Source organism: Taudactylus pleione, unplaced genomic scaffold (genome assembly GCF_031769625.1).
Source record: "Taudactylus pleione unplaced genomic scaffold, aTauple2 ptg004137l, whole genome shotgun sequence".
Taxonomy (NCBI): domain Eukaryota; kingdom Metazoa; phylum Chordata; class Amphibia; order Anura; family Myobatrachidae; genus Taudactylus; species Taudactylus pleione.
The window spans coordinates 1-56,568 of NW_028288430.1; the positions used below are offsets into that span (position 1 = coordinate 1).

The 56,568-nt window shown below is 47.9% G+C and overlaps 1 protein-coding gene across 1 annotated transcript; it reads left to right on the plus strand.

The window, feature by feature from the left end:
• Positions 1-6,510: 6,510 nt before the first annotated feature.
• Positions 6,511-38,272, plus strand: LOC148430286 (uncharacterized; the record flags this gene model as incomplete). Its single annotated transcript, XM_088466629.1, has 3 exons — positions 6,511-6,584; positions 36,871-37,266; positions 38,189-38,272. Coding segments are annotated over exons 2-3 (477 nt in total), but the record flags the coding sequence as incomplete, so codon positions are not given.
• Between the last annotated feature and the right edge of the window lie 18,296 nt (positions 38,273-56,568).

The following is a 56,568-nucleotide window of genomic DNA, read 5'->3' on the forward strand; positions in this document are numbered from 1 at the left end:
CTCCTGAGCTTAATTTTCTCCAAGGTACTAGCCACTATTGCGGACCGCATAGCGGATCTGGCTGTAATTCCCCCTATGGGGTTATCACAGCAGGCAGTAATGTCCCCTTTGGGGTTGCCTCAACAGGTTCAGGCGATACAAGCCCCCTGTACTGCCACCATGGGTAGATGTACTTTCTAACTCGGTGCAGAGTCTGGTGGCTACATCTAATGGCTTTCACTCCATGTTGCAGGGTAAGAAGCCCCTTCCCAGTAACCCCTTTAAGCGTCCTGTGGTATCGTCACAGTCCACGCAACTTTCAGATTCTGAGGTATCATCCGATGAGGTAAAAGATGCTGATCTCTTTAAACCTGACTCCCTTCTGGAGGAGAATGAGAGTCGGTCAAAAATAATATTCCTGCTTTGGTGCGAGCTGTCAGATCCATCTTATTAATAGAAGATGACGAGCCAGCCCCTAAATCCAAGCACCCGCTGTTTAAATGGCAGAAAGGGACTTCAGCAGATTTCCCTATATCGGATCAGCTAGCTGAACACATGGCTGCAGCCTGGCAATCGGTCTGGTAAGAGGTTTCAACCACAAAAATAGCTAACTTCATGTTACCCTTTTTCTGTGGCTCATTGTGCAAAGTCAGAAACACCCCCTGTGGATTCCCATGTTACGTGTTTAATTAAAATACGTTGCCTATTCCTACAATTACTTCCTTGAACTACATAGGAAGGTGGAAGATTGCCTGAAATCGATATGCTCTCTTTAAGGGACTGTCGCCCGCCCACCCATGGCTATCACATGGGTAGCTAAACCTATAGAGAGCTGGGCTGACGCACTTGAAAACACTTTTCCCTCAGAAGCTTCTAGGAATCAGATGTCTTTTGTTGCTCACATTCGAGATGCAGCTTCCTATATTGGTGAAGCAACCTTAGATGCCAGTCTCCTAACCTCCACAGTTTCGGCCGCCTCTTTGTCTGCCTGCCGTACCCTGTGGCTGTGATCATGGAAGGCAGATGTGGATTCCAGGAAAGGCCTTGAAGGATTACCCTATAATGGGGAGATCTTGTTTGACCCATTGACAAATATCGTAACCACGTTGGTAGTATCAAAAGCGGCATTTCTGCCTTCAGCTACCTCTACTACAAGGCCTCGGACTATGGCCCTGATTCAGAGCCGGACGCTCTTTCAGAGTGCTCGCTCTGAATCAGGGCCTTTTTCTTTTATTTGTGTGTGTTGGCCTCCTGGCCGCTCGCATAGCTGTGGGTGACCACCCACAGTTTGCGAGCGGCCAGGTGATGGTCGCGACCATCGGGCTTGTGACGAGACCCTTGAGGTAGGGTCTCGTCCATCGCAAGTCCCAGTGGACTTCCTGCTCTAATAGAGCAGGAAGTCCACCTACTGACATCACTGGTGATGTCAGTAGGGCTGCCTACAAACGGCAGGTGTTCCCTTTGGAACGCCTCCGTTTGTCAAGCCAACCCCCCCTGCCCACCTCCAAAACAGGGCGAGCTGTCAATTATAATCAACAGCCGACCTGTATTGGTACCAGACCCGTAGCGACGGAGCACCCGTCATGCGCAGGGGCCAAACATCGACCCGCTTGTGAGTGCTATGCGCTCGCGAGCGGGTCTGAATCAGGCTCTAAATCTTTTTAAGTCCTTTCCTCCTCAAGGAAAGCCTAAAGGAAATCCTTTTCTAGGCATTTGGCTTCCACGAGGGCTCCCCAAAACCAGAACCAAGCAGACGCCCTGCTTCAAAACCCGAGGATAAACCCCTTAGCCTGGTGGGACGGGCCTCCCTCTAGGGGTTCCCAGAGAAGGAGGCCGACTTCTTCAGTTCGCCCAGTATTGGTGTCAAACCACCACGGATGCTTGGAGACCATGAGAGAAGTGGTCTCTCATGGGTATGCCCTCTACTTTCTCAGACTGCCTCCCCACCAGTTTTTATACAAATCCAGAAGGCCATACAGTACTTGCTGCAAGCAGGGGTAATTGTGCCAGTCCTGCTATCTCAGCGAGGGACTGAATATAATTCTACTCTTTTTGGTTCAGAAGCCGAATAGGTCTCATCGGCTTATCCTCAAATCCCTGAACAAATCCCTAAGGGTGCTAAGGTTCAGGGTGGAAACCATATGCTCCATCATCCTAGCTATGGAGCTGGGAGACTTTATGGTATCGCTGGATATTCAGGACGAGTACATACATGTACCTATAGCGCCCTCTCATTACCGATATCTCCAGTTTTCTGCCCTTTGAACTGTCCACAGCTCCATAGGTGTTTCCAAAAATTATGGCTGTCATAGCAGCCCACCTGCATGGTCAGGGTGTCCGACTGCTACCATATCTGGGCGACTTCCTGCTATTAGCAGAATCCCCAGAGGGGCTTAAAAAGCCATCTATAGCTAATCATTGCTTTCCTTCACAAGCACAGTTGGTTAATCATCTGGAAATAAGGGCCTCCCTGAATCCCTCACATAGAATGATTCATCTGGAGGCCCTGCTGGATTCTCAGGATCAGAGAATCTTTCTGAAATCAGACAAGATCTCCACACTTCGAGTACGAGTGCACAGATGTCTTCACAGTCACCGAGTGTCGATCTACTCAGCAATGCAAGTTCTGTGATCCATGTTGTCCACCTTCGACATGGTGGAATATGCTCAGTTCCATTACAGGCCTTTGCAGAGGCTAGTTCTCTCCAGATGGAACAGGTTAAGACATCGGATCAAAGCTCAAACGATGGTGCTCTCTCCGGAGGTGCTTCTGTCTCTATCTTGGTGACTACAGACATCTATTCTAATCAAGGGTTCGCCCCTTTTGGATCCCGGACTGGGTAATCCTAACAACGGACTCTAGTCTCCGGGGCTGGGGTGCAGTGACCAGTCCGCATTCCTTTCAGGGCCGTTGGACATCAGTCCAATCAACCCTGCCAATCAACATATTGGAACTTCGAGGTGTCTACAGGGCCCTCAAACTAGCCCAGCACATACTTCACGGAAAACCTGTACAGGTTCAGTCCGACAATGCCACAACAGTGGCTTACATCACTCACAAGGAGGCACTCAAAGTCGGGCAGCAATGACAGGAGTGTCACACATTCAAACGTGGGCTGAGGGTCACCTTCCAGCCATCTCTGCTGGGTTTCTTCCGGGAGTTCTCAATTGGAAAGCAGACTTCCTCAGCCGTCACGACGTGTATTCCGGGGAATGGTCTCTTCACCAAGTGGCATTTCAATTCCTAGTGAACAGATGGGGCCTCCCAAAGGTGGACCTCATAGCCTCCCGGCACAGTCACAAACTGCCAGTGTACGGGTCCAGAACAAGAGATGCCGAGGCAACCTTTGTAGACGCATTATCAGTGAAGTGGACCTTCCAGTTTGCGTACCTATTCCCTCCAGTCTCTCTTCTTCCTCAAGTTCTTCGCAATTTCAGACAAGACGGAGGCACTGTCCGGCTGGTGGCTCCAGCTTGACCCAGGCGTCATTGGTACTCATATCTTTGGAGTCTCTCCATCAACACAGTTCCTGCTGCCTCAACGACCGGACCTGCTGTCTCAAGGTCCTTGCCTTTACCCGGACCTGGGTCGTCTGTCTTTGACAGCATGGCTCTTGGGACATCCCTCCTAAGGTCCAAAGGATTCTCTAGCTCTGTCATCAACACGATGCTTAGAGCACGTAAGCCAGCTTCTGCTAAGATCTATCACAGAGTGTGGCATAGGTATTTCCAATGGTTTCGTCCCAGAGGTTACGACCTCCAGGTGTTTTGGATTTCCAGAGTCCTGGCCTTCCTTCAAGCTGGATTGGACCCTGGTCTCATTGAAAGTGCTTGTCTCTCCTCTGTCAGTATGGTTCCAACGTAGACTTGCTCCGCTAACGGATATCCACACCTTCCTCCAAGGTGTCTTATGGATTCAACCTCCCTTTGTCTCCCCAGTGGCTCCTTGGGATTTTGCAGTAGTTCTTTGGGCCCTCCATTTGAACCACTAGAGTCGGTGGAATTCAAGTGGTTGACGACTAAGACTCTTTCTCCTAGCAATTGCTTTGGCCAGGAGGGTATAAGAATTGGGGGCGCTTTCCTGTCTTCCTCCCTTTTTGATATTTCACCAGGACAGGGCGGTGCTTCACACTCATCTTGGTTTTCTACCTAAAGTTGTTTCTAATTTCCATATTAATCAGGAAATTGTTGTACCGGCCTTTCAGTCACCAGACCTCACAGCTGGTGAGGCCTCCTTGGATGTGGTCCGTGCTCTCAAAATTTATGGGACCGGACCGGTTCCCTTCGGAAATCTGATTCCTTATTCGTACTCTTTGGATTTCACAAGAGGGAATGGCCAGAAAGCAAACACACTTTGGCTAGATGGCTTCGTTTGGCTATCTCTGAGGCTTATACACAGACGGGCCTGCCTGTTCCAGTTTCTGTTAAGGCTCATTCTACTCGGTCTGTGGGCTCCTCGTGGGCAGCTCGCCGTGGTGCCTCGGCTGTCAGCTGTGTAAGGCGGCTATGTGGTCTTCCATCCAGACCTTCCTGAGGTTCTATGCTTTTGACACCTTCGCCTCTCAGGATGCTTCCTTTGGGCACTGGATTCTACTCTCAGCGCAGGAGCGTCTCCATCCTTAATTGGACTGCTTTGGGACATCCCCAAGGTCAACCCTGTGGACCCCCTATGGACCCTGAAAAAGAAAATGAGAGATATGGTAAGCACTTACCCTTGTTATCTCTCTTTCTTCGAAGTCCATATTGTCCACAGGGCACCCGCCTTGACGCACCTGGCTTCATATGGGCTGTGTTACTGGTCACTGGTTTTCCATCTCACTTTCTGTGAGTATGGTTCTTGTGTGTTCCAGTCTTCCTTCTTTCTGTTGTTCCTCCGCCGGCCTTGGCTACTTATCAACTGAGGTGCCTGTGGCTCGGGGGCGGGGTAAAAAGGAGGATGGACCAAGTGCATCCTGAGAGCTAAAACTTTTAACTGTGTGGTGCCCGTGGATCCAGATCCAGCTATACCTAAAGGTCAACCCTGTGGACTTCGAAGAAAGAGAGATAACAAGGGTAAGTTCTTACCATATCTCTCAAGCAGGTGTAGCCAGGCTGTATACAAGGTGACTATGCTGGGAGGGTATGGTGAAGGTGTGTAGCCAGGCTGTATACAAGGTGACTCTATGCTGGGAGGGTAGGATGAAGGGGTGTAGCCAGGCTGTATACAAGGTGACTCTAGGCTGGGAGGGTATGATGAAGGGGTGTAGCCAGGCTGTATACAAGGTAGGGTCTTGATCATCGCGACCATCAACCTGGTTGCTCGCTAGAGCTGTGGTGGTCACCCACAGCCCAGCGAGCGGCCAGGAGGCCGGCTCATAAAAAAGTAGCGGCCTCCCTCATTCAGAGCGAACGCTCGCATTTTGCGAGCGGCTCTGATTGAGGTCCAGTGTTTCGGTCAGCACTGATCGGGAGGAGGCCCGCCCTCATATCATGTTCCTTAGCTGGAGAGAGGCCTGCCTCCAATGAATTCAGCAGCCTCTGTTCAGACAGCTGCCTTAGACTGACGGCTCGGCAGTCCCACCCCACCGGGCCACAATGCCACCAGTGCTCCCGAGAGGGGGGGGAGCGGGTACTAATTACCCGACCCCTGCCTTGATGGAGGGGCCCGGTGCTGCCTCCCCCTCCCTCTTACATTAAAGCAGCAGCCACAGCAGTCTCCAGTGCCTGTGGGGAGAGCAATCATACTGATTGCACCCCCCTCCACTGGCTATGTGCCGGGTCTCACAAAGCCCACCTCCGTGGCGCTGCAAAACTGTGTTGTTTTTTTCTCTAAGGGGGTGTGGCCATGCCTCCCGCAGTTAGGCCACACCCCTTCCCCATGGCCCGGTGCGGCTCTCCTGACCGCCACACCATGCCATGCCACTCCACTCTCAACTCTGCTCCTGGACCTCAGCTCCTGCCTCCCAAATCCCAGCTGAGGTGCTCTGGAGGCTGCTGTGGCTACGGATGCTGCTCCAGTGAGTTTGCGGGGACCAGGCAACATCGGTTGGTCTGTATCCTAACCCCCCCTTTCCCTACCCCTATACCTCCCCCTCCCACCCCCGCACCCTAAACCTAACCCTCCCCCTAGCGCCTAAACCAACCCCTAACCCTCCCCCAATGCCACTACTTACCTTTGGGATTCCAGCGCCGAGATACTGTCAGGTGTTGGGATTCCGGCGCCGGCATTCTGACCAGCGGAATACCCACAGTCGGTATTATGACCGCATCCCGGACCGCTGGTAGGATTAGAAAAAAAGGCCGGCGGGTCAATAATCTTCATTAAAACATCAATTCTTAAAACCATATATACAAATGGCACCAAATTAGCAAATATATTTTATTAATATAAAATTGTTAGATCAGAGAAACTCACATTTTGCCCTGCCCCAAAACTTCTGTTATTGTGGGATTATCTGGTTGAATCGCTATTGCATGATGATGATGTTGGCTTTATTCCTAGGCAATCGGGCGGCTTCCGCACCATTTGAACACCTGCATGGATAGTGAATACCGACACTGCCAGTCCAAGAAGGATCTATTCTTCAGAGGTTCCCCCGTTGCAGAGAAACCACAATACAATTAAGGTGTATTTTTATTTAGTACACACAAAAAATAGTTAATTTTTTTTCCTTCAGACATTTCACCCCCTGGCTCTACTTGGTGTAGGCCCGTCCATGCAAGTAGTGAATAGTGCTGGTTGCTATCACTGTTAGCCAACGTGTGCCACTTTATGAAAATTTTCCAGGGTCACTTAAGTTTTCCAATCCGCCCCTGCACTTAGTACACACTAATAGGAATAAACCTATTGTAATAGGTAGCCTATTCAGCTTGTAAGAGTCTGGTAGCATGAACTATAATAATTGTTTTTCTTTTCCTTATGTAGTGCATAACACTGTTCGTGGGCATATATTGTCCTGATGAAAGAATACACCAAATGCCTTTAAACTGAATATTTTATATACTGGCAGAGATTATGGGCTTCATTCAGAGGCGGCCGTACGGTCTACTAGTGATGTCAGTGGAGAGCTTCCGGCTCTGACAGAGCCAGAAGCTCTCCGGGGCTTATGACAAGTGAGACCCTACCCTAGGGTCTCGTCGTAAGCCCCGATAGTCATTACCCTAGCGGTCATTAGAGCTGTGGGTGTAAACCCACAGCCTAACGACCGAAACAGGCGGCCGGTCAGGATGCAAGTGGCCACCCAGTTTCTGAACGACCGCTTGCATCCTCCGACCGCCTCTGAATGAGGGCCTATATGTTTAGATTTTGAGGATATACAATGTTACATTGTGTTACATTCTAATTGCTATGCTGCGTACACACGGTACGACAGCAACGATCAGATAACGATCAGACGATCGTCTGAATGTTCTGCATGTGCTGGGTCGGGCATCCAGCACATGCAGCAGACCCTCCACTACTATAATGACCCCCGATCAACAATCACTGGTCCCTATAGTAAACAGGCTTACCTGGTCGATATCGGCCAGGTCTGCCTGCTTGCACAGACGACGGTAGTTCGTCGTCAACTAACATATGTGGACGCGCATCGTCCATCGTATGGTCGTTAGCAGGGCCCAGAAACTGTCAGATTTTAACAATAACGATAGGATCGTTATCATTGAAATCTGACATGTTATCGTACTGTGTGTACAGGAGATTACTCATAGGTCATCCTTAATGTAAAGCTGGCCATACTCTAGTGCGATTTCAAGCCGATTGCCCGATATGCGACACGTCGTACGATGAATCGTGTGGAAATCGTGTAGTTTTTAAGGTAGGATACGATGCGATGCGCGCTCCCGCTACTCTTAAAATGTATCGTATGATCAGATGTGCAGCCCATATTATCCGTCGTATGCTGATCGTGCTGTGCTTTTCAGTATGCGGTGCATCATGCGTTCGAGCTGCGTCATTTGTTAAAAAAAAAATAGACTGATGCACGCACGGGGAGATCCATGATGCATGCATCTGTCTTTAATAAAATAAACACAGTTGCAGGGATGGTTCAGTGAGAAGGTACAAGTTTTTGTACCTTCTGGGAAATACTTGAGGGATTTTCTTGCCTCAATGTGCTTTTTTTTTTTTTTTTTTAAACAAATATTTTTAATAAATTTTCTTTTATCAATAGAAAAGAAAAACAAAGTACATATAATAAAGAAATAAACGATCAGTATTGTACAGCATTACATACAAATCAGTACAGTAGCAGAGTATCTGACATTCCGGCAAACATCTAAATAATATTTCTATAGTACATACTTTAAAGCAGAGGGTGAACAATTACAATCACTCAATTTTTACATTATCACTCTTGCATGTATGACTTACAAAAATACTGTGTGAAAAGCACTTATAAATAAACGGCTGACGAGGCACTCCAAACACAAAAACTAATAAATCATAATCACTATTAATTAGAGAGGGCGTGACGGGATCTCTGCCACAAAGACCAGACTTTATTAAATTTACTCGGACAGCCACGTTTCTGATACAAATAGCGTTCATGGGATGTTGTAAAATTAACCAAGGCGACCCAGGATGCAAAGGTGGGCGGATCAGGGGCCATCCACATGAGGGGAATACAAACCCTTGCCACAATTAAAAGGTTATTGACATATAATTTATGGGAACCAGAGAGTGAATCCTCCAAGTCCAGGCCAAATAAACAGATACGTGGAGTTAATAGAGGTACATGAATACCCGTATCTCGCACACCAGTAACCACACTAGTCCAAAACAAAGCAATACAGGGGCATGACCAGAGGAGATGCCAGAAATCAGCAGACGGAGCAAGGCGCTTGGGACAGGAGTCCACGGCAGAACCTCCAAACTCAAAAAGTGTAAGTGGGGTCCAATGAACCCTTTGCAGAATATACAATTGTATCTGCTGAAATATTGTATATGCCGTAGCCACCTGAGGAGACCCGATAACAATCTTCCAGTCATCATCAGACAGTACCCAGATCATTGTCCCAACGGGCTCTAAGGCCAGCCAAACTCCCTCCTCCCCCAGAAGACAAAAGTAAGGAATAGCCTACCGAAACTGTTCTACTAGAGGGCAGAGTACGCACCAATAGGCGCTTTGGGGCTTCACTAAAGTTAGGAACTGCATCCCTCCACTGCACAGAGAGCATGTTGAATCTGGAGGTATCTATAAAAGAAGTGAGCTGGGAGACCATATTTGGAGGACAAATACGTAAATGAATAAAGAACCCCATCTTGGTACAGCTGCCCAATAGCTACCACTTCATATGACCTCGAAGCCTCTCTACCCTGTAATCCCCTGACCTCAGAAATAGAGAGATTATCCCAACGTGGGGAACATAGATCAATTGGAGTCTCACCCAATAGCTTCTCCCGGCCAGCCACACTCTACGAGCCTGTTGCAGCAATGGTGGACACCGTGAGAGAGGTGTACAAGCCAACAAAAATTGTAAGGGGGAAAGCTTCAGGCCCGCTTTTGCAAGGAGAGCCAAGGGAAGATCTCCCCGATCCACCGGAGTAACTCACTCCCTCATCTGGGACATCTGAGCTGCTAGGTAGTAAAGATATAAATCAGGCAACGCTAGTCCACCTTCCCCTCGAGGTCGACAGTGTCTTATAAGCTATACGTTGAGCATTATTTCCCCAAATAAATGAAGTTATACAGCTGGTAATCATCTTAAATTGGGACAAAGGGATGTACACCGGAGAATTTTGTAATATACAGTCAGGTGCATAAATATTGGGACATTGACAGAATTATCATATTTTGGCCTCTATTCTCAGCAGGTCTGCTGTTTCAATGTGTGTCGGCGCTTCGGCCGCCTCTTAGGGGTTCCCAGCAGGTCCCCCTCTGCTGTTTCAATGTGTGTCGGCGCTTCGGCCGCCTCTTAGGGGTTCCCAGCAGGTCCCCCTCTGCTGTTTCAATGTGGGTCGGCGCTTCGGCCGCCTCTTAGGGGTTCCCAGCAGGTCCCCCTCTGCTGTTTCAATGTGGGTCGGCGCTTCGGCCGCCTCTTAGGGGTTCCCAGCAGGTCCCCCTCTGCTGATTCAATGTGGGTCGGCGCTTCGGCCGCCTCTTAGGGGTTCCCAGCAGGTCCCCCTCTGCTGATTCAATGTGGGTCGGCGCTTCGGCCGCCTCTTAGGGGTTCCCAGCAGGTCCCCCTCTGCTGATTCAATGTGGGTCGGCGCTTCGGCCGCCTCTTAGGGGTTCCCAGCAGGTCCCCCTCTGCTGATTCAATGTGGGTCGGCGCTTCGGCCGCCTCTTAGGGGTTCCCAGCAGGTCCCCCTCTGCTGTTTCAATGTTTGTCGGCGCTTCGGCCGCCTCTTAGGGGTTCCCAGCAGGTCCCCCTCTGCTGTTTCAATGTTTGTCGGCGCTTCGGCCGCCTCTTAGGGGTTCCCAGCAGGTCCCCCTCTGCTGTTTCAATGTTTGTCGGCGCTACGGCCGCCTCTTAGGGGTTCTCAGCAGGTCCCCCTCTGCTGTTTCAATGTTTGTCGGCGCTACGGCCGCCTCTTAGGGGTTCTCAGCAGGTCCCCCTCTGCTGTTTCAATGTTTGTCGACGCTTCGGCCGCCTCTTAGGGGTTCTCAGCAGGTCCCCCTCTGCTGTTTCAATGTTTGTCGGCGCTTCGGCCGCCTATTAGGGGTTCTCAGCAGGTCCCCCTCTGCTGTTTCAATGTTTGTCGGCGCTTCGGCCGCCTCTTAGGGGTTCTCAGCAGGTCCCCCTCTGCTGTTTCAATGTTTGTCGGCGCTTCGGCCGCCTCTTAGGGGTTCTCAGCAGGTCCCCCTCTGCTGTTTCAATGTTTGTCGGCGCTACGGCCGCCTCTTAGGTGTTCTCAGCAGGTCCCCCTCTGCTGTTTCAATGTTTGTCGGCGCTACGGCCGCCTCTTAGAGGTTCTCAGCAGGTCCCCCTCTGCTGTTTCAATGTTTGTCGGCGCTTCGGCCGCCTCTTAGGGGTTCTCAGCAGGTCCCCCTCTGCTGTTTCAATGTTTGTCGGCGCTTCGGCCGCCTCTTAGGGGTTCTCAGCAGGTCCCCCTCTGCTGTTTCAATGTTTGTCGGCGCTTCGGCCGCCTCTTAGGGGTTCTCAGCAGGTCCCCCTCTGCTGTTTCAATGTTTGTCGGCGCTTCGGCCGCCTCTTAGGGGTTCTCAGCAGGTCCCCCTCTGCTGTTTCAATGTTTGTCGGCGCTTCGGCCGCCTCTTAGGGGTTCTCAGCAGGTCCCCCTCTGCTGTTTCAATGTTTGTCGGCGCTTCGGCCGCCTCTTAGGGGTTCTCAGCAGGTCCCCCTCTGCTGTTTCAATGTTTGTCGGCGCTTCGGCCGCCTCTTAGGGGTTCTCAGCAGGTCCCCCTCTGCTGTTTCAATGTTTGTCGGCGCTTCGGCCGCCTCTTAGGGGTTCTCAGCAGGTCCCCCTCTGCTGTTTCAATGTTTGTCGGCGCTACGGATGCCTCTTAGGGGTTCCCAGCAGGTCCCCCTCTGCTGTTTCAATGTGGGTCGGCGCTTCGGCCGCCTTAGGGGTTCCCAGCAGGTCCCCCTCTGCTGTTTCAATGTTTGTCGGCGCTTCGGCCGCCTCTTAGGGGTTCCCAGCAGGTCCCCCTCTGCTGTTTCAATGTTTGTCGGCGCTACGGCCGCCTCTTAGGGGTTCTCAGCAGGTCCCCCTCTGCTGTTTCAATGTTTGTCGGCGCTACGGCCGCCTCTTAGGGGTTCTCAGCAGGTCCCCCTCTGCTGTTTCAATGTTTGTCGGCGCTACGGCCGCCTCTTAGGGGTTCTCAGCAGGTCCCCCTCTGCTGTTTCAATGTTTGTCGGCGCTTCGGCCGCCTCTTAGGGGTTCTCAGCAGGTCCCCCTCTGCTGTTTCAATGTTTGTCGGCGCTTCGGCCGCCTCTTAGGGGTTCTCAGCAGGTCCCCCTCTGCTGTTTCAATGTTTGTCGGCGCTTCGGCCGCCTCTTAGGGGTTCTCAGCAGGTCCCCCTCTGCTGTTTCAATGTTTGTCGGCGCTTCGGCCGCCTCTTAGGGGTTCTCAGCAGGTCCCCCTCTGCTGTTTCAATGTTTGTCGGCGCTACGGCCGCCTCTTAGGGGTTCTCAGCAGGTCCCCCTCTGCTGTTTCAATGTTTGTCGGCGCTACGGCCGCCTCTTAGGGGTTCTCAGCAGGTCCCCCTCTGCTGTTTCAATGTTTGTCGGCGCTTCGGCCGCCTCTTAGGGGTTCTCAGCAGGTCCCCCTCTGCTGTTTCAATGTTTGTCGGCGCTTCGGCCGCCTCTTAGGGGTTCTCAGCAGGTCCCCCTCTGCTGTTTCAATGTTTGTCGGCGCTTCGGCCGCCTCTTAGGGGTTCTCAGCAGGTCCCCCTCTGCTGTTTCAATGTTTGTCGGCGCTTCGGCCGCCTCTTAGGGGTTCTCAGCAGGTCCCCCTCTGCTGTTTCAATGTTTGTCGGCGCTTCGGCCGCCTCTTAGGGGTTCTCAGCAGGTCCCCCTCTGCTGTTTCAATGTTTGTCGGCGCTTCGGCCGCCTCTTAGGGGTTCTCAGCAGGTCCCCCTCTGCTGTTTCAATGTTTGTCGGCGCTTCGGCCGCCTCTTAGGGGTTCTCAGCAGGTCCCCCTCTGCTGTTTCAATGTTTGTCGGCGCTTCGGCCGCCTCTTAGGGGTTCTCAGCAGGTCCCCCTCTGCTGTTTCAATGTTTGTCGGCGCTTCGGCCGCCTCTTAGGGGTTCTCAGCAGGTCCCCCTCTGCTGTTTCAATGTTTGTCGGCGCTTCGGCCGCCTCTTAGGGGTTCTCAGCAGGTCCCCCTCTGCTGTTTCAATGTTTGTCGGCGCTTCGGCCGCCTCTTAGGGGTTCTCAGCAGGTCCCCCTCTGCTGTTTCAATGTTTGTCGGCGCTTCGGCCGCCTCTTAGGGGTTCTCAGCAGGTCCCCCTCTGCTGTTTCAATGTTTGTCGGCGCTTCGGCCGCCTCTTAGGGGTTCTCAGCAGGTCCCCCTCTGCTGTTTCAATGTTTGTCGGCGCTTCGGCCGCCTCTTAGGGGTTCTCAGCAGGTCCCCCTCTGCTGTTTCAATGTTTGTCGGCGCTTCGGCCGCCTCTTAGGGGTTCTCAGCAGGTCCCCCTCTGCTGTTTCAATGTTTGTCGGCGCTTCGGCCGCCTCTTAGGGGTTCTCAGCAGGTCCCCCTCTGCTGTTTCAATGTTTGTCGGCGCTTCGGCCGCCTCTTAGGGGTTCTCAGCAGGTCCCCCTCTGCTGTTTCAATGTTTGTCGGCGCTTCGGCCGCCTCTTAGGGGTTCTCAGCAGGTCCCCCTCTGCTGTTTCAATGTTTGTCGGCGCTTCGGCCGCCTCTTAGGGGTTCTCAGCAGGTCCCCCTCTGCTGTTTCAATGTTTGTCGGCGCTACGGCCGCCTCTTAGGGGTTCTCAGCAGGTCCCCCTCTGCTGTTTCAATGTTTGTCGGCGCTTCGGCCGCCTCTTAGGGGTTCTCAGCAGGTCCCCCTCTGCTGTTTCAATGTTTGTCGGCGCTTCGGCCGCCTCTTAGGGGTTCTCAGCAGGTCCCCCTCTGCTGTTTCAATGTTTGTCGGCGCTTCGGCCGCCTCTTAGGGGTTCTCAGCAGGTCCCCCTCTGCTGTTTCAATGTTTGTCGGCGTTTCGGCCGCCTCTTAGGGGTTCTCAGCAGGTCCCCCTCTGCTGTTTCAATGTTTGTCGGCTCTTTGGCCGCCTCTTAGGGGTTCTCAGCAGGTCCCCCTCTGCTGTTTTAATGTTTTTCGGCTCTTCGGCCGCCTCTTAGGGGTTCTCAGCAGGTCCCCCTCTGCTGTTTCATTGTTTGTCGGCGCTACGGCCGCCTCTTAGGGGTTCTCAGCAGGTCCCCCTCTGCTGTTTCAATGTTTGTCGGCGCTTCGGCCGCCTCTTAGGGGTTCTCAGCAGGTCCCCCTCTGCTGTTTCAATGTTTGTCGGCGCTACGGCCGCCTCTTAGGGGTTCTCAGCAGGTCCCCCTCTGCTGTTTCAATGTTTGTCGGCGCTACGGCCGCCTTTTAGGGGTTCTCAGCAGGTCCCCCTCTGCTGTTTCAATGTTTGTCGGCGCTACGGACGCCTCTTAGGGGTTCTCAGCAGGTCCCCCTCTGCTGTTTCAATGTTTGTCGGCGCTTCGGCCGCCTCTTAGGGGTTCTCAGCAGGTCCCCCTCTGCTGTTTCAATGTTTGTCGGCGCTTCGGCCGCCTCTTAGGGGTTCTCAGCAGGTCCCCCTCTGCTGTTTCAATGTTTGTCGGCGCTTCGGCCGCCTCTTAGGGGTTCTCAGCAGGTCCCCCTCTGCTGTTTCAATGTTTGTCGGCGCTTCGGCCGCCTCTTAGGGGTTCTCAGCAGGTCCCCCTCTGCTGTTTCAATGTTTGTCGGCGCTTCGGCCGCCTCTTAGGGGCTCTCAGCAGGTCCCCCTCTGCTGTTTCAATGTTTGTCGGCGCTTCGGCCGCCTCTTAGGGGTTCTCAGCAGGTCCCCCTCTGCTGTTTCAATGTTTGTCGGCGCTACGGCCGCCTCTTAGGGGTTCTCAGCAGGTCCCACTCTGCTGTTTCAATGTTTGTCGGCGCTTCGGCCGCCTCTTAGGGGTTCTCAGCAGGTCCCCCTCTGCTGTTTCAATGTTTGTCGGCGCTTCGGCCGCCTCTTAGGGGTTCTCAGCAGGTCCCCCTCTGCTGTTTCAATGTTTGTCGGCGCTTCGGCCGCCTCTTAGGGGTTCTCAGCAGGTCCCCCTCTGCTGTTTCAATGTTTGTCGGCGCTTCGGCCGCCTCTTAGGGGTTCTCAGCAGGTCCCCCTCTGCTGTTTCAATGTTTGTCGGCTCTTCGGCCGCCTCTTAGGGGTTCTCAGCAGGTCCTCCTCTGCTGTTTCATTGTTTGTCGGCGCTGCGGCCGCCTCTTAGGGGTTCTCAGCAGGTCCCCCTCTGCTGTTTCAATGTTTGTCGGCGCTGCGGCCGCCTCTTAGGGGTTCTCAGCAGGTCCCCCTCTGCTGTTTCAATGTTTGTCGGCGCTACGGCCGCCTCTTAGGGGTTCTCAGCAGGTCCCCCTCTGCTGTTTCAATGTTTGTCGGCGCTTCGGACGCCTCTTAGGGGTTCTCAGCAGGTCCCCCTCTGCTGTTTCAATGTTTGTCGGCGCTTCGGCCGCCTCTTAGGGGTTCTCAGCAGGTCCCCCTCTGCTGTTTCAATGTTTGTCGGCGCTTCGGCCGCCTCTTAGGGGTTCTCAGCAGGTCCCCCTCTGCTGTTTCAATGTTTGTCGGCGCTTCGGCCGCCTCTTAGGGGTTCTCAGCAGGTCCCCCTCTGCTGTTTCAATGTTTGTCGGCGCTTCGGCCGCCTCTTAGGGGTTCTCAGCAGGTCCCCCTCTGCTGTTTCAATGTTTGTCGGCGCTTCGGCCGCCTCTTAGGGGTTCTCAGCAGGTCCCCCTCTGCTGTTTCAATGTTTGTCGGCGCTTCGGCCGCCTCTTAGGGGTTCTCAGCAGGTCCCCCTCTGCTGTTTCAATGTTTGTCGGCGCTACGGCCGCCTCTTAGGGGTTCTCAGCAGGTCCCCCTCTGCTGTTTCAATGTTTGTCGGCGCTACGGACGCCTCTTAGGGGTTCTCAGCAGGTCCCCCTCTGCTGTTTCAATGTTTGTCGGCGCTTCGGCCGCCTCTTAGGGGTTCTCAGCAGGTCCCCCTCTGCTGTTTCAATGTTTGTCGGCGCTTCGGCCGCCTCTTAGGGGTTCTCAGCAGGTCCCCCTCTGCTGTTTCAATGTTTGTCGGCGCTTCGGCCGCCTCTTAGGGGTTCTCAGCAGGTCCCCTTCTGCTGTTTCAATGTTTGTCGGCGCTTCGGCCGCCTCTTAGGGGTTCTCAGCAGGTCCCCCTCTGCTGTTTCAATGTTTGTCGGCGCTTCGGCCGCCTCTTAGGGGTTCTCAGCAGGTCCCCCTCTGCTGTTTCAATGTTTGTCGGCGCTTCGGCCGCCTCTTAGGGGTTCTCAGCAGGTCCCCCTCTGCTGTTTCAATGTTTGTCGGCGCTTCGGCCGCCTCTTAGGGGTTCTCAGCAGGTCCCCCTCTGCTGTTTCAATGTTTGTCGGCGCTTCGGCCGCCTCTTAGGGGTTCTCAGCAGGTCCCCCTCTGCTGTTTCAATGTTTGTCGGCTCTTCGGCCGCCTCTTAGGGGTTCTCAGCAGGTCCCCCTCTGCTGTTTCATTGTTTGTCGGCGCTACGGCCGCCTCTTAGGGGTTCTCAGCAGGTCCCCCTCTGCTGTTTCAATGTTTGTCGGCGCTACGGCCGCCTCTTAGGGGTTCTCAGCAGGTCCCCCTCTGCTGTTTCAATGTTTGTCGGCGCTACGGCCGCCTCTTAGGGGTTCTCAGCAGGTCCCCCTCTGCTGTTTCAATGTTTGTCGGCGCTACGGCCGCCTCTTAGGGGTTCTCAGCAGGTCCCCCTCTGCTGTTTCAATGTTTGTCGGCGCTTCGGCCGCCTCTTAGGGGTTCTCAGCAGGTCCCCCTCTGCTGTTTCAATGTTTGTCGGCGCTTCGGCCGCCTCTTAGGGGTTCTCAGCAGGTCCCCCTCTGCTGTTTCAATGTTTGTCGGCGCTTCGGCCGCCTCTTAGGGGTTCTCAGCAGGTCCGCCTCTGCTGTTTCAATGTTTGTCGGCGCTACGGCCGCCTCTTAGGGGTTCTCAGCAGGTCCGCCTCTGCTGTTTCAATGTTTGTCGGCGCTACGGCCGCCTCTTAGGGGTTCTCAGCAGGTCCCCCTCTGCTGTTTCAATGTTTGTCGGCGCTTCGGCCGCCTCTTAGGGGTTCTCAGCAGGTCCCCCTCTGCTGTTTCATTGTTTGTCGGCGCTTCGGCCGCCTCTTAGGGGTTCTCAGCAGGTCCCCCTCTGCTGTTTCAATGTTTGTCGGCGCTACGGCCGCCTCTTAGGGGTTCTCAGCAGGTCCCCCTCTGCTGTTTCAATGTTTGTCGGCGCTTCGGCCGCCTCTTAGGGGTTCTCAGCAGGTCCCCCTCTGCTGTTTCAATGTTTGTCGGCGCTTCGGCCGCCTCTTAGGGGTTCTCAGCAGGTCCCCCTCTGCTGTTTCAATGTTTGTCGGCGCTTCGGCCGCCTCTTAGGGGTTCTCAGCAGGTCCCCCTCTGCTGTTTCAATGTTTGTCGGCGCTTCGGCCGCCTCTTAGGGGTTCTCAGCAGATCCCCCTCTGCTGTTTCAATGTTTGACGGCGCTTCGGCCGCCTCTTAGGGGTTCTCAGCAGGTCCCCCTCTGCTGTTTCAATGTTTGTCGGCGCTTCGGCCGCCTCTTAGGGGTTCTCAGCAGGTCCCCCTCTGCTGTTTCAATGTTTGTCGGCGCTTCGGCCGCCTCTTAGGGGTTCTCAGCAGGTCCCCCTCTGCTGTTTCAATGTTTGTCGGCGCTTTGGCCGCCTCTTAGGGGTTCTCAGCAGGTCCCCCTCTGCTGTTTCAATGTTTGTCGGCGCTTCGGCCGCCACTTAGGGGTTCTCAGCAGGTCCCCCTCTGCTGTTTCAATGTTTGTCGTCGCTTCGGCCGCCTCTTAGGGGTTCTCAGCAGGTCCCCCTCTGCTGTTTCAATGTTTGTCGGCGCTTCGGCCGCCTCTTAGGAGTTCTCAGCAGGTCCCCCTCTGCTGTTTCAATGTTTCTCGGCGTTACGGCCGCCTCTTAGGGGTTCTCAGCAGGTCCCACTCTGCTGTTTCAATGTTTGTCGGCGCTTCGGCCGCCTCTTAGGGGTTCTCAGCAGGTCCCCCTCTGCTGTTTCAATGTTTGTCGGCGCTTCGGCCGCCTCTTAGGGGTTCTCAGCAGGTCCCCCTCTGCTGTTTCAATGTTTGTCGGCGCTTCGGCCGCCTCTTAGGGGTTCTCAGCAGGTCCCCCTCTGCTGTTTCAATGTTTGTCGGCGCTTCGGCCGCCTCTTAGGGGTTCTCAGCAGGTCCCCCTCTGCTGTTTCAATGTTTGTCGGCTCTTCGGCCGCCTCTTAGGGGTTCTCAGCAGGTCCCCCTCTGCTGTTTCATTGTTTGTCGGCGTTTCGGCCGCCTCTTAGGGGTTCTCAGCAGGTCCCCCTCTGCTGTTTCAATGTTTGTCGGCGCTACGGACGCCTCTTAGGGGTTCTCAGCAGGTCCCCCTCTGCTGTTTCAATGTTTGTCGGCGCTACGGACGCCTCTTAGGGGTTCTCAGCAGGTCCCCCTCTGCTGTTTCAATGTTTGTCGGCGCTTCGGCCGCCTCTTAGGGGTTCTCAGCAGGTCCCCCTCTGCTGTTTCAATGTTTGTCGGCTCTTCGGCCGCCTCTTAGGGGTTCTCAGCAGGTCCCCCTCAGAGTTTCATTGTTTGTCGGCGCTACGGACGCCTCTTAGGGGTTCTCAGCAGGTCCCCCTCTGCTGTTTCAATGTTTGTCGGCGCTTCGGCCGCCTCTTAGGGGTTCTCAGCAGGTCCCCCTCTGCGCTTTCAATGTTTGTCGGCGCTACGGACGCCTCTTAGGGGTTCTCAGCAGGTCCCCCTCTGCTGTTTCAATGTTTGTCGGTGCTTCGGCCGCCTCTTAGGGGTTCTCAGCAGGTCCCCCTCTGCTGTTTCAATGTTTGTCGGCGCTTCGGCCGCCTCTTAGGGGTTCTCAGCAGGTCCCCCTCTGCTGTTTCAATGTTTGTCGGCGCTTCGGCCGCCTCTTAGGGGTTCTCAGCAGGTCCCCCTCTGCTGTTTCAATGTTTGTCGCCGCTTCGGCCGCCTCTTAGGGGTTCTCAGCAGGTCCCCCTCTGCTGTTTCAATGTTTGTCGGCGCTGCGGCCGCCTCTTAGGGGTTCTCAGCAGGTCCCCCTCTGCTGTTTCAATGTTTGTCGGCGCTTCGGCCGCCTCTTAGGGGTTCTCAGCAGGTCCCCCTCTGCTGTTTCAATGTTTGTCGGCGCTTCGGCCGCCTCTTAGGGGTTCTCAGCAGGTCCCCCTCTGCTGTTTCAATGTTTGTCGGCGCTACGGCCGCCTCTTAGGGGTTCTCAGCAGGTCCCCCTCTGCTGTTTCAATTTTTGTCGGCGCTTCGGCCGCCTCTTAGGGGTTCTCAGCAGGTCCCTCTCTGCTGTTTCAATGTTTGTCGGCGCTACGGCCGCCTCTTAGGGGTTCTCAGCAGGTCCCCCTCTGCTGTTTCAATGTTTGTCGGCGTTTCGGCCGCCTCTTAGGGGTTCTCAGCAGGTCCCCCTCTGCTGTTTCAATGTTTGTCGGCGCTTCGGCCGCCTCTTAGGGGTTCTCAGCAGGTCCCCCTCTGCTGTTTCAATGTTTGTCGGCGCTTCGGCCGCCTCTTAGGGGTTCTCAGCAGGTCCCCCTCTGCTGTTTCAATGTTTGTCGGCGCTTCGGCCGCCTCTTAGGGGTTCTCAGCAGGTCCCCCTCTGCTGTTTCAATGTTTGTCGGCGCTTCGGCCGCCTCTTAGGGGTTCTCAGCAGGTCCCCCTCTGCTGTTTCAATGTTTGTCGGCGCTTCGGCCGCCTCTTAGGGGTTCTCAGCAGGTCCCCCTCTGCTGTTTCAATGTTTGTCGGCGCTTCGGCCGCCTCTTAGGGGTTCTCAGCAGGTCCCCCTCTGCTGTTTCAATGTTTCTCGGCGCTACGGCAGCCTCTTAGGGGTTCTCAGCAGGTCCCCCTCTGCTGTTTCAATGTTTGTCGGCGCTTCGGCCGCCTCTTAGGGGTTCTCAGCAGGTCCCCCTCTGCTGTTTCAATGTTTGTCGGCGCTACGGCCGCCTCTTAGGGGTTCTCAGCAGGTCCCCCTCTGCTGTTTCAATGTTTGTCGGCGCTACGGCCGCCTCTTAGGGGTTCTCAGCAGGTCCCCCTCTGCTGTTTCAATGTTTGTCGGCGCTTCGGCCGCCTCTTAGGGGTTCTCAGCAGGTCCCCCTCTGCTGTTTCAATGTTTGTCGGCGCTTCGGCCGCCTCTTAGGGGTTCTCAGCAGGTCCCCCTCTGCTGTTTCAATGTTTGTCGGCGATTCGGCCGCCTCTTAGGGGTTCTCAGCAGGTCCCCCTCTGCTGTTTCAATGTTTGTCGGCGATTCGGCCGCCTCTTAGGGGTTCTCAGCAGGTCCCCCTCTGCTGTTTCAATGTTTGTCGGCGCTTCGGCCGCCTCTTAGGGATTCTCAGCAGGTCCCCCTCTGCTGTTTCAATGTTTGTTGTCTCTTCGGCCGCCTCTTAGGGGTTCTCAGCAGGTCCCCCTCTGCTGTTTCATTGTTTGTCGGCGCTACGGCCGCCTCTTAGGGGTTCTCAGCAGGTCCCCCTCTGCTGTTTCAATGTGTGTCGGCGCTTCGGCCGCCTCTTAGGGGTTCTCAGCAGGTCCCCCTCTGCTGTTTCAGTGTGTGTCGGCGCTTCGGGCGCCTCTTAGGGGTTCTCAGCAGGTCCCCCTCTGCTGTTTCAGTGTTTGTCGGCGCTACGGCCGCCTCTTAGGGGTTCTCAGCAGGTCCCCCTCTGCTGTTTCAATGTTTGTCGGCGCTTTGGCCGCCTCTTAGGGGTTCTCAGCAGGTCCCCCTCTGCTGTTTCAATGTTTGTCGGCGCTTCGGCCGCCTCTTAGGGGTTCTCAGCAGGTCCCCCTCTGCTGTTTCAATGTTTGTCGGCGCTTTGGCCTCCTCTTAGGGGTTCTCAGGTCCCCCTCTGCTGTTTCAATGTGTGTCGGCGCTTCGGCCGCCTCTTTGGGGTTCTCAGCAGGTCCCCCTCTGCTGTTTCAATGTGTGTCGGCGCTTCGGCTGCCTCTTTGGGGTTCTCAGCAGGTCCCCCCTCTGCTTTTTTTCTGCGTGATTATTATTGTTTTATTCATAAGTACAGTGTATAAAGTAATGTGTTACTGTACAAATAGATTATTTGTCACTGTCATCAGTTTACTGCCTAATTGGAGCTTGCACTCTACATTCCCTCTCTCAGAATGTATACACACTAAGGTTTTGAGTCCCATCTCCAGTACACAGGAACCTCATCAGCGCATGTTTTACAGATATTTTCAGTATCACAAGTGAAATAATTTGCACCTTTTGTGTGAGCCAGTAATTAATACACCTGTGCACCATCTAGGAGATCCATAAAACATGCACTGTCGGGCCACTGAGGAATGGAGGTGGGAAACAGTGCCATGGGGTACATTTATAAAATAGCAGTGTTTTTGGTATGTGGGAAGAAACCAGAACAGCCACAGGAAACCCTTATATAAACACCGGGAGAATATACAAACTCCACACAGATAGGGCCCTGGTCATCATATATATATATCGTATATACTAACTATATTTTGCAATATTTATAGCAGATAGAAATTCTGTCTTACAGTCATTTTTTAAGACTATAAATTGTAATGCAAAAGTTCACATATTATTAAACGCCCTCTGAAATGGCAAATCAGTCAGGAATGTGAGTGCAAGCTCTTGGTTCTTGGACCCGAATAAGGGTTTGAGACAATTAGTTTCCCTGTAAGAGGTCACATATTACAATGATGAAAATACAGAAGGATAATTATGATACACATAGTAATAGCTGCATTACAATTGTAATTCTTATTCTGTCCGATTACAAGATATACTCAGGATATCAAAGATAAATATTAGAGATGAGGGGTTCGGTTATGGATCGGATCATCCCCCCAAAATCAAATCTCAGAACGAGGCAAAATGTCATCTTTCACGGACATCTTGGCACAGAAGATAATGTTTTGCCTCGTTCTGGACTCAGCGGAAAGACACTAGCAGATGTACCCAGTTTTGCTCAGGTAGCTATTTACTGTTTCCATTTCCAAGATGGAAACAGACCTCTCCAGTAACACATTAATCCTAAATGTGCGGATCGGTTTTACTCGGATTTTAAAACGGCATGATATTGGCTATCCGGCTGTGACGTGTTTTTGATAGCCAATAAGATAAATCCAAACTAATCCGAACTTGCGGTAATGTGGCAAAAAGAACCGAGTAAATCCGAACCCGCACATCTCTAATAGTTATGCATCATTGCCATAGTAAGACATTACCCTCCCTCACCTATGTACTAACACATTCCACTCCCTCACCTCTATAGTAAAACACATTACCCCTGCTCACCCCTTTAGTAACACATTCTCCACCGTCATCCATGTTGTAACTCATTCCCTTCCTTCACCCCGTAGTACACATTTGACATTTCCTCTCTCACCTCTGTAGTAACGCAATCCCTTCCCTCACTGTTGACGTAGGGGAGCCACACCAACTGCCAGTGTTGAGTGGCAGCAGTTGGAGTGACAGTTGGTGTTTGAATTCTGAACTGTGCTGCATGCACGATGCGATATACTGTGTGTGTATAGTATATATATATATATGTATATATAAATAAATGTTTAAAAAATGTGTATCGTATCACATATATGCGGTAACCTTCCCGAATTACCCCAGCCTTTCAAGAAGAAATTCCCATACTGGTCACTAGGTTTAGGCAACTTATTTTTTGTAAAGTGTTGTCACCGTGACGCAACAGTTAATTTTGCACTAAAGGTATTTTGTAACTTAAGTGTAATTTTTTTACATTGATTTTTGTAATTGTATTGATATGTGCATTGCACTATATGTACTAATCTTTTAGTTGATTGATACAACAATTTACCTCAATACCAATAAATGAATGTATGGTTTATACAATGAGGATAAGTAACTGAGTTTGGGCACTGTACCTCAGGGTGCGTCTCACAGCCGGAAGCCGTCCTCTTCTGTCTGACCACTCATCAGCGTTGATAGGGCCCAGTGTAACTTCCAGCCCCGCCCCCTCAGTTGCCAGATATCTCTGCCCACAGCCTGTCACTCTCACTGGCTCCACCTTAAATTCTACCCTCACATCTCTGACACAGCCTTCTCCTGCGGGTGACCTCTGGAAGGAGACGCTCAGGATGGTGGTTCCCTATACAGCAGCGCATGCAGCTGCCAACTGCCGCCCGTGTGCTGAGAGTTCCGGCTCCTGCCTGCCCACTCAGGTCTCCTGCAGCTGCTGCAGCACTTGCACAATAATGTAAAAGGAGCATTGGGCACTACCATTAATAGTATGGGGCAGCTCTCATAAGTCCTAACCATATGAACCTCTTTTTAGTACAATTATATTATATACTACGGCTATTGGGTCATGATTCCAGCCGCAGGACAGATTAGATCTACATTTGTGTATTTGTAAATTCATTTAGACAGAGAAAAATGCAAACAGACCGACTCTTTTTTTGCCAGGTTATCACCCCCCCCCCCCAATGATAAATTACCAGAAAAATAAATCGTAAGTTGCAAATTTTGGGCAAAAAAAAAAACGTTGAAAAAAGATTGAAAGCTATTTTTTTTCCAGGAAATGACTGTTCCATGTAAATTGGGGGTACGTTAAAATGGGTACAAGTATATTTTCATGTTGTAAAAACACAGTTTTAAAAACTTAAAAAACCGCCTGCTGCGACTGCGTGCGATGTTTAAAACACTTGACGCATCCATATCGCCCATCGAAAAATCAGACCCAATACGTTCAAACCATTTTCAAATTTATTTATTTTTGCCCAAAATTTGAGCTTCTTTTTTGGCTAAAGTGCGCAACTTACAATTTTTTTTACGGTAATTTATGATTAGGGGGTATCCACAGGGTTCTGAAAGAAATCCCCACATTTTTAGGTAAAAATAGGGATTTTGCATTTTTTTTGCCTGGTCTGGGATGGAGAAAACTTTTCTCCAGTTTTTTTTCGCCTGTTGTCGTTTTTTGGGCGGAAACGCCCGTTTTCACAAATGGCGATAGAAACGTTTGTTTTCGGTGCTAATTGATTCAGGCTCTGAGTGTCTATTACTGCATATTGCAAATATATATTTACTACTGCATCCTGGCACCCAATGTAATTGTTATATTTGGAAATCCTTAAACAGACGGCACTTGTACAAATAAAAGAAACATGAGGCAGGGTAAAGTGGGTTAATTTGCCTCATGTTTGTTTTATACTTGCAATATGCCACCTGTTTAAGGATTTTATTATGTCCTGTCACTATGTACAGTAGGAGCTATAGGACGTCACCATGACATTAGAATATTGAAGGAGAGTACCGCTGATACAATATATTCTATATCTATCGATATATACATAACAGGGCTGCTTAACTGGAAAAATAGATTCAGGAAATGGGGGTGGAGCTATAGAAAGTTTTTCTATAGCTATTATATACAGGGCCGGATTAACAATGGGGCGGGTGGAGCTACAGCTCCAGGCCCCAAATGAAAATAGGCCCATATGAACGAAAATGCCAGTGCTGACAGTTTATTACTTTTTTTCTGTCCCATCAGCTTTAGCAGCATTGCAAAGTCTAATTCCTACTCTCCCCCAATAGTCCCTAGCCACGCCCATTCAACCCACTAACCCCGGCTGTCCTTAGCTTATCCCCTGCCCATTCACCTCACTGAAGTCCCAAGCCTCATCTATTCAACTTCGCTGACCGAAGCCCGGCCTTAATGCTGGGGAACCTTTCAGTGTTTTTAGTATGCAATATGTAAGTGTGGGGATATTAGATAAAAGATGCTAGTATGCGTCGTGCATCTACGTGTTTGTGGAGTACACCGTGGTACGTGTTTTGCGGGGTTGGTCATATGTGTATTAATAAATGTGTGTATTGTTTTAGTAAGGACTTTTAACAGTGTTCTGTTGCGTAGGAAACGCACAATGCTAAATAATAACATAGGCCCTCATTCAGACCCACTCGCAAGCGGGCGCAAGTACGTTAGGCGTACGTACAAAAATATTTAAATTCAATGGCTCGCTCGTATTTTCGTTCGCATCTAAAATTCCTCCCTAAACTCTGACGACCCCTCCTCTAACTAACGAGCGTACGAAATAGCGAGCGTACATCCCCGAAATGGCTTGAAAGGAACGCACGCACACGTATAAACAGGAAGTGGCCTTGTCAGATGTCGATTACCTGCTCCTTTATTCTGCCTACCTCCATCAATCGTATCATGCCAATCAATGTATCAATTAGCTTAATTGTTTGTTTTTTTTCAACACAATGCAAGAAACTTTACTCTTGTCCGTGTTTGTGTTTACCCGCAGAATACGTACGGATGAAACATTCGCTTTTATTGTTCAAAAAACATGTGAACCACAATTAAACAATTGTACTATTGCTGTGGATCCCCGCATATTTCCCTGGGTTCATTTCTTTATTTAAATTTGCTTACGCATGTCACTACATCAAGCCTATCCTAACTCTCCAGAGATTTCTGGCCCTGTCGAACACATGACTCATACACTAACCAATAAAATTGCTCCTGTTAATTTCCAAAATACATTAGCCAATCAGAAAATTTTTACACACTTTATCAAAAATGATTTTTAAGAAAAACACCATTGCCATCATGAGAGCCTCCGCATTCACCAGGCGTGAGCTGCTGGTGCTTACGGAGGTCATGGATCGCCGGATCACCAGCCAGCCTCAACCCATGACCAACCGGCAGAAGCGCTCCGCGTATGCGGAGGTACGGTCCCGCCTGCGGTCCTTCGGCTCACGCCGCAACATCGGGCAGCTGGAGCGCAGGTGGTCCGACCTGCAACGGCGAACGCCCCGCTTGCTGGCATGCTTTCGCATGCAGATCCTGGCAAGTAAGTGTTATGTATTGTGGTTTTAATGTTTGTGTTTGTGGGGCAAACTGCGTGTGCATGTTTTCCTGTCTGTTCTATTTATTATTTGTACTCATATCTGCGTCTGCATGTTTTCCTGTCTGTTCTATTTATTATTTGTACTCATATCTGAGTCTGCATGTTTTCCTGTCTGTTCTATTTATTATTTGTACTCATATCTGCGTCAGCATGTTTTCCTGTCTGTTCTATTTATTATTGGTACTCATATCTGCGTCTGCATGTTTTCCTGTCTGTTCTATTTATTATTTGCACTCATATCTGCGTCAGCATGTTTTACCTGTCTGTTCTATTTATTATTGGTACTCATATCTGCGTCTGCATGTTTCCCCTCTATTTCTGATTTTTTAATTCTACTGCTATTTTTTTTTGTTTTATTTTTTATTATTTTTTTTTTGTTTGGTTGCCCGGATTTGTCCATAAACTAAACGCAATTTCTTTGACATATTTTAGGGGGACAGCCAAGACTCCGCCGTCAACGTCCGTCCAGACGGCGTTCCCGCCCACTCTCCCCAACCCCCAGCCAACACTCCACCCCAAATCTTTCCCCTATTCCCCACTCCTCCCCATCCTTCCCAGACCCTCTCCCGGAAATGTCGGGCCTCCTTCCCCTCCGTCCCACTTCCCCCTCTCCTCCACCCACCCCTCTTCCAATTACCCCCTCCCCGGAGTCCAGCATAACTCCGCCCCATTCTTTGAGGAATGACGGATCCTCCGAGGAGGATCATGGAGGTTTGGCCGGTGCTCCCGATTTGTCTCCCGGTATGTTTTTTTAATTTTTTTTTTAAAGCACAAACTGTTTGTATGTAATCATGTGTCGTGCCTTTCTTCGTGTTTTTGTGGCTTGACTTTTGTTGATTGTGAAGGTTTGCCTTTACCTCTTCCTGGTGATTTAAGCATACACATATCATACCTGTGGGAATTTGTACCTAGGCCTTGTATTTTTGCCAGCCCACCCTTTTTATTTCTGTTTTTGGGTTTAGGAGTGATTTGGTTTTTTTTTTAAGTTTTTCTGTGGATTCCCTATTGTTGTATTAACCCACACACTTTTCTCACCCACAGAGGAACAGAGGCGTCGGCAAGAGGTGGCGGATGTTGTGGGGCAGATGCGCCACCATGTAATCGGCCTTCTGGTGGCCCTCGACCGGCTGTCTGGCCTCCTTCGGCATTAGATTTTTTTTTTTGGTTCTATTTTCCAAATAAATTTATTAAGACAAATATACGTTGTGGCTCATTTTTAAAAACCAAAACCAAGATAGTTTAGCCTGACATAAGTTCCTGCAAGGATTTCCCTTTTTTAAAAGTTAGATTGTGTTTTGTCTTTGTATGTCAAACAGACACCAGAAACACATAACAGTAACAATGTCATTTCCCTTTTTGGGTGTAGTGTCAATTACAGATTTCTACATTTTCCAGGTTCCTACTTGGTGCGCAAGCTGCTTAGGCCAATCTTACAAATCCCAAGGTTGGGCCAGGCTTCCTTTTGGTGTGGATTGGGAAGCTGAAAACATATTTCAGTTTTGCTCAACTGGCGTCAGTACTGGTTTACCCCTTAGTCAAATGTAACTTGTGTTAACCTGGTTACACTTGCTGTTAACGTCCCAAAAAAGGAAGACCATTTCACTCTTCAAACATTTATTCACAACATAACAGAGAAAACAAAGTGGTCACTCCCAAAAAAAATACACAGTGATAAATTCAAATACAACACATACCAAGAAATAATTAAATAAAAACACAAAATCAAGAACTGGTTGACGAAGGACCATGCCAACATGATTCCACAAACATGGCGTTGCGATATGGGTTCCAGAATATATGCCCAAAAGGACCAGATCCAGGTTTGGTAAGGGTAGCAGGAAGTAGTGAGCGTTGGAGTGCCAAAGATTATGTGAACAAACAGAAGATGGTGAGAAAAATAAAAATAAATTAGATGTTCGCCAAAAAACACAAACACATTAGGTATAAACACTGGAGTTTTGTTCAAACTTACCTAAAAAATCTGGCCACCACATCATCGCGTATGGCCCCCCCACATACTGACCTTCGACCAACCTCGGGGGGGCCATCCTCAGGTAAGGCATCCTCTGGCTGCATTGGGACACCACTCCTTATGGCAATGTTGTGAAATATCCCACACAGGACCACAATTTTCGACACCATATCCGGCACATACATGAGCTCGCCACCAGAGCGGTGGAGGCATCTGAATCGGCCTTTTAAAAGGCCGATACAGCGCTCCACCACTTGCCTGGTGGCTGTAAGTGCGGAATTATACGCACTTTGTGGCCCTGGTGTGGGAGCCAAATAAGGAGTGAGCAGCCAGGACATGCAAGGGTATCCACTGTCTCCTGTGAACAAAAATAGACCACATCAGGAACACTGTGTATCAAGCTTAACATTGTTATGTACTAAAGGTCTCCACTTACCCAGAAGCCACGCATCACCAGCTTGTAGGTTGGTTAATTTCTGCCATATCCCTGATTGCCGGATGACGAAGGAGTCATGAGCACTTCCGGGTAATTTAGCATTCAGGGACAGGATCTGGAGGGAGGCATCACATACCACCATTACATTCAGGGAGTGATAGTGTTTCCTGTTTCTAAATATTGCCTCCAGCCGTGCTGGAGGCTGAAGTGGTATGTGAGTACCATCCACAACCCCTATGATGTGTGGGAAGCCAGCTATTTGGTAAAAATTGGCCTTGGCCACACTAAGGGCACCCATATCCAAAGGCATTTTAATAAAATGATGGAGGTGCTTGAAAAGTGCCTCCATCACTGCCCTCAGGATCCTGGAAAAGGAGGATTGGGAGATGCCCGCCACTATTCCCACCGTTGTTTGAAATGATCCTGAGGCACAGAAATGTAACACCGCCATAAATTGCGTCAGTGGTGGTATTGCTGTTGGACTGTCAATTTGCCGCTCAAGATCACTTTCTATTAATGAGAGAGTGTCTATGATGATTTTGGGAGGTAGACGGTAGCGTCTTAAAACCTCATCATCGGGCATTCCAAAAAGGGTGACACGTGTTCGAAATATCTGGGGCCTTGCATGCCTACGATGCCTACGCCTGGGACGAGTTTGAGGTTGGTCGTCTTCCGGGAGCAGGGCCAGAACAATTCGCCCCAGATCTACCTGAAATTCAAAGTTTACAATGTAAGGCTTTTGACCCACCCCAAAAGTAAGAAAAAACAACTTAGCTTTCTGATACCATCCATAGCTGCTTACATGCCGGGGTATTGTCATGATACGTATAAACTGTAAAAAAGCCAACAATGAGACTTCAAAAATTTAGAGGGTGTTTTTTTTGTTTAAAAATTTTTGCAAGCCAACACAGAAAATAGCGGAAAAACACATTTGGCCATCGATGAAAACGACATTGCACACCGTACGTCAAATAGGGTTCAAATGGACCCAAAAAATGGAAAAGGGAAAAGCAAAACTGGATTATATGATGAATAAGCCGTCAAAAATGCGGTAATTAAATCGCAAATGCAAGTCGCTACACCAACAGTCAAAAATGCGGTAATTAATTCGCAAATGCAAGTCACTACACCAACAGTCAAAAATGCGGTAATTAATTCGCAAATGCAAGTCGCTACACCAACAGTCAAAAATGCGGTAATTAAATCGCAAATGCAAGTCGCTACACCAACAGTCAAAAATGCGGTAATTAATTTGCAAATGCAAGTCACTACACCAACAGTCAAAAATGCGGTAATTAATTCGCAAATGCAAGTCGCTACACCAACAGTCAAAAATGCGGTAATTAATTCGCAAATGCAAGTCGCTACACCAACAGTCCAAAATGCGGTAATTAATTCGCAAATGCAAGTCGCTACAACAACAGTCAAAAATGCGGTAATTAATTCGCAAATGCAAGTCACTACACCAACAGTCAAAAATGCGGTAATTAATTCGCAAATGCAAGTCACTACACCAACAGTCAAAAATGCGGTAATTAATTCGCAAATGCAAGACAAAAAATGGACTTACCCAACTCGAATATATAAGATTTCCACAAAAAACTTCTTTGGGTCCGAAAACCAAAAAAAACTAAAAAAGATGAAATGAGTGTTAAACAAATTAACGAACCACAAAACAGAAGAATACACCAATTGGCCACAAATTTGAATGCACAAAACTTACCAAATCAGGAAAGGATGTGGAAAAAATGAAAAAAATGCGAACGGAAAAACCAAAGAAATGTAGCAAAAACAAACAAAAAACCAACTCTGCCAAATCCTCCAAACGCAAACAACCAAATCCAAACCACTTAACCGACAACACTCCAACAACCCCACCTCGACTCCACACACACCAAGCCATAAATAGTGTTTATTTTCCCGCACAAATTAAGGATGAATCATAGGGACGCACAATCAATGATGCGGCCGCAAACTAAGGACGCATGTATAAATACGTCACGAAATCACATAGAATTTCTGGATGATTTCATGCTGGAAGCAGAGACATGGCTTCAAACCAGGGAAACAATGGTCAAAATTGCGGCGGTAAGGCCTTCATGCATTTTGTGTCAATGATTCTTTTAAAACATAATATTGTGCAAGTTGTGAAGTGGCTAAATCTGCATATTTACCCAAATAGGTGAGGAGGATGACATGGAAGAGACTGCTGGCCCCAGTCAACCCGCCAAAGCTGGCAAAAAAAAAAGGCAGCCACATTTCACAAGCAAGGAGATGGAGGTTTTGATCCAGAAGTGCGTTGACATCCTGCCCCAGGCAGCCAGGAATATGAGCCAAAGCCAGAAGTGGAGAATGTGGGAGGAGGTCGCCGTTGCTGTCAATAGGGTGGGTGATTATGTCCGTCTAGCCCGGGATGTCAAACGGCGGTAAGTAAACACTTTCCCATCCTATAAACAAACCCCATTGTAAAAAAAAGGATAATGGTTCCAAATTCATTCCACAGATGGGCAGACTTCAAATATCGTCTCAAACAAAAACTTGCCGACAGGGCTAGGCATGCAAGGGGGACAGGTGGGGGTCCCACCCCTGTGTCATTGGAGTTGACAGACTTAGAAGAGATGGCACAGGGGTGTGTGCAGGCTGTGGAGGTGTTTGGCGTGTCCAACATGGATACGGACATGCCAGACTTTGCGGCTCCTCATGTTGGCCAAGGTAAGTCTTGTGATGTCACCAACTCAGAAATGCTATTGTGCCAATATGTAGATTCTAATGTGAGTCTTTTCTCCAATTTCCTAACAGAGACAGAGGCGGATGAGTCTGCTCCAGAGGGGAGCCTTGGGCGCAGAATTTCTGCTGGCTCTGCAGGGGAGGAACCAGTACATCCGGCTGAGGACCCTGCAGAAGCCAGTCCAGGGCGTGCCCCCTCGCAGGCAGTGGGCCTCCTCACAGAACTCAATTTTAAATCGGATTGCCATACGGAGATTCTGCAGAGGATGGACGCCAGTCTGATACGGGTGGCTGAGGCCCTGGAGCAAAATGCTGCGGCCAACGTGACCATTGGTCAGGCCCTGGCGGAAAATACCAGGGCCAACATCCGCATCGCCGATGCCCTGGAGCAGCTCGTTCGCCAGCACATGGTGGAGCCGACCTCCCTTCCTGCCGGAACATCCGGATCCTCCACCTCTGGCACAACATCAGCCAATCCTCCAAATGTGCCTAGCCCTGTGCCTAGTCCAGAGGCCACAACATCTGCCTCTGGACAGGCCAGCCCGATGGCATCCCAGACCCGGTCTGGCGCCCACCCTCACCCAGCCAAACAGGCAAGAAAACGGTGACAGCAATGGCGACTTTTCCCACACTCCTTCTGTGCTTGGCTCATATTCCTTTCTGGTCAAAACTTCCCTCTCCTTTCTTGTGAAATGTTTTTAAATTTTGTATTTACGCTTATGTTAGTAGTTATGTTATATTTTTTTTTGGATCAAATATCTTGGCCACAAAAAAAGGCAATACAATATTAGGCCAATTTGTTTGTGTGTAAACAATAAATTAAAAACAAAACACTGACATTGTATTGTGACATTATTGTACAAATGGGTTACATTTAATCCTGGCCTTAAACGCAAAAACTGACCCTCTTTAAAAAAAAAAAAGGCCTCTTTAAGGAACGTTTAAAAAATCACATAGCGATGCAAATTCCACAGTAAACCAAAAAAAAGGGGAGCTAATTAAAAGATGATGACATTATTGTTACAATAGGCCATAACCACCAAATTGTGGCCAAAATAAAACCCCAAAAATGTACGCTAATTGATTGTGTAATCATGACATTAGCAGCTCTGATTTCCACCTGCGTACGCTTTTGTGCTATCCCAATAAACTGCTTTCCAAACACATACCAAGCCGGATTTCAATCCAACACTAATTACTTTACTGACCAGCCGCGATTAATCGCTGCACCATCGTGGAGTCCCGGGACGGAGGAGAAGGCCATCGCCAATGTGGTCGAGTAATCCTGACCCTAAGCTGTGCGAGCATTTTGAAGGGAAAGCGGATGTTTCAGTGACGTATGAGACGGTCCGAACACATTTGACGTTCGCATCTGCTAATGTATGTACGCCCCAAAAACGCCTCGCCACGCCTGCGTTTTTTCATCTCCACCCCCGTCAACACCCAAAAACGCCCTGTTCTGTCAATCACATTTGACATGTCACTTCCTGTACGCTATTTTAGGAACGAGAGAAAAAAAGCTTGCAATCTGCCGTACGCACATGCGCAGTGTAACACTGACGCATGCGCGGTTAGTCAACATCGGAACGCAACGAGCGTACTGTTGTTAACGTGCGGCTCTGAATGAGGGCCATAGTGCTGTATATTTACTGATACTATGTGGGATTCGCAAAATGGCCCTGTGTGACTTTTCGCAAAATGGCGTCATGCAGACTTTAATTTTAACAGATTCTGGGCCTGATTCAGAGCCAGACTGTCTGAAAGAGCGCTCGCTCTGAATCAGGGCGTTTTTTTTCTCTTCGTGCGGCCTCCTGGCCGCTCGCATAGCTGTGGGTGACCACCCACAGTTATTGCGAGTGGCCGGGTGATGGTCGCGATGGTCGAGACCATCGCGACCATCTTGGCTTGCGACGAGACCATTGCGGTAGGGTCTCATTCCCGCAAGGCCCAGTGAGCTTCCGGCTCTAAATAGAGACGGAAGCTCACCACTGACATCACTCGTGATGTCATTGGGGCCGCCCCCAAATGGCAGGCATTCCTTCGGGAACGCCTCCCTTTGGCCAGCCACCCCCCATGCCCGCCTCCCAAATGGGGCGAGCTGTCAATCACCATCGACAGCTCGCCCCCTTTGGTGAGAGACTCGGAGCAACAGAGCACCCGTCGCTAGCCGGGTCTCGCGCATGCGCGCGTCGGAGCCGGCTCCGGTGTGCGCAGTGGCCAAACATCGACCCGCTCGCGAGCCCATAGCGCTTGCGAGCGGGTCTGAATCAGGCCCTCTGTCTCAGCCAATCATCCGGCTTCGACAACTGCAATCGCAGTCCCGATCGCAGTGGAGTGTTCGTGCACTGTGATGCATACGCATGTGCAGTACGCAACAATCATCCCATTGCGTGCGTAATCGCAGGTGCGATGCTTGCTGAATCAGGCCCTAGGTGTGCTCCCACACACCGACATCGGGGTCGTTCCATCATTCGTGCATGATGGTCGTTCACCGGATCGTGTAGATATATCGTTCCATCGGATGATCAGGCATTGTGTAGGCGGGTCGCCTAGTGTGTACCCAAACTTTCACTCCCTGGTGCCAACCCTCTCAACACTGGTGGGTTTGACTTTTGTTGGGTTATGGTAGCAGCAGGCAGATAACAAATCCTAGGTTAATAAATGTGGGCTTTACACACAGGTCATATTTAAAAAAGGGATCATAGGGACTGATTCAGAGATGGACGATTTTGTACAGTAGCTGTGACTTTGGACGCAGCTGCTGTGCAAAAATAGTCTAATGTCTGCAGAGGAAGGAAAAGACGCCTCCTGTCGGCATCTCAGATCCGACACCTGCAGGATCAGATCAGCATCGTGACGATCACATCCCCCAAAATGGCTGCAGCCTGTCAATCTCTGCGTGCAAGGACACAGGGACCATTCTGCACATGCGCAGTTTCCCCGCCTTTGGAGATGTGCGCAAACCATCAGGTTCGCATAAATATCTGAATCCGGCCCATAAAATTGCATCCATTTTTCTCCGGCATTGTCTATGCCCTTCAAGCCCACATAGAGATCAGTTATACTTAGGGAAGCCAATCCTGGTATCAGCGGGAACCCTGGGATTTACCGTTACAAAGTCTGGGATTTAAATTCCAGGATTGGTGCCTCGACTCACGGGATTTTCGGGATTAACTCAGTGGCCACTGCGGAATGCTCCAGTGCAGGCTGTGCGGCTTTTTTCACCCTGGGCAGCACCAGTCCAGAGGGCTCAGACGCTGCCCCCGGGCCTCCTACAGCTATGCAACTGTGTGTGACGTCATAGGGGTCATGCTGCGCAGACGTACGCCTCAAAGTGGAGGTTGACTCTCTCTGTCTGAGCCTGAGGACTGCAGTGACTGTGAAAGAACCACGGTGACACACTGCTTGCCTGGTCCTGTACTCTGCAAAATGACTATGCTGTGCCTGTAATTGTTCTTCTTGAGGAGGGTGAGTCAATGTGTGACAGTAACACACACACAGACGCTCACAATTTCTTCTCAGTGTGGGCTGAGTGTGAGGGCTGGGCTGGCTGGCTTCCTGTGACTGTTCTGTATATGGGGGCCATGATGGGGCTTGGAGGCCATGAAATAATTATTTTTTTCTGTGGGGCTGGCGGCCTATTTTCATTGATAAACTCAATCCCGGGATTACCGGGATTGAGATTTTTTTCAATCCCGAATCCTGGGATTAAAAAAATGAGGCGGGATTGGCTTTCCTAGCTATACTCATTATTACATTTAGTCCCAGGGCCAGCATCAGGGGGTTACTGCCGGTACTAATGTGCTGGGCCCGTACTCAGAGGGGGGCCCGCAGAGTGCAGATGATACAGCCTGTGAACGGCTTGTTATGCTGGGTACAAATTAGACGATGTATACCTAGTGCAATGGGACCTAACAACATCCTCGACGGGCGATGTCGCTAACGACCTGCGGGAGCGCACATATCATGGGTACACACTAGACAATGTACCCGATATGTGGCTCCGATCTGCGGGAACGGGCGATATATCGTCTAGTGTGTGTACCTAGCATTAGTCACAGACACATGTCTGCTTGTGAGGACAAAGCAGTTTGCAGCTAGGATCAGTGGTAAGCTGTGGGCCCCCCTATCAGTGTCAGTCACTGTGACTACTGGCTAGCGGAAGATGTGTGCCCCTTCTCATAGGAGAGCAAAGCAGAGGCTGCAAGACTGCACAACTTAAGGTGGTTACACCCTGGACGATGTGTACCTGGACAATAGATTGGCCCAACAGGTCGAGATATAGTACCGCGAGTGCACATTAGAGAGATGTAATGAACAAAAGAATGATCCCTTGCTCCGTTCTTCATTACCTGCAGGGGCGTATCTATAATGGATGCAGGCCCCTGGGTCCAGGGGGGCCCCGCATTGCACACCCTGCACCCATAATCTTACCTCTCCGAAGTCCCATGTCGGCGCGGGGGTCCGGCGCTGTAAAACGACTGGAAAATGGCTGCGGCGGCCATTTTCCCGTCATTTGTGCATGCGCAGTACAGGAAAAATGGCCACCGTGGCCATTTTCCCGGTGATCTGTGCAGACACTGTAGACTCTGGGCATACTCTAGTACCCAGAGTCTATAACTCTGGCACTGGCAGCGCACAGCTCAGTGCGCTGCCGGGCGGAGAGGAGGGGGCCCGTGTCGGAGACTGCACGCGGGCCCCCTCCTCTCTAGAAACGCCCGATTACCTGCAATGGCGCCGCAAACTATATCATCTGGTTGACCGAGTAGCATGGCCGACCAGACGATATCGCATGCGACCACGGGAGGGCATGGATTGGGTGTACACGCGATCGTACGATCCGGCCGATATTTCATTCCGATTTGTTTTCGTAAGAGACATGTCGTGCCGACATCATCCCAGCTTTATAGTGTCTCTGCATGACCTGTCCATACTTCTCCTCTGCAGGGGATGATCATGAGACAGATAAATCCCCTCTCCCCACCCCCTCTCTGAGTCCCCGCCCCTTCCTGCTTTGCCTGTCCTCCCCAGCAAGCTGAGTGTGAAGCCCCGCCTCCCTGCACCCTTCCAGTCCCTATCCCGAGTCCCCGCCCCTTCCTGCTCTGCCTGGACTGGCTCTCTCTCCTGCAGGCAGCATGTGAGGGAAGACACTGAAGGTGCCCACACATATAGCGACATTTTACACGATCTGGCCGATTTCGACGAATCGTGACGACGAATCGGGTAAAAAAAGTACAAATCGTGAGTTTATACTCACGGGCACGATGCCGATGCACGTCCCCGCTCGTCGTACATCGCATTTTCTGATCTGCCGTGCTGTAGGGCAGATTAGCCAACCATGAACACGATGGAAGCAGATCGTGAGGGTTTTTTCCCTCATGATGAATCGTACGATTCATCACACAATGCGGAATTTGACTGACAGAAGCCTGGACACGCCCCATCGCCATCTTGTGCAGCATCGTGTATGGAGCAAGACAGTCGCACATTGAGGAGCCTGCACACTGGATTCTTGTTTTGGACAAGTTTTGGTGAGTATTGGTACAGTTGAAATACAACCACATTGACCACCAATATGTGCTCCCCACTGCCCACCAATGTGTGCCACCAGGTAATAAATGCATGACCCAGCCACCGCCTACCGTATTGAGGCGGGCAGTGGCTGGGTCATGCATTTAAGCTCCCACTGGCCACCAATGTGTGCCCCCAGGTAATAAATGCATGACCCAGCCACCGCCCGCCGTATTGAGGCGGGCGGTGGCTGGGTCATGCATTTAAGCTTCCACTACACACCAATGTGTGTAATATAACAAAAAAATAAATAAACACGTATTTTACAAAATAATCACCATACATTACATTTAAAAACACATTATTTAAAGCTGGGGGTCTTCTACCTTTCGGTCTCCAGCTGTTGTGGAATTACAGATCCCAGGATGACCTGCCACCCACCTTTGAAACTGTTTTTAGGGCATCCTGGGATCTGTAGTTCTACCACAACAACAGGCCCAAAGGTGGAAAACCCATACTGTCAAACAAAGAAAAACAATAAACACATCACATTCCTGTAAAAGAAAGCATGATTAGAATACCATAACAAACCTTTAAAAACCTGTAAAAAAAATAATATTAAAACATTAAAAATGTGAACTATAACAACATTACATTTAACAAAACTATATACACAAATATTTAAATGTCCTTTTTTTTCTTATTCATAGATAATGTCCATGGATTCTGAACGTGAATTCGTTACAGGATTCATTGAAATCCTGCACTCGAAAGAGTGTCTGTGGAAGATCAGTTCTCGGAAGTACCACAATAAGTCGCACAAGTTGGCCGCACTAGAGGAACTTTTGGCGTATACGAAAAAATACATATCTGATGCAGACCTGAAAACTGCACGGCAAAAGATTCAAAATCTCAGGACAGTGTACATCAAAGAAAAAAAGAAGGTGGATGACTCCAAAAAATCAGGAGCGGGCACAGATGAAATATATACTCCTGCACTGTGGTACTACCATATGATGTCATTCATCAGTGAACAAGAGCCTCAAAGGGAATCTATCATCTTGATGTCTGAGCGTGAGGGAGAAGAGGAGGTTGCAGAAGTCTTGGTAAGTAGTGACACAGTTTAAACCAAAATCCTTAATGTTTTTGTTGTTAAATCCCAAATGTCCAATTTAGTCAGTAGTTCACAGACAGTCCTCCTGCAATGGTACAGCACCTGGTCCATTGAAATAGGTCATGTACTCCTCCCTCACTTCTTTGGCACGTGCGGTGGATGTTGTTGTAATTGGTGGTGCAGACACAGATGTCAAATGTTCAATGTCCTCCAGGGGTCCTACATCTTCTGCTCTAGCTGGGACAGGTCCTCGTTGAGTAGATTTTCTTCGCAGAAAGTTGTGCAGCACACAGCACGCCATCACGACCCAGTTTATCTTCTCCACATGTAGATTGATGGTGGTGTGGAAAATGCGGAAGCGGTTGCTCATTATTCCAAACGCATTTTCCACAATGCGTCGTGCCCGGGATAGACGGTAGTTGTAGATCCTTTTCTCTCTGGTCAGGCCCCTGTGTGCAAATGGCTTCATCACATGTTCATGTAATGCAAAAGCCTCGTCTGCAACGAAAACATAATTTAGGCCGTGCTTTGTCTGGTCCAGTGAGGGCAAGTTGAGGGTTTTGTTGGCGAGTCTCTGGTAGAAAGCCGTCTTTTTGAAGGACCCACCATCTGAAGCATGGCCATTCTTGCCGACATCCACAAACAGAAATTCGTAGTTGGCATTCACCACTGCCATGAGAACGATGCTGAAGAATCCTTTGTAGTTGTAGTAGTATGATCCCGTGTTGGCAGGTGGGTTGATGCGGATGTGTTTCACATCGATGGCTCCTCCGCAGTTAGGGAAATTCCAACATTGTTCAAAATCTTCCGCGATGCTGGTCCACTCCTCCACGATGTTAGGAAACTGTAAAAATAGTAAAAAAGGGGTTAAAACATGACTATAATTTTTTTTCATAGCTTTTTTTCCTATATAGACTCCCACCCAACACCCTGATTTAGCATCCACACCGGACCTCAGTCTGCTCGGTGGTGACAGTGATCCGGAGAATAGCACACAAGTGAAAACTCCACTTCCACCTGGACCCTCATCTTCTCAACAACCCCAAAAAAAGAAAAAAAAACAAGGGAGAAAGGAAAATCTTACTGAACGTGAGGACAATATTTTACAAAACGCAGAACGGCTTCTGCAGAAACCCCCAGATGCAATAGATGATTTCACAGCTCATGTGAACAGCACATTGAGAAATATGGATACAGATATCCAAAGAAATTTTCTAAAGTTAACCCACGACCTATTGAGTCGCTATATGAGCAAAAATCTCACAAATTCTACATACATTGCAGATCCAATGCTATTTTCCCCTGCCCCAAATAGGTATGTCCGCCCCCCCCCCTGCCCAGTTAGATATTACTCCCCCACCAAGCACCAGCACGACCTTGTATAATGCTCTGCTGGATGCAGATGAGTCGCCCCAATATACAGAGATGTAAATTTATTTGATAAGTAATTTGGTTGTTTTTTCTGTCTTGCTTTTAATGTCACCAAATTTTATGAATTCTAATAGGTGCTTGCTGCATGGGATAGGGTGGTGATGACGCTATTTGGACAAGGTCACTACGCACATGGCACAAGTACACATTGCTGGAAGCTGGGGCCACAATGTACACTTGTGCCATATGTGTATTGGCCTGTTCAAACTGGCGTCTGACCCACCCTATCACATACAGCCGGCTACCTATTGGGATTCATAAAATTTGGTGATAATGTTCTTTTGTGAACTTGTTACAAAAAAAGTATATTGCACACAGTTTAGTGCACACTTTCAGTTGCCTGCAGGTCAGTGCACATTGTACTAAAAGAAGGCAATTTTTTGCTTTATGTTGAGTAAAAAATAAAAATAAAAATTATTCTTTGCACAAGAAACCAATGTGTGGTGTTTTTTTTTAACTTACCTTGCAATACTGGTACTGTAGCACTTTTACGATGGCTTTGCAGGTCTCCGGAATGATGACGCCCAAAGACTGAGGTGAGATGAGTGTCCCAAACTTAGGTCTTCCAGTGATCTTCCTGTAGCCAGGTACCTTAGGGTAGCCACCAGTCTGTCTTCAGCAGGGATTGCCCTCCGCCACCTTGTGTCCTGTCTCTGTATGTGGGGGGTCACCAGATGCAGCAATTCTTGGAAGCTGGCGTCATCCATGCGCAGGTAGTTCCGATAGTCGTCCGGGTTATTCTCCTTGATTTCCATCAGCAGGGACATGTGAGAGCGGGTATCCCTTTGTAGCAGCCACTCCTTGGTCCAGCATGCTCTCGTCCTTCTTCGCTGGGCCCTCTTCCTAATCTCCAGGACGCCAGCTTCAGCGACCAACACTCTATACCGATAGGGATGCATCAGTACAGAATTCAGGAACAGGTTAGAATGCAGGTAGGTACCTCACACTTGCAGGTAGAATAACCTTTATAAAAGGCAAGCCAAATACAAAGAGCACAGTAGCAATGTACAGGATTCAGCAGGAATACACCTAGCCTCATCTAGTAGCAGAGCAGAATGTACACAGAGTTTAAAGGATGCCTGCTTTTTATACTCCCTAGATAGCCCCTCCCATTGTTATGGCTATTTAAATTTCCCACTAATAGTCAAGAGCCTGTTTTTTTTTTTTTTTTTAACTCACGATTTGTTATGGCCAATCTCACGATGTGTACGATCCGATAGATCGTGAGATCGCAACACAGATTGGGTGTCTTCTTTCCAAAATAGTGATCACGACGGCAAGGGAGCTTCCGTGAAAGTTCATGAGGAAATTGGCCATAAAATCGTATCGTGAGGACATCGGTATGTGTGTGGGCACCTTAAGTCGCAATGCGATGCGACTAGGGTGCACCAGGAGACAGTGTGCTGATTAGTCTGATATGTGACACTTGTATTTCTGTGTGCGACTGGCTGTCTCAATCAGCGCGCAAAGTGCGACAATGCAGCGACCACTGATTTTTCCCACGCCAAGCACCGTTTACATTCTCAGTCGCAGACACAGATATACAAGTGTCACATATTATATTAATCAGCACAGTCTCCTGGTGCTTCCTAGTGACATTGCATTGCGACTTAGGGCCATATTCAATTTGAGGCAAAAAGTCAGTTGCCGGTCTTTTCGGAGCCAAAGGAGGTTTTGGAAGTGAAAAGTTATCGCGCTCGTCCACGCGATTCCTCGTATTCCGTTGCATTTTGGCGAAAACGGGACCCGGCGAAAAGGAAATCTGCGATAAGTGCTGTCATTTTAGGGGAAATCAGCCTGACACCCTCCAAAAGATGCTCTGACATGTGGGTTCACTATGAGTACCCCCGAATAGCCCTGCTAAAGGTATGTGGGGTCTTTAAACGGTCTCTACAGGTGCTTTTATGCGTCTTTGACAAACATTTTTTGGGAAAAATAACTAGTCCCATCAAATTTGGGGTACATGAAAATGGATGCAAGCATATTTTTAAGTCCCTAAAGTGAAAAAATCCACCTTCCGCAACAAACCGCAATCAAAAAACACCTGGGGCAAACTTAGGGACCCCCGCACAGTCTATTTTGCTAGTTTAAAAGGTTTGTCACCCCAATTTTTATTTTTTGCTCCCAAAAATAAATACATTTTGCATTTTGTGGAGTGTCCTGTCCTGTGGAACTCTTTTTTTTTTTTTTTTTTACACAGAATACTTTTGGGGGGACAGTGCAAGGGGTGCAGGGTACTTTTTTTTAGTTTGTACCCCAAAACCCCGATTCTGTACTTTTTTTCGCCACCTATTCTATTGTGAAAACTTATCCCTAGATTTTGCCAAAGACTTTTCGCACCTGTGAAAAGTCTTTGAAATTGAATACGGGGAAAAGTGAAAACTGAGAAAATGACGTCATCGGCGATAAAGTATCGCCAATAACGGGTTTTTCGCAGCCTAATTGAATACGGCCCTTAGATGCATTTTCCTACCCTCCAACATGACCCCTTCCACCCGGTACAAATGCTCTGCTCCTGGATTTCTCTCTTAATTAATGATTACAGACACCTGTGTAGAGCTAGCTAAAAGATGAGGCAGGTGTTTCACCACAAGTAGCTGCAGTCATCAATTAAGAGAGAAATCCAGGAGCAGAGCTTTTTGTACCAGGTGGAAGGGGTCACATTGTAGGATCTGCATTTTCGGCACAAAAAGACTACCGATGCGACCAGTGCTGCACAGGACCTGACGACTCCCTCACGTCAGGCATGTCGCGCTGCATGGCGTATTGAGGATAGATTTAGGAGGACACATCTATCTCCCTGAAGCCTTTTTATATTGGCTGTAAGGGACAGACTTGGCTCAGGCCTGACGTGTCATCCAAATAAAAACATTGAAACACACTTTATTAGTAGGAGAAGTTTTGTAGTATTTTGAAGGCTCTTCAAGCAATTGTTTGAACATCATCTTTGTAGAGCACAGGTTCTCAAACTCGGTCCTCAGGACCCCAAACGGGTCATGTTTGCCAGGTCTCCTGACAGAATCACAAGTGAAATAATTAGCTCCAACTGTGGCTCGTTTAAAGTGTGTCAGTGAGTAATGAGTACACCTGTGCACCTGCTGGGTGACCTGGAAATCGGGAACTGTTTGAAAACCTCTGTTGTAGACTGATCACAAAAAGACAAATTTCAGTGCAAAGTACCCAGTAATATAGTATAGAAAAGGGGTCTTCAACCTTGGCCCTCCAGCTGCTGTGGAACTACACATCCCAGCATGCACTGCCACCTTTTTGATATAACAGCATGCTAAAACTATGGCAGTGCATGCTGGGATGTGTAGTTCCACAGCAGCTGGAGGGCCAAGGTTGAAGACCCCTGGTATAGAACCTTACACCAACCATTAATAGCCAATTTCTGTAACTGTATCTTTGTCTCTCCTCCATCATTAATAAAAATGGGCCAAAGGCTTCTGTACTTTTATTACTCTTTTTTTGGACTGAAATTAAACTTGGCATATTCTCAGTTTAAAAACTGGGTATAAAATCTGGAGGTGCCGGTATATTTATGCGTATTCTGTTGAAGTCTGATCAATCATTTGACGATCTAGAAGAGGCAACAGAGCGGCAAGGGTTTCCGAGGCTTGATCTATTTGGCTTTTGTAAGGATGGCACATAAAACATTATTGTGTTTTCGTTAACAACATTTCAGAAGGTGTATAATTTTATTACGATATAATGAGCTCCCTACTTCTGACTCGGTAATGGAATGATAAATTCGGTTTCAGAAGGGTATCGTGCAGTGCCATTAACGTCTTTTTTGCCAATCGAGTTTTATGCTCTCTCATCTCCCTTGGGTAGAATTTTATTTTATTTTGTTATGACCTAATCAGGAGGGCATCTGAAGACTCTGAGTGACACAAGTAGATCTGCTTACAGCATGAGCGTGTAGGACAAACCTCCAAGCTGAGAATTAATGAGCTGTCGTCTATTTTACCAAAGTTGTATCCGTAAGAAAAATATTTAAAAGAACTGTAACCCTATAATTTGTCTAATATAAACTGAAATGATTAATAATAATAATAATTATTCATGCTATTGAACAACTTCTGTTGGTGCTAGTATAATCTGCTTGCTGAGCTCTCGTTCAGGAGAGGTGCCATTGTTTGCCTTCTCTTCCCTATGCTCAGTTTACAGTAAATCCTGCTGCTGTACTGCCTTCTTTGTGATCATCGCCTCTTCATACAATAGCTTGAAGGAATGGCCTAGTTATATGATTTTTGTAATATAATTTTTGGGGGGAAGGTGGGGGGAGAATTATTTGGGCATTGCAAGGTACATAAATGACAGAAAAAACACAACTTAGGCCAGATAAAGAGGTGGCAGATCCTCACAGATTATATATTATAGTATTCAGGACCATGTGTGAGAATAGAACAGGGCCATGTGCCCCTTGGGTATACCCAGAGTTTCCAAAGTGCTGGGTCACTCCCAGTCCTCTCTATACTGCTCTACAAACACCCTTGCTGTGCCCACCCACCTGTCCCTCACACACACAGCATTGAGGGGAATCCATTAGTGGGGCACAGTTCTCCTGGAATTGGGACAATAGTCCTGATGTGCGGGACAGTCCCCTAAATCGGGTGCATTGGGATGCTGGGTACATGACTGATGCAGCTATGGAGGTTACATCGACCATTCTATAGGCCATATTCACTTAGGTGCGAAAAACTTTTTCGCAGAAAACTGCATCGCGAGTGACATTTCGCCATGCGAAAAGTTTCCTCCGTATTCAATTTTGGAGACTTTTTCACCGGTGCGGAAACTCCAATGTATTTGAACCTGTGAAAAGTTTTGCCTATGAATAGGTGTCAAAAAAAAGTACAGAATTGGGGTTTTGGGGTGCAAACCTCGGAAAACCTCCCTGCACCCTTGGGACAGTCCCCCAAAGGTAAACTGCGTAAAAAAAGTTTAAAAAATACTTTAGATCACCCCAAAAAAGTGTTTTCATTTTGGGGGCGAAAAAGTCCAAAGTTGAGTTACAAACTTAATAACTAGCAAAATAGACTCCAGGGGGTCCCCAAGTATGCCCCAGGTGTTCTTAAGTTTGCAGGTGGTCGCGGCAGGTGGATTTTTTACGTTTATTAAAAGTTCACTTTAGCAACTTTAAAATATGCTAGCACCCATTTTCATGTACCCCAAATTTGCTGGGACTACTTATTTTCACCAAAAAAACCTGCTAAATAATTTTCTTCACCACTAATGCAAAGACACTAAATAGCAGCTATTGAGACCATTTAAGAACCCCAAATACCTTCAGCAGAGCTATTCGGGGGTATCTATAGTGATCCCCAATGTCGATGCATCTTTTGGGGGGTGTCAGGCTGATTTCCCCAAATCTGACAGCACTTTTCGCATGTTACAGTTTCGCCGGGTCCCGTTTTCGCTGATTTCTTTTTGATTACGGGGATAAACGGGGACGAGCACGATACTTCTTCGCACTGAAAACCAGTGATGTCAGCGAAAAGTACGGGACTTTTTGCATCTAATTGAATATGCCCCTATACCGGTGATACACTGTAGGGGCCAATTTTAGAAACTGTTGAAAAAAAAAAAAAAAGTTGTTATTGACAATAAGAAACAATGGGTCTCATTCAGACCCGGTCGCAAGCACCGATGCGCTCGCAACCTGGTCGATGGTTAGCCCTGCGCATGCGCAGCATGTGCGGCGCTGTGCGTGCGCAAGCCCCGGAGCGAGAGAGAATCTCTCTCACTCCGGAGCTCTCTACAAAAGGGGCGGCTGTCGATGTTGATCGACAGCTCACCCTGTTTTTTGGGGGCGAGGGGTTATTTCACAAATGGAGGCGTTCCTTAAGGGACTCCTGCCGTTTTGTGGGCGGCCGCACTGACCTCAATCAGAGCAGGAAGCTCCCTGGGGCTTGCGTTTGCCAAGACCCAACCTTAGGGTCTCGTTGCAGGTCGCGATGGTGTTCACCATCGCGACCATCACCCTGGTCGGTTGCTAAGCTGTGGGTGGTAACCCACAGCTTAGCTAGCGACCAGGAGGCCACACTAAAAAAAAAAGGGAAGCGGCCGCCCTCATTCAGAGAGAGCGATCGCTTCTTGCGACCGCCTCTGAATGAGGGCCAATGTTTTTCTAGTGCAGTTTATTAGCGGACTGGCTGCCCTGTTCTAGCCCCTATTGTAGTAATCTCCCTTGGGAGCAGATAGTGGACTGGTGAAGGTGATAATCAGGGCTGGCAGGAAAGTGAAGCAGATCTCGTAGATCCTGATCGATCACACAGAAAGAGACAGAACAAAGCCTTTGCTTAAATTCTGGAATTGGACCATAAATAATAACACAAGACCCTTATGGTAAAGGTACCTGAAATCCCATGGGTCTCCTATGTAGGTGGCAAAAATTAGGGTTGACCATCAATGGTTAGCTGGCAAAGGTAGATGGTTTTACCCATGGGCGTAACTACCATAGGTGTAAAGGATGCAGCTGCAGTGGGGCCCAGAGCTGAGGGGGGCTCATCTTCCTTCTCAAAGTTAAGTGTGTTATATATTTTTCACCATTGGGTGGTACAAAGGGCCCCTTACAAACTCTTGCTATGGAGCCTTCAATTACCATTTTAACACCCCTAGTTTTACCATTGGTTTCAGAGGCTTGCGCATGCGTGGCTGCGAACTATTGATGTTTCAGCCATAAATTGTTGTCCGACTATAGTTCAAAACCTTCAGCTATTGATGGCAGAGCACTCAATGGGATGACACCCTTTCATTGCCAGTATTGACCTTCCTGTGAGTTTTATACTAGGGATACTCATCACAGTCATAGTTTAGGCTTGCTCTGACCCTGGAAGCGCCCACACAAGCACAATATACCCCCTCACTATTGCATTCAATGGAAATCCCTACCGAAGGTACAGCTTGCCTTATGTCATACTTCCTAACATTTATCCAGGAGAAATCAGGACAAAATAATCTGTGGAAACCATTTATTTATTTCATTTATTTATTTATTTCCAGCCCCAGTGGAGCTTACACTCTATTTTCCCTATCACATGTACACACACATATACACACTAGAATTAATTTTTTTTTGGAAACCAATTAACCTACCAGTATATTTTTGGAATGTGGGAGGAAAGCAGAGTACCCGGAGGAAACCCAGACAAGCACAGGGAGAATATACAAACTCCACACAGTTAGGGCTGTAGTGGGAATCGAACCCATGACCTCAGTGCTGTGAGGCAGTAACGCTAACCATTACACTGTCTGTGCCTCTTATTCACCCTAGTGCACAATAGCCACACCCACCCTCTGAAGCCCCATCCCTTTTTGGGTCCGCGTACAATGGTCCTGCCGGAATTTAAATGTATATTTGTGATAAAGAGCTGTATTGAACATTCACAGGTGTGTGTGTGTATATATGTATATGTGTGTATATATATGTGTATATATGTGTGTGTGTATATATGTATATGTGTGTATATGTATATATATATATATATATATGTGTGTATATATATATATATATGTGTGTGTATATATGTATATGTGTGTGTATATATATGTGTATATATGTGTGTGTGTATATATATATCTATATCCCAATGGAGGCACTCACCAGTCAGATGTAGCAAAAAGATGATTTTTTCCAATATTATCAAAAAGTTGAAATAGCATAGCGACGTTTCGGTCATATCCAGACCTTTTTCAAGCCAATAGCACATATCAACGATAGCGACAATCAGACATATCAACAATGTACAGCCACAGCTCCAAGATATGTATATATATAAAAATATATTATATATAGACTTTGCACTTGGCTGTCTTGCTATTGGGAACTGCTGTTATGTCTCGATAAAGATCCTTAAATGGGATCGAAACGTCGACTGATCTTATGCACCTTATTGTTTTAATGGTAAATTAAACCTTTCTATGCCTCTTTACCTGGTGAGTGCCGATAATTTTTATATATATACATATATATATATATATATATATATATATAATAGACTTTTTGGCAAACCCCGGCACTCACGTATCCAAATAAATATCCTGCTCAGGTGCCTTCCTGGAGGGACAGCACCCCCAAACACGTCTCCAAGTGACGCCTGTCAGTGGAACTTGCTGTACACAATGTCCGGACCCATTCAGACTGCCAGAGTAATGTAAATGATCTTGGTGTGCAGAATATTACAATGAACTTGGGGAGATGCAGCAGCAAATACTGGAAGCATGAGGCTTATTGTGCGTCATACAGAATAAATGGTGTAAAGTAGGGGGTTATCAGGCATAAAATAAATATTTGGCTTTGGGTCTATGGCGTGATGTAGTATTAATCTGCCCCTAAGTACAGTATGCACAGTTGGTATAAATAGGGCACGTTAACTATTCATCCTTTCAGTGTAATCTTTATTTTTCCTCCCTACATTACTGCATCAACTTTTACTGAATCACTGTGCATCATTATTAGTTCAAACAGAATTTCCTTTATTAAAATTACTGTACCAATCTTTGTCCACCTACTTTAAAATGAGGGTACTCCATTTGCAGCAAAATGACTATTGGAGAGTTACTGAAATGAAACATTTTTTAAAAAAGTTGCACATTTAGGGCCATATTCAATTTGAGGCGAAAACCCGTTATCATTTTCGCCTGTTTGCATTATCCCTGTATTCAATTTCAAAGACTTTTCATAGGTGCGAAAAGTCTTTGTAAAAAAACAGGGATAAGTTTTCTCCTTCCTTTAGCTGGTGAAAAAAAGTGCAGAATTGGGGTTTAGGGGTGCAGGCTTAAAAAAAAAAATAGCCTGCACCACTGGGAATGGCCCCTCAAATTAATGTATGTAAAAAAAAAAAAAAAGGGGCACCCCAAAAAATGAACTTTTAATTTTGGTTGTAAAAAAATAGCGAACACACTTCTAAAATAGCGATAATAAATCCACAGGGGTTCCCTTATATGCGGAAGGTGTTTTCTGCATTGCGGGTGGTAGCGGCAGGTATATTATTGAAGAATGTTTAAAAAATCATTTTAGGGAGTTAAAAATATGCTTGCACCCATTTTCATGTACCCCAAATTTGATGGGCATAGTTATTTTTCCCCCCCCAAAAATTGCTAAATCCTCTTCTGTATCACCTTCTTCAAAGCCGCATTTATGCACCTGCCGCGGCTATTTAAAAACCCGACTTCCCTTCAGCAGGCAAAAACGGGGGTACCCATAGTGAACCCCCATGTCTTCATCTTTAGGTGGGTCCAAGGATGTTTTCCCGAAAATTCCCATTTTTTTTGCCGCTCCCAGTTTTGCCGGGTCTCGTTTTCGCGTCCTTTGAATACGGGGAATAGTGGGCACGCGCGCAATACTTTTCTGCCTGGAAAACAGGTGAAGGAGGCGAAAAGTCCAGCAGGCGAAAAGTCTGGACTTTTCGCCTCAAATTGAATACGGGCCTTAGTTGTAATTTGTTGGCTCTTTAGTCTCCTCTAGGTGGTGCTGTCTGCCTTGCCTTCTCTAGAATGCATTTCTGATACAGGCTGAGTATCCCATATCCAAATATTCCGAAATACGGAATATTTTAAGCATGACTGAGATAGTGAAAACTTTGATTTTTGATGGTTCAATGCACACAAACTTTGTTTAAGGCACAAAATTATTAAAAATAAAGTATAAATTGACCAATAGGCTGTGTGTATAAGGTGTATATGACACATAAATAAATTTCATGTATGTACACAAACTTTGTTTGAGCCACAAAGTTATTGAAAATATGGTATAAAATGACCTTCAGGCTGTGTGTATAAGGTGTATATAAATCATAAATGCATTCTGTGTTTAGATTTGGGCCCTATAGCTAAGATATTTTAATATGGCATGCAATTATTCCAAAATACAGAATGTTCCGATATCCAAAATACCCCTGGTCCCAAGCATTTTGGATATGGGAGACTCAACCTGTATTGCTCCTGGCTCTATCTAGATATCTAATAAACGGTTATACATTCAGGCAAATACAGTAGGTGTCACACTTAATAATATATTGGGCATGATCGCATTAAATGTTAAAGCTGTGAGACTGCGTCTTTGATTCAATTTTGTTTAACATAGATAGATGTAGAGTTTTGTTGTAATTTTGCTTCCTGTTAGTATTTTGGAAGTTTTTTTTTCTATAGTAGCAGCGTTAATTCCTTGTCATGGTTAATAATGTTGCCTGTACTGTGCATTTTTTAATGTCGCTTACACACTTGCAGGGCGCCTGGAACATTTTGCATGAAGAGCCCATATTTGATTTAGCTATTTCCTAATGATCAGTGACATCACTGAGGCACAAGGCACTTTTTTGCCTATTGCCTCGGTGATGAATATTGCCCCAAAATTGTCGGTCTTCACTGTGTGTAGACGAAGGGGGGGCACTTTAACGGTCCCATATCGCAGGTACCAATAGTGATTAGCCAAAGGCTGCACAGTTACTCTTCCCAGGTTTTCATTGGAAGTCTAATAACTTATTTTACGAGCCAGCAGTTAATATGAAGTTATTTTCTCCATTATATTCACTGTACGAACTTTGTAAGAAGCACCAAATGTGTTCTCCTCTGTGTCTCTTTAAAGCAGGATAATAACTTGTCTGGACATTACGTTAATGATGGTACAGTGCCTTTAATGTTGTATTACCGTATATACGCCGAGTATAAGCCGACCCGAATATAAGCCGAGGTACCTACTTTTACCCCAAAAAACTGGGAAAACTTATTGACTCGAGTATAAGCCTAGTGTGGGAAATGGCAACAGCTGGTAGTGCCCCCTATAGTAATTCCCCCTGGTTGTGCCCCCAGTAGTAATCCCTCCTGGCAGTGCACCCAGTAGTAATCCCCCCTTTCAGTGCCTCCAGTGGTAATCCCCCCCTTTTAGTGCCCCCAGTAGTAATCCCCCCCTTTCAGTGCCTCCAGTGGTAATCCCCCCCTTTTAGTGCCCCCAGTAGTAATCCCCCCCTGGCAGTACCCCCAGTGGTAATCACCCCTTATAGTGCCCCCTGTAGTAATCCCCCCTTGTAGTGCCCCCAGTGGTAATCCCCCCTTTTAGTGCCCCCTGTAGTAATCGCCCCCTGGTAGTGCCCCCTGTAGTAATCGCCCCCTTGTAGTGCCCCCTGTAGTAATCGCCCCCTGGTAGTGCCCCCTGTAGTAATCGCCCCCTGGTAGTGCCCCCTGTAGTCCCCCCCCCCAATAGAGAGAGACGTGATAAGAATTAAAAAAAAAAATCACTTACCTGAAACTCCCGCTCCTGGTCCCGCCGCTATCCACTCCTCCGGCCGCTTTGCATGGTAGAGACGTCGTCATGACGACGTGTCTCCCATTACCCACTGCGGGAGCCGGAAGATGGCTCCCGCAGTGGGAGCAGCAGCAGCCACTGAGAGTCTGACAGACTCTCAGCCGCTGCTGATTACACCAAACACGCAGCTGCCGGCTCCGGCGGCTGTGTGTTTGGCAGTGTGTAGCACTTACCGAACTCCGTCCGGTCAGCGCTACACTTCACTCGAGTATAAGCCGAGGGGGTACTTTTTCAGCACAAAAAATGTGCTGAAAAAGTCGGCTTATACTCGAGTATATACGGTTGTATCATTCTTTTCCAGTAGTATACGATAGCTCATGTAGCCTATAGCCGTGCTATGCAGAACAGCACAAAACGATGGAAGTCAGTTAGTGGCCACTTCAAAAAATTCCTGTGATGCCCAGTGCTCTCTATCTTCCCAGCTTCGCCCCAGGTGCAGGGCATGGCTGTACTGGTACATGGTACTTGCACGGCAGTAATGGCATTTGCAGTAAGATGCACTGCTGTCTTGTACTCTGTATTACATTTGTCACTTTTATTCTATCTATAGGAAACTACCTGAACGGGAAGAAGGGGAAGGAGAGGAGACCCCAACATTCAGCCACTGGAGCGCCCCACGTGTGTATGTCATAGCTGTCAGTGTGCGTCCCTGTCTTTAACCACTTCCAATAACTGCATTACTGTTGTCCAACCATCTCCTGTTTTCTGATCTCCTTTCAGGGTAGAAATTTGGAGAGAGCCTGAAGTTTCCCTTGGAATCAGCATTGTTGGTGGGCAAACCGTTATAAAACGCCTCAAAAATGGGGAGGAGCTGAAAGGGATTTTTATTAAGCAGGTCCTGGAAGACAGTCCCGCGGGGAGAACCAATGCCTTGAAGACTGGAGATAAAATTCTAGAAGTAAGTGTAATAGCAAATACAAACAATACAGTCTTACCGACCAATTGAATTGGAGACGCTGTGCCGCTGTACACATCCCGCAATGTTTGGCTGCGCTCCTATTTGCCTATTAGGGTAGGCTGAGCATCGCTAGTTTTCTATGGGGTGCAAGGAGAAACTAGCGATGTTGCTGGTCGCGATGTAACTTTCCTGGACAGCACTTCACGGCCAGGCCGCTAATTGAATTGCCCCATTATCCAGCTTTTTCCTTTTCAATTCTGCACTGTATTTGTAAATTTGCAGTATGGTTTGCAGAACTGCCACGATCATTTCATTCTACCGGGTGATGTGGTTGGATTGGGAATAGGAGAATTTAAGAGTAAATTCCAAAATTGAAATGTTCAAAACTTACAGCTACAGTTCATCTGGAAAGTATTCACAACGCTTCACTTTTTCCACATTTTGTTATGTTCACCCTTATCCCAAAATGGAATAAATTAATTTTTGTCCTCAAAATTCTACACACAATACCCCATAATGACAACGTGTAATAAGTTTTTTTGAGATTTTTTTTGCAAATTTCATTAAAAAAAAACACTGATGGAGCATACACACGGTCAGACTTTTCTTCAGATCTGAACGATAATGATTTAAAAAATCGTTCAATCGGTCATATCTGAAGGAAAATCTGACATATCTGTCAGATGAACGATTTGAATGATGCGCGTTCCCGATGGTCAGATAACTATATCTGACATCTGATGTGTTTGCAGTCAGACTTGGACGATTCCATTCATTTTAATGCGGTCAAAAATCGTTCAATCGTTCATCTGACAGATCTGACAAATCTGACCATGTGTATGCTCCATAAGAAATCACATGTACATAAGTATTCACAGCCTTTGCCATGAAGCTCAAAATTGAGCTCAAGTGCACCCTGTTTCCACTGATCATCCTTGAGATGTTCCTACAGCTTAATTGGAGTCCACCTGTGGTAAATTCAGTTGATTGGACATGATTTTGAAAGGCATACACCTGTCTATATAAGGTCCCACACTTGACAGTGCATGTCAGAGCACAAACCAAGCATGAAGTCCAAGGAATTGTCTGTAGACCTCCGAGACAGGATTGTCTCGAGGCAAAAATCTGGGGAAGGGTACAGAAAAATATTTGCTGCTTTGAAGGTCCCAATGAGCAGTGGCCTCCATCATCCATAAAAAGAAGAAGTTCGGAGCCACAAGAACTCTTCCTATAGTTGGCCGGTCGTCTAAACTGAGCGATCGGGGGATCGGGGGATCTTGGTCACCTCCCTAGTCAGGGAGGTGACCAAGAACCCGATGGTCACTCTGTCAGAGCTACAGCATTCCTCTATGGAGAGAGGAGAACCTTCCAGAAGGACAACCATCTCTGCAGCAATCCACCAATCAGGCTTACATGGTAGAGTGGCCAGACGGAAGCCACTCCTTAGTAAAAAGCACATGGCAGCCCGCCTGGAGTTTGCCAAAATGCACCTGAAGGACTCTCAGACCATGAGACACAAAGATTGTACTCTTTGGCATGAATGCCAGGCGTTATGTTTGGAGGAAACCAGGCACTGCTCATCTCCAGGCCAATACCATCACTACAGTGAAGGATGGTGGTGGCAGCATCATGCTGTGGGGATGTTTTTCAGCAGCAGGAACTCGGAGACTAGTCAGGATAGAGGGAAAGATGAATGCAGCAATGTACAGAGACATCCTGGATGAAAACCTGCTTCAGAGCGCTCTTGACCTCAGACTGGGACGACGATTCATCTTTCAGCAGGACAACGACCCTAAGCACACAGCCAAGATATCAAAGGAGTGGCTTCAGGACAACTCTGTGAATGTCCTTGAGTGGCCCATCCAGAGCCCAGACTTGAATCCGATTGAACATCTCTGGAGAGATCTGAAAATGGCTGTGCACTGACGCTTCCCATCCAACCTGATGGAGCTTGAGAGGTGCTGCAAAGAGGAATGGGCGAAACTGCCCAAAGTTAGGTTGCCAAGCTTGCGGCATCATATTCAAAAAAGACTTGAGGCTGTAATTGCTACCAAAGGTGCATCAACAAAGTATTGAGCAATGGTTGTGAATACTTATGTACATGTGATTTCTTAGTTTTTTTTATTTTAAATAAATTTGCAAAAATCTCGAAAAACTTTTTACATGTTGTCATTATGGGGTATTGTGTGTAGAATTTTGAGGACAAAAATGAATTTATTCCATTTTGGAATAAGGCTGTAATGTAACAAAATGTGGAAAAAGTGAAGCGTGGTGAATACTTTCCGGATGCACTGTAAATGCACCATGGGACTAATAGTTTGTGGAACAGTTCTGTAAATTTTGTTCCTCCTGGTGACGTCGCCTTCCCGTCTTATTCCACTGAGCTGGACGCCTACCGGTTCCTCACCCCTGGGACTTCCATGGCATAGTTACCAACTTACCCTAAGTTTCAAGGCTTTAAAGATTTGTTCCTGTAGAGTTTCTGTATTTTTCAATCTAACCATTTGTACAGTACAATTTGTGGAGCCTATGATCTAATCCCCCGACCATAGGCACACAAGTGCGCACAAACAATAGGGAAAAATTAGTCAGAAGCGAAGCCCAATAACCCAACAATATATTTTTGACTTGTGGGAGGACCTTTTAGAATATGATGAATATACAAACTTCATTTAGGTAGCATCTTGCATTGCAAGGAAGCTTAATCGTGTAGTGCAGGACTCTATAGGGTGTGGTTACATGCATCTGCTTAGCAGCGAAGTTTGAAAATATCTGTAAATATTAAAGTATTACATATGTCAATTGAGACGTTTACCAGGTTCAATGTTCTTCATGTGTCTCTTGCCAGGAGTATAAGGACCTGTCGGATGACTTATGTTCTGATACAGGGCTCTTTTAGTCTGCTGCGGCCCTTCAAAGCTTTTTTTTGCAACCCCCAATATTTGTGACGATCTCCATAATCTTCTGTATGACATAATTGTATTGTTAGTATTTAGCATAGTCATAGCAGAGACCGTAGGAGAGGTAACCAAGTTGTTGGATAATAGTTGCAATTACATAAATTATCTGCCTCTATCGCCGCTGGTGTTACTTACAGGTGCTAACCATTCTGTTACCATTCTAACCATTCTGTTACCATTCTAACCATTCTGTTACCATTCTAACCATTCTGTTACCAGTCTCACCATTCTGTTACCAATCTAACCATTCTGTTACCATTCTCACCATTCTGTTACCATTCTAACCATTCTGTTACCAATCTAACTATTCTGTTACCATTTTACCCATTCTGTTACCATTACAACCATCCTGTTACCATCATGTTACCATTCTCACCATTCTTTTACCCCAGACAAGTGTGGGAATTGCATCCCACGAACACAGAGTACCGTAAAACCTCTGCCTTCGTTATCAACTAGTGAATTTAGATATTAGTTTAAGCTATGGTATCTAGAATTATTGCATTTTATTATTGTACTCCCTGTCTGGCCATTATGTAGATCATTCCCCCCTTCCAGTTGCATTGTTTTAAATGTTGGTACTAATTTGTACATTACTAAATTTGCAATAAAACTGATTATGTGTTTCAGTTGTTAAAAATGTTTCCTATGATAGAATAGTGACACAGAACCTGTATTTGAGGTGTATAATTTGCCTCTGAATATAATTTCCAGGTGTCGGGTGTAGATCTGAGAGAAACCAGACACGATGAAGCTGTGGAGGCCATTAAAAATGCTGGAATTCCCGTCGTCTTCGTCATCCAGAGTTTATCGGCTGCCCTACGGGTGAGAAAGCGCCAAATGCTGAGAGATCATTGTATCAAATGGCGTATTAGTTATTCGTCCCTGAGCAAGGGAGCTCTATATTTTGTTGGGTTGCTGTGCATACGTAACAGACCTGGCTGTGAGAGGAACACTGGTGGGAAGTACATAAAATAATGTGTAACAGACCTGGCCGTGAGAGGAACACTGGTGGGAAGTACATAAAATAATGTGTAACAGACCTGGCCGTGAGAGGAACACTGGTGGGAAGTACATAGAATAATGTGTAACAGACCTGGCCGTGAGAGGAACACTGGTGGGAAGTACATAAAATAATGCGTAACAGACCTGGCCGTGAGAGGGACACTGGTGGGAAGTACATAAAATAATGCGTAACAGACCTGGCCGTGAGAGGAACACTGGTGGGAAGTACATAAAATAATGCGTAACAGACCTGGCCGTGAGAGGAACACTGGTGGGTAGTACATAAAATAATGCGTAACAGACCTGGCCGTGAGAGGAACACTGGTGGGAAGTACATAAAATAATGTGTAAAAGACCTGGCCGTGAGAGGAACACTGGTGGGAAGTACATAAAATAATGCGTAACAGACCTGGCCGTGAGAGGAACACTGGTGGGAAGTACATAAAATAAATAGTTGTAACCTAGCTGCCTCCACACGTTAATGAGTGATAGTTTGCACAGAAATAGTCTTTTAAATTATATACATGGTAAATGGTCCTACCATTATAGGTGGGAGTGTGTCCCACCCTGTACTCTTTCTGTGGCTCACAACCAGTGAGAGAAGGGTCAAGGATGAAATGAATGTGACTGAGGCTACTCCCAAAATCTGGTCCTGCACGTGTATTGTATACCATACATGCTAAACTGCTATCTGGTCCTGCACGTGTATTGAATGCCATACATGCTAAACTGCTATCTGGTCCTGCACGTGTATTGTACACCATACATGCTAAACGGCTATCTGATCCTGCAAGTGTATTGTATGCCATACATGCTAAACTGCTATCTGGTCCTGCACGTGTATTGTATACCATACATGCTAAACTGCTATCTGGTCCTGCAAGTGTATTGTATACCATACATGCTAAATGGCTATCTGGTCCTGCACGTGTATTGTATACCATACATGCTAAACTATCTGGTCTTGCACGTGTATTGTATACCATACCTGCTAAAATGCTATCTGGTCCTTCACGTGTATTGTATACCATACATGCTAAACTGCTATCTGATCCTGCACGTGTATCGTATACCATACATGTTAAACAGCTATCTGGTCCTGCACGTGTATTGTATACCATACATGCTAAACTGCTATCTGGTCCTGCACGTGTATTGTATACCATACATGCTAAACGGCTTTCTGGTCCTGTACGTGTATTGTGTACCATACATGCTAAACGGCTACTATTGTCTGAACATATGAATTGAGATGTGTAGGTAACAGAATTAAAAAATTTTAACCGGGGAAACCAGGATTAGGGGTTTCAGATACGGAATGCGCTTGGATTGGTCATCTTCATGATACAAACCCAACATTGGGCCTGATTCATTACCGTACGCAACGGCGATTACGCACGCAGTCGCCTGATTGTTGCGTCCGCGCATGCATATGCTTTGCAGTGCGCAAACTAGCTTTTGTGATCGGGACTGCGATCGCAGAGGCTACGCAGACTGACAGGAAGCACCGTTTCTGGGTGGTGACTGGGGGTGGTGGTCAGGGAAACGCAGGTGTGCCAGTTCGCACGCCGTTGCAGGGGCGTGCATAAATTGTCCATTACCATACATGGTCTCAAAGTGTGCGTGGTTGTTAGCAATTTCTGAGTAAGGTCAGGGCTTGTTCAAATGTGCATGAGTCTGCGATGGTACTCGATT